Source organism: Phocoena phocoena, chromosome 9 (assembly GCF_963924675.1).
Source record: "Phocoena phocoena chromosome 9, mPhoPho1.1, whole genome shotgun sequence".
Classification (NCBI taxonomy): domain Eukaryota; kingdom Metazoa; phylum Chordata; class Mammalia; order Artiodactyla; family Phocoenidae; genus Phocoena; species Phocoena phocoena.
Genome location: NC_089227.1, coordinates 40,753,293 through 40,825,381, shown reverse-complemented (window position 1 = coordinate 40,825,381; position 72,089 = coordinate 40,753,293). Strand labels below are relative to the sequence as shown.

Genomic DNA, 72,089 nt, shown 5'->3' with positions numbered 1-72,089 from the left:
CAGAGAGATGGGGCTGTGTTATCAGCCAGTCCTCCTGCTAAATAGATTATCCTTCTTCGACCTCTGTGGAAATTGAGAGTGTTGTTGCGTTTTATGAATGTCCACATTTTGGAAGATCAAGTACATTTTACTAAGGCAGCCTGATCTTTTTTTTTTTATAGGTCAAGGAGGAAGAAACATGGCCAGCTCTCCATCTGGTATGTGCACTTTATTCTTATAATTATGCAAAATAAAAGTACTACACGTCAGAGAATGTCAGGTCTCTCATACAGCTTTTAAAAACATCAATGCAAAGGTCTCCCTAGATACGTAGTACTACGACAAATGTGGCTTTTAAAAACGAATTTAACTTCCTCAAAAAATATGTAACAGAAAAACCGTTATCCAGAATTCTGATTGGTACAGACCCTACGTGAATTAGCCAAGAAATAAAACATGAAAAGTGGACAGATTTGCAGACAAATGTGGAGGTGTTTGCCAAGCTCATGGCTTTCTTCTCTGATAACTGCACTTCCCTTCCCCCTACTCACAGAGATGGTGGCCTTGCCAATATGTTTATTCTAGGCACCCTGATTTCTTCCTGGCTACATTTATTTAGTTCATGGATTAGACATTTCATCTAAACTTGCCAAATAAGATTTTCTTTCCTGAGACTTTGGCTTTAGAGACTTTAGGTTTAGAGACAGCAGTAAAATGCTTTAAAAATTTGACTAAAAAGTGACCTATAGGGCTTCCCTGGTGGCGCGGTGGTTGGGGGTCCGCCTGCCGATGCAGGGGACATGGGTTCGTGCCCCGGTCCGGGAAGATCCCACATGCCGCAGAGCGGCTGAGCCTGCGCGTCCCGAGCCTGTGCTCCGCAGCGGGAGAGGCCACAACAGTGAGAGGCCCGCGTACCGCAAAAAAAAAAAAAAAAAAAAAAAAAAAAAAAAAAAAAAGTGACCTATAAGCAGTATTGGATTGATAGTTGTTGGACATTATATTCTAAGTGATTTCATCCAGTTCTACATACCAAATACCATCTATGGTTCATGACAACTGTATTCGTTATCTATTGCTGCATAACAAGTTACCACAAACTTAGTAGCTTAGCAGTTTCTGTGTGAGAGCAGTTCAGGCATAGCTTAGCTGGGTCTCCTCCTTAGACTCTCACAAGGCTGCACTCAACATGTCTGCCAGGCTGCTATGTTCACAGCTGAGCTCTTGAGCTGTAACTTAGCTGAGAAAGAATTTTCTTCTAAAACTCCTCCAGGTTTTTGGCAGAATTAATTCCCTTGTAGCTGTATGACTTAGGGCCCAGCTGTCGGATGGAGGCAGCTCTCATGTCCTAGAGGTCACCTTCAGTGGCCCGCCATGTGGCCCTTATCCATAGACAGTTCACAACATGATTTTTGCTTATTCAAGGCCAGCAAGGGAATCTCTTTCTTCAGTCTGGTAAAACAGTCTTATATAACAAAACATAATCATGGGCATGATATTCCATCACCTTTGTCAGAGTCTATTTTTCAGATGCAAGTCACAGGTTCCACCTACTCTCCAGGAAAGGGGATCTAACAATGGCATTACTCATAGGGGCCACCCTAGGGTGTGTCTGCTACAATAACTCAATCAATGTGGCCAGCTTTGATCTCTCCCTCCCCTAGGCTCCAGACTACCCTACATCTCCACTTGATGTTGAATAGGTATGCCAAAATGAACATGTTAAAGAAAAAAGAAAAAAAAAGAAAGAATCTTATCTCCATTCATAATCCCCAGCTAAACCTGCTTCTCCGTTTCAGTTGATGATACCACAATTTACACTTGTCTCAGGGCAAAATCCTTGGAGTCATTTATGATTTACCTACCTACCCCACCTATTATACTCAATCCATCAGTAAATGTAGTTAGCTCAACCTTCAAATCCCAAGTCTAATCACTTACCCATATGTATTGCTCGCCATACTAGTCATGAAAAGCTTTCTTACAGGTCTCCCAGCTCTGGCTCTCTACAATGCATTTATGACACAGTCAACAGAATTAGATTTAAAGTAATAATGAGAGAGAGAGAAAGAGAGAAAAAAAGATGGAAAAGATAAAGAGGAAGACATAAAAGCAGGAGGAGGGGAGGAAAATGCAGGAGAGAAGAGAAAATTAAAGATAAGGTATATGTGAGAGCAAAAGTGAGAGAGAGAGAAGAAAGGAGGAATTGGGGTAAAAATAAGAGGGAGGATGGATAACTAAAGAAAGAAGAGAGTTGAGAGAGAATAAGAAAAAGACACAATAGAGTCATCTTTCTCTTTTTTCCCACCTTCCATGTGTGAGCTATCAGCAAATCCTATTGATTCACCTTCATAATATGTCTGAAATCTGTCCATTAATCACCACTTCCATCACTACTACTCTAATGCAAGCTATCACCTCTTGCCTGGGCTACTTTATAAGCTTCCTAACTGGGCAACTTACTTCTGTTCTGGCTGTACCCCACAATCTATTTGTCACATAGCAGCCATAGTGATTCTTTTAAAATGTAAACCAAATGATATAATTTCTCTACTCTTAATCCTCTTATGGCTTCCCATTATACTGAGCCAATAATAACAGTGCTTGGTGAGCTGAACCCATGCTAGTTCTCTGACCTGGGTACTGATTCTTGCCCCCTTGGTCTCTCTTCTCCAGGCACACTGGGTAACCCCTAAGCTGAGATATGCTTCACATGCTCCTACTTCAGAGCCATTGCTATTCCTCTGTAAGATGTTCTTCCTCCAGATAATCACATAGCTGGCTCCCTCCCTTTAATCAGGTCCCCATTGGCACACCAACCTCTCAGAAACGTCTGTATAAAAATATCATCATTCTTCATCATTCTTTTATTCTTATCTTGGTTTATATTCCTCCAATGCACTTACCGGTATTCAACATTTTAGTATATTGATTTTTATTGTTTTTTTTCCCTACATGTAAGCTCCATGAAAATGAGAATCTGTTCTGTTTACTTTTGTACCCTTATTATCTAGAAAAGTATCTAGCACATTGAAGGAACTCAGTAACTGTTTGTTGAATGAATGCATGAAAAAAAGTAATCTGAACTTATTCCTAAACTCCCATCCACTTGTTAGCATCAGAAAATATAAGCTAAATGCCCCTAATATGCAATTTTACTTAAACTTAGTCAAATTTAGTACTTTTAAAAGTCTCTTTAAGTTAATTCTAGAATAAACTGGTCTTTTTTCTCTTCATATATGATGCTGTTGTCCAAGTAAGGCTGAACTTAAGACAAGTCATATTACATAAATTGGTCTCCCTTTGCATGAATGCTCTAAATTTTCTGATGCATATAAAAATTAAGAATAAAGCGTCAGTAATTCGTAAATATTTTAATTTGTTAATGACCCTAAATATATAATTTTCTACCAAATTTATTCATCATTAACTTATTAACAAGCTAGTGCTCTAACAATTTTTAGAATTTTAATTTTTAAAATTGTTGGGTTTTCAGCAGATTTAACACAGACCTTCAACTACACAATTTATCTGAGAATTTACTAAGCCAGTTCCCAAAAATATCAGTTACATGTATGTTTTCACATGTCAGACACAAACATATCTCAGATTCTCAGTTCTATACCAGATAAGTGATCTGTCCCTTAAACACACCACAAACACGCAGTAATTGAGCTCTTGTATAGTTCTTCTACAATGATCTGAACAGATAATTCCAGACAAAAAAGCACTTTAAAAGCAGAGGAAACATTCCGAAGTATAGAAAAGTATATTCTTTAACATGTATTTCACTTGTAATATATGAGTTTAAGAACTGGTATTTTTCCAAATGACAGTAATTTGCCTCCTGATGTGAGAGAAGATATTTAATAATATAAATGCATGCACTGAATTTTCAAAAATTTAAAGTAATATTTTTAGATAAAATTTTATCTATATCAGTGTCCTTTTTTTTCCACTTAAAAAGAATTCTTTGGAGTATAGTTTATCTTCAGATCAAAAATATGGCATACCAGTTGCACATCTAATTATTCTTCAATTTCAGCCTTATATTTTAAATTTTGAGTAACTACTAATCTAGGGGGAAAATGAATTAACTAAATTTTAAACAGATGGGTACATTATTATTTAACATAATTAATATTTTTAAGTTGGGAAACCAAATTCTATTCCATAGTCAAATAATAAGGAAAAAAGATGTTATGTAATATATTTGTATGTAATAGTAAATAAATATGTACTATTTTATGATTAAAAATTATCATGTGAAAACTGTCATTAAGCTAACTTGATCCACGAAGACAGTAAGATTCTTTCTGGATGATTGTTAAAGCTTAGTCCCTTTAACAGCAGCCCCTCTAAAAGTCTCAGGTTACTAATACCGAGGTCCTTGGAGAGGACTTTTTGTCTGCCTTTCTGAAGCTTAGTTGATCAATTCATATTTTAATCCACGAATTAACTTAATACCCTTCTAATATATCCTCCTCTTAATTTAAGTTACTCAAAGTTGACTTCTGTTGCTTGCAACCCAATGAACCACACTAATACAATTTATCGGAGTAAGGGTCAAAATGCAATCATTAAAAACATCCCCTCTGCTGAACAGCACAAAAAAGATTAAGTGCTGCTGTGCTGTCCAACAGAATAGCCACTAGGCACGTGTGACTATTTATATTTAAATAAATTAAAATTAAAGAAAATTTAAAATTCATCTCCACTATATCCACCATTTAAGTGTCTGTACCCATACGTGGCTAGTGGCTGTCGTATTAGATGGTACAGATAAAGGACATTTCCATCACTGCAGAAAGTTCTACGGGAAAGCACTGTCTAGAGACTGGGCCTCAGATAAATTAATTGTGGTCTGTGGGTATAGCAAAGTCTGGGAAAAGACTACTGGTAAAAAATTCTTCCACCGGCCATTGTACTAAGAACAAATTTATAAATTATGCCTCTATATTCTAATTTCTCTTTTCAGAAAGAAACTATTCATAAACTGCCCATACCTCTAGGAATGCTATGACATTCTTGAAATGATTTCTGTGACTCTTTGTTCAATGTGCTGATGCAATCTTTATAGTCATTAGTAAACCATGTAAAGTTATTATTTAATAAAACAAATTTTCATTAAAATGATAAAAATTAAATTTAAAATGGGAATTATAAATGAATAAAAGAAAAAAGCATTAAAGGATTGGATAACAAATATTAATTAATTCAGCATGCATATTCATATCAAGTAAAACAGGCTAAAATATGCGTACTAAGTAAAATATGCTAAAATGAGGTCATTCTCAAAGACATTAAAGCAAATCAGCCTCATAGAGTCATTGCAGACTGATGAGGAGGGACTTAAAGGCCATTCACCATCCATTGGTTGGACAATGATATCTTTCACTGACAGTACAAGAGGTCATGTTGGTATTTAATTTTAAGTCTAAAGTCATGTGTCATAACATATTTCTACTTTACCCATATAAAAAAGTAAAATATTACAATGTTTATGTTAGAGACGAAATATTTACCACAACATCCCCAAGAGGCATGTACCTATTAAAGTGCAGCATCAACCTCATAAAGTGTAAGGGGACTACTGCATACATATATTAATACATTCATGTACACATACATACATATATCCACAAATCTGGATTCAGACTCTTATTTGTCTGAATCTTCAGCCCTGTGTTTTCCAGTCACTCTGTTTTCTCCTGATACGGGATTACATAAGCATGAAAATAGCCACTCTTTTGTTTTTTCTTGCTTTCAAACTACCATATACTGCATCTAAGAAGCAATAATTAATTATTTTAAAATCCCCTTATTAATGGAAGTAATGACCAAGTTAACAGTCTGTACCTATGTATAAACATGTCATGGTAAGAAAACCCACAATATGCTGAAGTAAACTTAAAGTGACAACACTTATGGGCTGATGTGTTCTCTAACAATTGATAAACTCTTTTTCTGCATGACATTTTAAATGCAACATGGTACTTTTAATCTGAATGTTATGATGAAAATATATTGACCATTTATTTTTAAATAAATAGACCACTTAATATCCATACCAAAATATGGATAATACTTAGAACATGAAACATTCTGACTGAAGTTTGATTATTTAGGCTTTTAAATAATTGTAGGAAAGATTTTAGAGTATAAATGATGAATTAACTAGTTGGTAAGAGCAGTATGCTAATAAGACTTTGGTTCCTTTATACATCAGCTAATTTCAGTCTTTTTCATACCTCTTAAATCTTAAGACAGTGTGTGTGTGTGTGTGTGTGTGTGTGTGTGTGTGTGTGTGAGAGAGAGAGAGAGAGAGAGAGAGAGAGAGAGAGTGAATTAACGTAAATGATCCCTGTATCAGGAAGAACAGCTATGCGTACATATGCTACTGACATTGGATCAGTAGTATTATTTATTTAAAAATGACCTTTAACCAGATTGCTTGTTCATCAAGTTACATCTTCTAAATCTGGAGTCTATTATGGTCTCCATTATATCATATGCAATTCTACAATTGATAAAATAATTTTGGTGGGTCTTCCCAGCAGATCTACCAGTACTGATTCCATGAATTAAACCAACCTATTCAATTCAGTGTGGTTCAATTACATGTAATGGGCCTGTGCTCTCCTAACTCAGAAAACAACATTCATTAAACTGTAATACACCTTACAGTGTATTACAGTTTAATGAAAGCAAGGAGAGCACTTTCAAGGCATTTCTACTGCACCAAAATGTTGTATTTTTAGTGTAAATTAAAAACTTTTTTGATGTAAATGAACTTGTGAATGTAAATTTAAATGTTTTGAGAGAGCATTCCAGCTCAATCTATATAAATATGTTGATTTATAGTCAGTGAGCTATACAACAAGAAGATGAAGCTTTAGAGAGAAGAGGCTTGTGGGATGGCAGTACACAGAAAAGGAGAGCAGTAGAATATTGAGAAATTTAAATTACAATCACATGAATTTTTAATCTTAAAATCAGTGTCCGTGAAATAAATAGCCCCTTTTCCACTGGGAGGTGGAGGAAACGGAGGAGGAAAAATGTTTGCCAGATGCTGGGTGTTCCAGCTAAGAAGGGGAAGATAGCCCCTCTACAGTACAGGTGCTATCTATCAACAAAGCGCTATAGACAGACCATGAGGTTCACTTTAATGAGTCCTCCTGAATGGCTATTAATTAGCATGTTATTATATAATGTCTTATTATCATTCTATAGTTTATAATTGGTTCCTTAGTTCCTTCATTTTTTTAGAGTATCCTTCGCGTCTTATGAAGAAGTTCAAATGCTTACAAGACCTCAGGGCAGTAAAATGTTTTGTGGGGGGCAAGACTTGATACCGGTGGGGAGGGAGTAGACAATAAATGAGCCAATACAAATGGGGATAATTAGTAATAATGAAAGACTAAATAATATTGATGAATGGAGCTAGTTAGTTTTCTGTATCTCAGGCTTTAGAACCATTTAACTGGATAAAATATATATGGTTCAAAGGAGAGTAAATATTTTTCCTTCCTTGATACTCATTTATTCATTCAACAGCTATGTATTGTTTACCTGTGCTATTTCTGGCAATGTGGTCTGAGATAAAATTACTTTTTAAACTTCCTGATAAAAATGAATTTTAGGTCCCTTGCCTTTTGCACTTATACAAGCTAAGTACCTTCTGACTTCAACCTGTGAAAAACTTTTAAAGGGTGAATGAAACACTGTAATAAAAGAAGAACATCCATATTCCTTAAAATATGTGAATAAAATTTTAATTCAAACATTAATTTGGAAAACAGGCAAAGAATTATTCTTACAAGGCTACAGTTTTCACTTTGGAAGAACACACAGTCTATCTGCCCATTTGCTGCACCTGAGAGATGTCTAGGCTGGTATATATGTTGTTAGCAATTTCATAGGTCTACAACCACCATGGTGATCAAAAATTCTTTCCTGAGATAATTTGTGAAAATGAAATTAATTTTTACTATTATGTGAAAAAATATCAATTGGGGGAATTATTGTGAATGTATTGTAATTTCTCATCTAGGTTCTATGTGAGATTCCAGTGTGGAAAACAGGTCAGTGGAACTTTACAATGATTTGTGTCAAGAGGAAAAGAAGTCATTTTCACTGAAAAATTATATAATCAAGTATGCCAACAATTATTATAAACCATATCATCTGTTGGCACCTGGGTCTTAATATTCAAGAAGAAATCCTTTAGTATTTTTTGGTTTGTTTTTTAAGACCATTTTTAAGCCACCTGTTTTCAGATACTGTGGACAAAATGTTGAGGTTCAACAATCTATGTAACTATGCTTAAAATTATTTGTAGAAAATCTACATGATATAAGTATAAAATAGTTTACAATTAATACTTAAGAAGCCATTCTTTGTCATTACACAAAACGTATGTATAGTTCTGCTCTTTTCAACTTGGATTCTTTCCTTCAAAATCAGGAGAATTCTGTACCCCCCTCTTTTGAGGAAACTACTGAGGCAGCTACCCAGAAAACACAGATATCTACAAAAGAAAAACAAAGAGGTACAACACATTCTCTCTAAAAAGAAAAATACACTTTATCTTGAAATATAAAACTGGCATTATGTATTTTATAAAAAATATAAGAAAGAAGTCAACCTTAAAAAATATAACTAATAGAGACAATACTTTCACTTTGAAGACTTGGAGTAAGAATTAGAAAAATTTACAAAACAAACAGGAAACATAAGCATAAGGACACAACAGAATATCTACCATAATTGGAGATCAAAAGAAATGGACCCAAACTCGATTAAAAAGAAGGTGATATCCTTTCATACATCAGGGTAAATTTTATGGCAATTTCTTAGTGAAAAAGGAATATGGAAACCCACTGTCTGTTGCACATAATTATGTTCCCAGTTGATTGCATAGTAAAGTTTATATAGTTTTCATTCTATAGTGAGTTCAGTGATTCTAGACAAAAACATAATAGTTTACAGTCCTAATTAAAGAATTCTCCCACGCATATTTGCAACAATGACCTCTATGTAATTACTCTAGCCAGGTTCTAGTGCCAGGAGTAGGAAAAACAAAATGAATAGAATGTCTCACAGATGATTGTCTTTAATAGGGCTTATTTTTGGGGGGATGTTCTACTTATTACATATGCATGCCATCTCTTGTGAAACTAATGCCCTATAGGAATGTCAAGTTAGAAGTGAGGCTCTGTAATTTTCCATTAGTCATCAGGTACTAGATTCAAGCAGCAGATTGTGTCTTCCAACTGGTTTATTTAGCTGGTGCCAAAGCCTGTTGAAATGTGCCCTGTGTGTTGTTTACTTTTGTATTTGTGACTCAAAGCATTTCTGCCAAGTGTTCTATGAGCTCTCCAAAATAATTCAATGAAAGTAGGTTGGCAAATGTCATAGGAATGATTATATTAAGGAAAAAGTTCAAATAAATCTACAAGGGAGTTGGGGCAGGGGGAAGTACTTCCATGTAGATCATTAATTCTTAATAATGAGGATAATAAAAGTAAGGGACTGATGATACACTAAGTGTTTAACAATCGCTGGGAAATAATGATTAAGCAGTAAGAACATATAAAACTGCGATTGGAAGGTGATGACTGTATTCCAAGCAGAAAGCAGAGCAGAAATGAAACCAGAGTGGCAGGAAAAACAACACAGCAAGGGACAAGAGCAAGGACTGCAGTCCTGGCAGAGTGTTTGCACTTGGATTCCCTTGCAGAAGGCATCAGTATCCTGTTATATAGCCATCCTAGCAAACACTCAAGCCCACATACCCAGGGTCAGACATTGAGGGGCTAAAAGCTGCAACAAATGTGACCAGACGAACAAAAGGGCACACTTGAGTGGAATTAATAAGCCAGTTCTTCAGGACACAATTCTCATTTCTTTTTTCCAGTATCTGACAACATTCTCTAACTCCTTCTCTAGATTATAGTGCAAATGGCATATAGCTATTATTATCTGATAACAGCTCTTCAAAGCTACTGTCAACTTTGCCTCTTTGGTTTATAGGATTCAATCTGTATCTATTGTCTGTTTCAAAATTCTGGACATTACATATGCCTATTTTCTCTCTCTTCCTAGTCTCTGTCCAGCAAACTCTTAAAAATAAGTCAGAAAACAATTATTTAATAGTAAATATTAAAAAAGAATTTAAGGGCTTCCCTGGTGGCGCAGTGGTTGAGAGTCCACCTGCCAATGCAGGGGGTGCGGGTTCATGCCCTGGTTTGGGAGGATTCCACATGCCACGGAGCGGCTGGCCCCGTGGGCCATGGCTGCTGAGCCTGCGCATCCAGAGCCTGTGCTCCGCAACAGGAGAGGCCACAACAGTGAGAGGCCCGCGTACCACAAAAAAAAAAAAAAAAAGAATTTAAGATATATAATATACAATGATTTTCATGACACGTATGTATCGAATTTTAAAATTTCATCCAAATTATTTATGATCAGATCAGGATAGATATATGGGAGATAATGCATCTATTCAAAAATAGTGAAAGCATCAACTCATTTATTACTCACCTTCATTATTTTAATTTACTTTTCTTGAAAGTAATTTCTTTCAAATGTATAGTATGCAATGTTAACATTTATTTCAAAACCAGCATATCATTCCTCTATTTCATGGAGCAGTATTGTAGAGACAGTGCAATGAATGATAAAGATACATAGACACAAGAAGTGACTTTAAAGTTCATGCAGGTACTGAAGGTCAGAAACGGCAATAAGCTCAAAATCTATGAGAACAGTTTGGGCAACAGAGATAAGGAAATAAAGCAGCAAAGAGACTGGGCAACACAGGTCAGACAAAGGCAAACCTTCTATACAATAGGAATTAAGAGCCTAACTCTAAATATTAATGGGAATCATAAGATATCCACATCAAATAGGGCCCCAAACTAATGAATTGAATATGACCTTGTTGTTTCATGGGAAAAAGTATGGCGTATTAAGCCTCCACCATGAAAAGCCAAGATAAATAGAAATCTCCAGGCTGGAAGATGAAGTAAGGTAAAGAGAAAGAAAAGTTCATCTAATACTTTAACTTTTTTGAAGTATGAATTTAAAATTTTTTATTGAAGTATAATTTACATATAATAAAATGAAGATCTAAAGTATTTAGTTCAAAGACTCTGGGCAATTACACACAACACTTTTATGCCAAAAACAAGAACATCTATATAATCTGAGAAAGTTCCTTTACACCCCTTTTCCCGTCCATTTCTACCTCTACCTGAGACAACCACTTTCTGATTCCTATAACCATATATTAGTTTTGCCTTTTCTTGAAATTCATGTAAATGGAATCACATTGTATGCATTTTCTAAAATCTAGATTCTTTTGCGCAACAAAATGTTCTTGAGATTCTTACATGTTGTTTGTATCAGTAATTTGTTCTTTTTAAAAATCGCTGAGTAGTATTCTATGAATGTACAAATGTACATCGTTTGGTTTACTCTAGTGGTGGATATTTGTTGGTTTTTTTTCTTCAAGTTTTGGCCTAGTAAGAATAAGACTGCCATGAATATTCCTGTATAAGTCTTTTTATGGACATGTTTGATGTTCCTGTAGGTAGCTGGGTCATAGGTAGAGTCTGTTTAACTTTATGAAAAGCTGCCAGATAGCTCTCCAAAGAATTTATTTTTGCATTCTCATTAGCAATTTATCAACATTTTAGCTACTCCATATGAGAGTCCTATGTACCACAGTTTCCGCATCGTTAGCTGCTTACATTAGTAAGGTAAATTTGTTACAATTAATGAAGTAATATTGATACATTTGGTATTCACAGGTTTTTTTGTTTTACATTTTAGCCCTTCAAGTGGATGGGAAATGGTGTATCATTGTAGGTTTGATTTGCGATTCCAAATGACTAATGGTTTTCATTGCCTTTTCATTTTTTAACTGGCTATTCCTATGTATTCTTTTGCAAGGTGTCCGTCACATCTTTCGCCCATTTTTAAGTTGGATTATTCGTCTTTTTACTATTGATTTGTTAAAGTTTCTGTATATTCTGAACATGTGTCTTTTGTCAGATAATTGTGTTATATTTTCCCAGTCTGTAACCTGCCTATTTGATGGTGTATTTGATAAGCAGAAATTCTTAATTTTGATAAAGATCAACGAATATATCAATATTTGCCTGTTGTCATTAGTAATTTTTGTGTCCTCCTAATAAATCTTTTCCTACCCTGTTAGTTAGAAGACAGTACAGAGAATTTCCATGTACCCTACACCCAGTTTCCCCAATTATTAACAGCTAACATAAACATGGTATATTTGTTACAATTAATGAACCAATATTGATACATTGCCCATACTTTATTCTGATTCCCTCAGTCTTTACCTAACATACGTTTTCTGTTTCATCATCCCATCCAGGATGCAACATCACATTTAATTGTCCTCTTGTCTGTGAGTTCCTGACTTCCACAGTTTTCAATGATTTTCAGTTTTGAGGAGTAACAATAAGGTATTTTGTAAGATGCCCCTCACTTGGGATTTGTCTACTGTTTTTCTCATGACTAGACTAGGTGTGATGGTTTATTTTATGATTAAGCTTGGCTGGGCCACAGTGTCAATATTTGGTCAAACATTATGCTGGATGTTTCTGTGAGGGCATTTGTAGGTAAAAGTTATATTTAAATCCATGGACTTTGAGTAAAGCAGATTGTGCTCCATAATATAGGTGGGCCTCTTGCAATCAACTGAAGAACTGAATAGAATAAAAGACTGACCAACAAGGACCTACTGTATAGCACAGGGAACTCTTCTCGATATTATGTAACTACCTAAATGGAAAAAAAATTTGAAAAAGAATAGATACATGTATAACAGAATCACTTTGCTGTACGCCTGAAACTAACACACTGTTAATCAACTATACTCCAATATAAAATAAAAGTTAAAAAAAAAAAAAAGACTGATCTCCCCACAGCAAGAGGGAATTTGGCCAGCAGATGGACTTCAGACTTGAACTGCAACACTACCTCTTCCTGGGTTTCCAACTCTTTTTCTATATTGACACTGATGTGGATATACATATCACTGTTGAAATAGATATAGATAAAGAGCAGTACACCTTGTTGGTTTTGCTTCTCTGGAGAACCCTGGCCAATACACTGGAGTTACAGGTGTTAGGGAGGAAGACTCCAAAATTAAAGTGCCATTCTTATCCCACTATATTAAGTGTACATGCTATCCTCATGACTTATCACCATTGATGTTAACCTGATCACCTGGCTGAGATAGTGTGGGTCAGATTTCTCAACTGCAGACTTAGTATTTTTCCGCCTTTCCATACTGTTCTCTTTGGGAGGAAGTCACCATATGCAGCCCACAGTTAAGGAGTAGGAAATTATGTTCCACCTCCTTGAGGGAAGAATTTCTATGTAAGTTATTTCAAATTCTTCTACAAAGGTGGTCTATTTCCCACATTTATTTATTTATTCAGTCATTAATTTATATCTGTAGGAACTCAGAGATGTGTCCTTTATAATTTAGGTTATCCTCATACACCACTTTATTTATATCGTTGCTCAAAGTGTACAAGCTTTGGTCATTGGGAACTTTTTCACTGGCTCTTGTGTGCCCTTAATGTATCTCCATCACTGTGGGTTGCTATGACTTTGTGTGTTTTTGTTGGTTTGCTTAAGCAATTCCTTACTTTCCAGTACTACAAGATTCTCCAGGCTCATCTTATATATTTCTTGGTCTAGAATAATCCCTTTCTCTAAGGATCACTGGTTTCTTTTATTAAGAAATGGTATTAGAAATCAAGGTCTGGGTATTAGGTATGCTCATTGCTACTCCCCAGCAGCATGTCATTGCTTCCATGCCCTCACAACTGACAGAGAAAGGAACTCTATGTGTGTACGCTAACCTGTGCATATACAAAAATCTATAGATATTTTTGTAACTTACTATCTGTATCTCTATTAAGCTAAACATGAGTTCAGTTGGACTCAGTTCCAACTGTAATTCATTACTGCATTGATTACTATAGCCTCTTACCTTGCATATCTGTAACCTCCCACTCCAACAATGAAAAACTTGGATCTACCTGTCTGCCATACATTCACTTAATTGTTCAGTTCCCACATATATGTATATGGTGGTATCAGAACTGGTCATCTGTAGCTCCACATGAAACAACTTTATGAACTATATTATGGTGCTTATGTACATTTTATTTTGCCTTTAGACTTAAAGACTTCATTCATTTCCAAAATTACTTAGGTCAGTATCTTTTTCCCCCAGTACCTTCAGCAAGGTTGTTTCATACGTTTATAATAAAGTTAGATTATTTCATCTTATTTCATCTGTATCAATGCTGGGATCCCACAACCTGCTAAATTATTTTTTAATTTACATACATTTAGGCTCAGACTTTATATTGTAGAGTTCTGTGGGTTTTCACAATGCATAGTGTCATGTGTTCACTATTATAGAATTATACAGAATAGTTTTAACATCCTAAAAATATCCCCTGTGCTTTACCTCTTCAACCCTCTTTTTCTCCCCCTGAAACCCTGACAACCACTGATTTTTATACTTCATATAAAACCTACCTCACTACTATCCATTTAATTTTGCCTTTTTCCAGAATGTCATGAAATTGGAATCATACAGTACGTAGCCTTTTCAGACTGGCTTATTATTATTTTTCCTATATAAACATCCAGCTGTTCCAGACCATATATTTAAAAGACTGTTTCTTTCACTATTGAGTTGACTTCATGGTAAATTAATTGACCATATATGCATGAATCTACTTACAAACTTTCTTTTAGGTCTTATTGATTTTACTTGTATATTCTTACGGCAATGATGCACCATCTTAATCACATCAGCTTTACAACTTGAAATTCAAAATTATAAGTCATCCAACTCTGTTGTTCTTTGGCAAGATTATTTTGGTTCTTCTAAGTCCTTCCATTTTTATAAAAACTATAGAATCTGATTGTTGACTTTATCATAAAAGACCTCTGAGCCTTTAATTTGGATTGAATTGAATCTACAGATCAATTTGAAGAGAAAACAATGTCTTAACAACATTGAGCCTTCTAATTTGTGAAAATGGTATCTCTCTGTCTTCTTTAATTTCGCTCTTAAATATTTTGTAGTTTTTACTATAGATATCTTCCATGAATTTTACTATATTTATTCCTAAGTAGTTAATGCTTTTAGAAGCACTTGTAAACAGTATTTTAGATTTTTTATTTTCCAATTGTCATTACTATCCTATATCATTACAACTGATTTTTGTGTCCTGTGAACTTGCTATCTGGTATCTTTTTTTAGATCCATAATATACTCAACATACAAAAACTTGTTTCTTTACAGTTTTGTTTAAAAGGCAATCTTTTCCATGTCTATTGCACTGGCTAAGATTTATAGTAAAATGATGATGGAAGTTGATGTGAGCAGACATCCTTGCCTTGTTCCTGATCTTAGTGGAAAGTCATTTATTAACTTATTATGTATGATTCTATAGCAGTTTGCTGAAAATTTTTATAATAAATGGATATTTAATATTGTCAACTATGTTTTCTACATTTATTTAGATGATCACATGATTTTCTTCTTCTCTACTGTTATGAATTACATTAATTTTCAATGTCAACCACTGGCATTATTCTTTTATGTATTCCTATATTGAATTTGCTAATATTTTATAAATTTTACATCTATTATCATGAGGAATATTGGTCTGTAGTTTCCTTTCTGGTACTGTATTTACCAGGTGTTGATATCAGGGTTATGCAGCTTCATAAAATAAGTTGGGATGTGTTCCCCCCTCTATTTTTGAAAGCACTTATTTAAGGTTGGTTTCCTCATTTAATGTTTGATATAATTCCCTGGCAAAGCCATTTGAGGTTTGAGTTTTCTCTGTGAGAAGGTTTTGATAACAATTTCAATTTCCTTAATACATATGAGACTATATATGAAATGGAGCAGGACGCTGTGGGGTCCTCCTGGAAACAAATCCTTTCCATGGCCCCCATTTCTTGTTTGTAGGAAATAGGAGTTCCAAAGGGCAGATTCAAACAGTTGCTTATCAGGGAAGAGAGGGAATGCAGAAACAAAGGAGGAGCAGTCAAGAAACAATAGTGAAGGAATATACATAGCAATATCTTTGAGTTCTTCTGTAGGAACTAAGGCCCCCACACAGGTGGAGAATGGTACCTTCAGGCTGAGCACAAGATGCATGGAGTACTGCCCTATTACCTCACCGCCAGCCAACTAGAAGAAAATCTGCAAGATTTTCTTGACACCCTCCCCAAATGATTCTCCATTAAAAACTTTCAAGGTTGGGCAGAATCTTCAGAGTTGGTTTTTGGACATGAGTCCACCTTCTCCCCAGCTTGCCAGCCTCCTGAGTGAAGCAAACTTTCCTTTTCCAACCAACACTTGTCTCTTGAGTATTGGCTTTCAAGTGGTGAGCAGCACAACCTGAGTTTAGTAACACACAGATTTCTCTATTCCTTTATGCGTCAATTTGGTTAGCTGAATTTTTCAAGAAATTAATTCCCTTGTTTAAGCTACTGAATTTATTAACATTAAGCAGAGCTTCTCAACTTTAACATTATGGGTATTTTGGGGTGGACAGGTAATAGGAGGATGTTCTGTGTCTTGTGGGATATTTAGTAGTATCCTTAGCCTATATCCATAAGATGCCAATAATACTTCTCGCCCCAGGCTGTGATAACCAAACTATTTCCAGATATTGCCAAATTTCTCCTCTGGGGAAAGAAAATGTCCCCAGTTGAGAACCACTGGCACAAAGTTATTCATTATATCCCTTTATTATGTCTTTAATGTTTGTAAGATCTGTAATGATGTCACTTGTTTTTTAATGATGCTGGTAATTTATATTTTCTCCATATTGTCTTTGTTATGGGTTTATCAAATTTATTAACCATTTCCAAGAACTGCCTTTTGACTTTATTTTCTCTTGTTTATCTTTTTTTTTTTTTTTTTTTGGCCTCATTGCATGGCTTATGGGATTTTAGTTCCCTGACCAGGGATCGAACCTGGGACCTCAGCCGTGAGAGTGCAAAGTCCTGACTACTGGACCACAAGGGAATTCCCTTATCTTCTGTTTCATTAATTTCTGCTCTTCTATGTATTATTTCCTTTCTTCTTCCTAAATTGGGTTTAATTTTGTATTTTATTTCTTAATGTGGAAGCTTAGCTAATTCACTATATATCATTCTTCTTTTCTAATATAGACAATTAATGTTATAAATTTCCATTTTATTCGTGTTTTGGATGCATCCCACAAATTTTGATATATTGTGTTCTCACTATAAAGTTCAAAATACTTCTCATTTTTCCTTGTGATTTCTCCTGTGATTCATGGGTTATTTAGAAGTGAGTCACTTAATTTCTAAATATTTTGGCATTTTCAAGATATTTTTCAGTTACTGATTTCTAATTTGTGATCATAGAACATATACTCTATGTTTCTGATCTTGTGAAATTTATTGAGACTTTTTAAGATGCTAGCATAGGATTGGTCAATGATTGGTCTTGCTGAATGTTCTTTGTGAAATTGAAAGGAATTTGTACTTTTAGTTGATGGGTATTACATTCTATTAACTCCATTAGGTCAAGTTAGTACATAATGTTATTCAAATCTTCTATATTTTTCCTGATTTTCTGTGTATATTCTATACATTATTTATTGTACATTTATCTATTTCTCCACCTAATTCTGTCAAATATTGCTTTGTGGCTTTAAGGCTCTATTAGTAGCTGCATGCATATTTAGAACCATTATATCTTCTTAAACAATGAAGACTTTTACCACTATGAATATGCTTCTGTATCTCTGGAAATACTCTTTGCCTTGAAGTTTTATTTTTCTGATATTATTATGGTGATACTATCATTCTTATGCTTATTGTTTTCATGGTATATTTTCCAATTTACTTTATGTATCTTCAATTTGTAAAGTTTACCTTCAAATGATAAATTACTACTTAAAGAAAAATACAAGAACACTGCAACACTATAATCCTATTTATATTCCCTCCTGTACTTTGTGCCCTTGTTGACATATATTTTACTTCTACATACATTATAACCCAAAATATATTGCTACCATACTCATTTTAGTCAATAATCTTTTAAAGCTATGTATAGCTATAGATAAATGATATATGGGATACATATAAAATAAGTAAAATAGAAAATATTTCTATATGTTAATTCATATATCAGGACTTTCACCTTATATCACTTCACATTAGCCTGAAGAACTTCTAGAATTTCTGCTAGAGATGTCTGGAGCTGAATTTGCTCAGCTTTTGTCTGTCTGAAAATAGCTTTATTTTGGCTGAAATATTTGGGGTTTTTTTTGCTAGATACAGAAGTTAAATTGATATATGTTGTTTATATTTAGACCACTTCAAAAATCCCATTCCATTTTCTATGGCTTCTGTTGTTTTTGAAATAAAAAAAATCACTAGTGATTAATTTTTTTTAATCATTATTCCCCTACATGTAATGTGTATCTTTCCTCTGTGACTGGTTTTAAGATTTTTTTTGCTATGATTCTCTAGGTTTGTTTTTCTTTCAATTTTATGCTCTTTAGGATTCACTGAGCTTGCTGAATACATGGATTGACATCGTCAGTTGTTTTGGAGATTTCTCAATTTATCTCTCAACTACTTCTTCTGTCCCCTCCTTTTTTCTTCTCCTTGGATTCCAAGTACATGTATGCTAGACCATTTGATACTGTCCTGCAGATATCGGACACTCTTTTCCATCTGTCCCTCCCCCTCCCCCATTTTTTTGCTTTTTATATTTGGTTTGTATAATTTCTATTGACCTGTCTCAAGTTTATGAATTACTTCGTCTGCTATGTCCAGTTTGCTAATAATCCTACCAAGTGGACTTTTTATATCTGATATTTTATTTCTATCATTTTCATTTGTGTTTTTTTAAACAGTTCCCATCTCTTTGCCAAAATACCCTGTCTATTCATGCATGTTGTCCACTTTTCCTACAGATTCTATAACATTTATTATAGTAATTTTAAAATCCCTTTCAGATAATTCCAATATGTGGGCCATTTCTGTGTTTGCCTCTATTAACTATTTTCTCTTTTGACCATGGCTCACATTTTCTTGTGCCTTCACATATCTGATAATTCTTACTGTATGCTAGATATTGCACAAAAGAGAACAGTACATAATATTTACCCTAAAAAATACCTTTCCACTTTTTCTATTAGGCTTCTTGTTTGGAAGTCTGAGTCAAGTGAATCTTTAGATTTGCTGAGTCTGGGCTTTGTAGAAGTTAATTAGAATCAGTTCACCATGTCCTTCAAATGTGCTTGGGTTTTTAGCACTGGCAAAACGCTGGAGATGACTTTGTACCTGACAGCCCATCCACCAAACTGTTACTCTCTTAGCTCAGAAGCTTAGCTTCCAGCATGTCCATGGGTTGTGCTCTTTACTCCCCCAGTCTTGCCTGTCTTTTTGTGCTTCACTAGAACTCTCTCCATCCTGCTGCCCTGCCCCCAGCCTTCAGAGCATTGTTGGGATGCAACTGAAGAAGGCCTGGCATCCTTAAAGGGATTTTTTTCCAGTAATCCTGCCTTACTCCCTGCCTTTCATATACTACTTTTGAGTACTTAGTTCAGGCCTTGGGAAAGAGTTAGAGGGTGGGTTGCAGACTCCCTCTATGATTGGGGTGCCATGAGATTATAATCTATCATTCCAGCCTACACACAGCCATTAAACATTTGGCTGGTCTCCCTTTACCCCTGTTTGTGGTGCATTCATGTAAGAAAAAAGCTACTTGATGTACCATAAATACCATAAACTGTTCTGTAAGAAATGAAAGCAGCTGTCATTCTCTCCTCTCCTAGGAAGTTCTTATTACCTTTTGGATTTAAGTTTGTTAAAGTTTACTTGTGTCTTCAGCTAAGTATTTTTCAACTTTTTTTTCCCCTAGGGGAGGAAAAAGTATAAGTTTATTCTACATAACCAAATTTTTGTGAAGTGGAGTAAGTCTCTTACTGCTTTGTAAATCTTGATCAGATTCTGTATTTTTACTTTACAACAGTTTCAAAACACCTCCTCAAGAGTTCTCTTTTCAGCAGTAGTGATGATCACTACTAAAGGAGTGAAATACTTCCTTCTTTCTCACCTAACCAGTTAACTATGCTTGTTCTCCCTTGCATTCATGTAGTAAAAAGTACTTCATGCCCTTGTGACTGTTATTATCTGGACTTGTTTCTCATTCCCCGAGTCTCTGACTCTGGTCATGTTTTCCTTCTTCTCTGCCTGTGCTAGTTGGGCCTCCCGATACTTTGAGAACAGTTCTGACCTTGGTTTATTATTAAGCTCCATTCTTGGGGTGGTACCCACCACAGATGCATCATTGCTCTGACATTTTGCCTGAATCCTTAACTTGCATTATGTTGGCTCTTTGTTCAGGGTTTCTCACACTGTTTTAAGGATAGCCTCTTTCAGAAACCTTTTGTTTCTTTTATACTAACTATCTCGTCTTAGCGTGAAACTGGAAAGTACTACTTCCAAGCTGGGCTGACCTTTTGATTTGACCAATTGCCCAGCTAAACACATAAAACTTGCCTTTCATTCTCTCTGACTTCACTGATCTCTATAGTTATGACCTCTGAAGAAAAAGAAATATGTCAGTTCCCCTTCCCTCCAATCACTAGAACTCCAACTTGAACAGTCTCATTGTCTCCCAGGTCACTTAGGAGATTTGTTGTCTCACCTGAGATTGCTCCTCTGATTATTTAATAATTAAACTTACATTATGAAAACAGGAGATAGTAATTGCAATACTAATACCAGGAGAATATATTATTCTCCTAGAAAGATTTGAATATTATTCTTCTAGAAAGATTTGAATCCCAAATAATCTTCAATTTGCGAAACATATGGGGATATATTCTGAGTATAGTGGGCTTCACCTATTCCTTGACTAACAGTGTCTATTACTAATCTAATGACTATGTTGATCTACCAGCCATCTCATCAATCATCACAAAACAAAACATATAATACAAATAATGAAATTTCAAATTATGCATCTCTACTCCTTGACTATACCATTTATATTGTTTAAGCTTAAAAATGCCTTTTTCCAAATTCCACATTTAACTCCTTCCATAGTCTCTTGGGAAACAGTGATAACCAAATCTTTCTGATTCTATTTTCCAATTATTTATAGTTATTCAACTTCTCTGTCCCCCAGGCATCAATACTTTTGTCCTGGGTCCTTCTCACACTTCTTATCTGGTCTCTCAGCCTCTAATAACTCTCCCATCCATTCCCCATGCATTTTCAGCAACAATTCCAAAATGATCTTTTAAAAATGCATATATAACCACAATTATTAGCAGTAAGGCATACCCCCTTAATGCACAGGATCCTTCATAACTAAGTTTTCTCAGTTTTCATCCTAATTTTATTTTCTATTTTGTCTTCATATGCACACTATGCTCCAGTCATACAGATATTCATAGTTAAATATACCATACTCTTTCATAGCCTGTACACATGTTCTTTTCTTGCCTGCAACTCCATTTCCAGCTTTACTCAGTTAGCTCCTCCTCAAGTATCTCCTCCTTCAGAAACTCTTTGTTACTCCCTAAGTCTGAGTAAATCCAGGGCAAATCCTTATCATAGGACTTACCATATTATATTGTAATTGTACTTAACTCTCTTATCCACTTAGCTTCCGGTAATGTTCATGAATTTGATTCTATCAAAATTAAGAACTTCTGCTCTTTGAAAGACACAGTTAAGAGAATGAGAGAGAGGACAGCCACAGACTGGGGAGAAAAACTCTGCACATCACATATCGGATAAATGCTTGTATCCAGAATGTATTTCTTAAAACCCTCATAACTCGGTAAAAAGGAAAATAGTAACAAAAACTGGGCAAGATTTTGAACAGACACTTTATCAAATATGCTATGAGAGTGGCAAAGAAGGACTTGAGAAGATGTTCAACATCAGTAACTATTAGGGAAATGCAAATTAAAACCACAATAAGAGGTGGTGCAGTGGTTAAGAAGCTGCCTACCAATGCAGAGGACATGGGTTTGAGCCCTGGTCTGGAAAGATCCCACATGCCGTGGAGCAACTAAGCCCGTGCACCACAACTACTAAGCCTGCGCTGTAGAGCCTGTGAGCCACAACTACTAAGTCCATGCACCACAACTACAGAAGCCTGCCTGCCTAGAGCCCATGCTCCGCAACAAGAGAAGCCACCACAATGAGAAGCCCTCGCACCATAACAAAGAGTAGCTCCCACTTGCCACAACTAGAGAAAGCCTGCGTGCAGCAATGAAGACCCAATGCAGCCAAAAATAACATAAATAAATAAATATATTAAGAAACAAACAAACAAAAAACCCACTACTCATCTATTCGAGTGGCTAAAATTAAAAAGAATGACCATACCAAGTGTTGGCAAAGGTGTGGCTCAATGGAAACTCTCCTTTTTTTTTTTTTTTGCAGTGTGGTTCCATTTATATGAAATGTTCAGAATAGGTAGAACCATAGAGACAAAGTAGATTGGACTACAGGGCCATGACACACACCCACCGACCAGATACTCCAGAAGCAATTCCAGGCATCCCGCCATCCAGCCAGAGCGCAAGCACTGGTCTGAGTGAAGGGTTTGGGGCTGCGAGTCCCAAGACCTGAGGATAGTTCCTTTCTTCACTAGCATTGTGACTCCAGGCAACTCAGCTAGTGGGAATATAAAATGACACAGCCCTTTGGAAAATAGTTTGGCAGCTTCTTAAAGCTTTAAACGTAACACCTACCATAGTTATTCTACTTCTAGGTATATACTCCAAAGAAATGCAAGCAACATGTCTTGGAAAAGCCTGTACATAAATTTTCACAGCAGCTTTGCTTGTAACAGCCAGAAAATATAAACTTATGCCCAAATATCCATCAACAGGTGAACAGACAAATAAATTATGACATATCCTTATACAGGAAAACTGCTCAGCAATAAAAAGGGATGGACTATGAGTACTTAAAGACATGATGGATGAATCTCAAAATAAGTAGACTGAATGAAAAAAGCCAGATGAAGAAGAGTATATAATGTTTGGTTTCATTAATGTAAAATTCTAGAAGACGCAAGCTAATCTATAATGACAGAAAATATATCAGCGGAAGAGTAGCAAGAATGAGGTTACAAAGGGACACAAAGAAATTTTTCTGGGTGTGAATATGTTCATTATTTTGATCATGGTTTAGGTTTTACAAGTATCTTCATATGTCCAGACTTGTAAAATTGTATACTTTAAACATGTACAGTAAATGGTATGCCAGTTATACCCAATAAAACTTTAACAAAAATTTTTTTTAAATCTCCTACGCATTCCTTACTTCCCCAAGGAATCTTCATCAATCTTTTAGTCCCAGATAGATAGCATTGTTTTATACGTACTATCATTCATACACCTTATCATATTTCGTTGTTTTTGTTGATTTACCTATCTACCTCACTAGATTTTAAGCAGTATAAACGGTGATATTATTTTTGAGACTGATTTCTTAGAGATAAGACACACCCTCTCCAAAAACACACATTGGTTCTGTTCAAGGTAGAGCAGTGCCTTGAATGGACATTGTCCTGTACTGATGCCTGTTGACTGAAGAAAAATGCACAACCTAAAAGCTGCAAGTTATGTTTTATTCAGGAACTTTACTGAGGACTATAGCCTGGGAGATAGCCATAGCTCTGAGCAATAGCTCTGAGGAACTGCTCAAAGAGGTAAAGGGGGAGCCAGGATATATAGGAGTTTTTGCTGAAAACAAACAAACAAACAAAAACACCCATGTAGTCACACATCAAAAGATTAATGCTAATCACAAAAAGCAGACATCTCAAGTTAATGATTTTAGTGCTTTTCTATGTATGGGAAGATGCAAGAGTCTGGGCTCATTGAAATTATTTCTTAGATATGCATCTGAACTATCTAGGGCCAATATCCTGTTTTTCTCCATCCTGAATTCCCCTCAGGCTGCACCCTCAGGGACTACTGCAGTGGCCGATGGCTTGATGGTGGGGCAACATTCTGTGTTTACCAAAATGGCAGGCAACATTTTTTGTCCACATGCTTATGTCTATATACTATTTGTTGTTAAGGCTATCATTATTAATTACTAATGACTGAAATTTGAAGACTAATGTGAAAAGAATTTAACATCTTCACAGTGATATTTAAGAATTTTGAAAAGTTGAAATCAGAAGGTTAAACACATATCCTTTGACACACATCTCGTAGATATGCCAGCTCCTATTTGGCTCCTCTGTCTTCAATCTAAAACTAACCTGGTCCTCTTATGCATATCTGTCACTCATGGAAATTCTCAAGAAACTTTGTTAGGAGTTTCACTCTGGGAAACATAAAAGATAATAATGATAACTGGCCAGGCTGTATCCAGCTGTGGTAATTTAGGAGTCATAGTGGGGAAGAGCTTTAGAAAGCGGTGTTTAGGAATGAGAAAAGGAATATTTCCTGCCTTATCAGTTAACAGAGGATGTCACAGTCATCAGCAATTGCAGCCACAGCTTATGGTGAGCTCTCAGGGAACTCGGAAGGAAAAGAATACCTGCCATCTAGCAGCCATCAAATTACAGCCACTCCCCACGGTGAGCCCTGAGGAAACTCAGGATATGAAAACACAGGATACTGGCCTCAGATAGCTGAGGTCCATATCAAAGGAATGATTTCAGTGAGCCCAGACTCTTACATCTTCCCATATATAGAAAAGGGCTAAATTCCTTAACTTGACATATCTGGTTTTCTTTAACTAACAATAATCTTTTGAAGTTCAGACTACCTGCCCTTTGTTGCAAAACTCCTATGTATACTGGCTGCCCATGCCTGCCTCTCCCCCACCCTTCCAACCTCCTTGGAGCAGTTCTCTCAGGGTTACTGAGGCGCTGCCTCCCCAGCTTGAAGTCCTAAAAATTCCTGCCGAATAAAACATAACTCTCAACTTTTAGGTTGTGAATGTATTTTTTAGTCGACAGGGAGAGAAAACAAGTATAGTGAAAATTAAAGGAAAGTTTGGGGTTAGCACAAAAGTCTCAATAGACATTAAGATGAGAGGTAAATGGTATTCTTTTCTCCCTTAGATTAAAATTTTCTAGCTATATGTAATCCAAAAATCCTAAGAACTCTATTTGTGTTTTATGTTATTGTATGGAACTCTGTTATCTAAAAGAATACATCCTAACCACATATGGCTATTGAGTACCTGAAATGTGGCTACTCAGAACTGAATTGTACAAATTTTTAACTTCATATGAAAAACAGAATTTAAAATACCTCATTAATTTTTTATCTTTATATTTATGTTGAGATAATAATGTCTAAGATATACTGGATTATTAAAATTAATTTCACCCATTTCTTTTTACTTTATCTAATATGGCTACTAGAACATTTTTTTTCTCCCATTGTGGAGCACAGGCTCCGGACACACAGGCTCAGCGGCCATGGCTCACGGGCCCAGCCGCTCCATAGCATATGGGATCTTCCCAGACCGGGGCACGAACCTGTGTCCCCTGCATCGGCAGGTGGACTCTCAACCACTGCGCCACCAGGGAAGCCCTGCTAGAACATTTTAAATTACATATATGGCTTGCATTTGTTGCTCAATTATATTTTTGCTGAACAGCACTGTTTATAGAGAATAAACACTTTCATCCAATGGCTGAACTGATAACTGGCATTTCAGAGGAAGAATTTTCATACCTACAGGTTAGTCCTTTACATTGTAGTCATTCTATTTGAATAAAGGAACAAAAGAAGATTTGAATAGCAAATGTCACTGCATTCTAAAAAAGTTGGGAGGATACTGCTGTGTTTGGGAACACACACAAGTGGGCATTTTGGTTATAAAAAAAAGAAGTCTCAAGGTTAGTCTTGTAACAGAGATGCTGAGATAAAGGTAGAGCCACATGGGCCTTTATAAGTGGAATTTTCCATTTTCATTGCAGCAGCTTGAGAAAAGGGGAGTCTGGGTCCCTGGACTTATAGGAAAGCATTTGGGAAAAATCTCATTGGAGAATGAGAGTGGGCTCCTGGGGAACTGATGGCTGACTGGGCTCAGGAAGAAGGGGGATCACTACAATATGACTCTTGGCAGAAAATGAACTTTGAACTCTAATAAAAATCAATGTTGTTGCTGTACACCTGAAACTAACACAACATTGTAAATCAACTACTCCAATAAAAAAAAATTTTTTTAATGCAAAAAACAAAAATCAATGTTGGATATTCAGTTTTAAGTTGTTCAGGGTTTTTTTGTACTTAAACCATTTTATCTGTTATACATACAGCTTTCTGTTTATGCTGACTTATGGTATGATAGAAAGGAACCATGTTTAAATGTGTGACAAAGGGATGCAGAGAGAGCAACAAAGAATCCATAAGTAGTGATAAGACAGCACAAAGAGATCAAGACTTGAGCCAGGAGCAGAGCACAGAAAATAATGACAGTCAACTACCAGCAAAAAGTTGTAAGCCTTCCTTCTCAAAAATCTTTAGAAAAATTGGGGAGTACATGCCCCTGGAAAAGAGAGTTCATGTTATTTTATTTGCCTACTAATAGAAAGGGTGACTCTGGAAGATGGGAGAACTATGGAAGCCCATTGGGTAATTTATATATATGGAATCTCTACTCAGATATTTTCAGGTTTCTCATCTACTTTCAATTCCTATTTCAGATTTAATATTTAATGAGAAAGAATAAATTCATTTAATTACAAACGCTAACTAGATTTTTAAAACATCATTTTGAGCTTGGGGGATACTAGGTGTCAAATCGATAAGATCTCAGTATTTAGGAGCTCTCATAAGACTTTAATTTTTTTTTTTTTTTTTTTTTTTTTTTTTTGCGGTACGCAGGCCTCTCACTGCTGTGGCCTCTCCCGTTGCGGAGCACAGGCTCCAGACGCGCAGGCTCAGCGGCCATGGCTCATGGGCCTAGCCGCTCCGTGGCATGTGGGATCCTCCCGGACCAGGGCATGAACCCACGTCCCCTGCATCGTTAGGCGGACCCCCAACCACTGCACCGGGGAAGCCCCAAGATTTTAAATTTTTAATTAATTTGATTTTTATTAATTCACTCTAAATTTACTGTATTATATTTTGAATATCACTCATATGATTAGGGCATTGATATTTTTTAAATGACAATCCATAAAACAATGAATCTACTTAGACATCTTCCCACCACTCTGCACCTTGTTGATCACTAAGGCAAATTTGAAGAACACTTAAAAAGCCAGAATCCAGGGTGCCAAAGCTATGTCCTACTTCACAAATAAAAATTAAAAACTCACCCCTTTAAATGTTAAACTGCAATTTAAACAATGATAATACTTTTTAAAGAGAGGAAATAGAAAAACTGTAAAAAAAAAAAAGATGACTCTTTTCAGGGTTTTCTGAAATGTGGAGTCACCTAATATTGATATGCCACAATTGAATACTGCCTCTATATCTAAATCATAATTACTATTTCACAAAGCCACTTTTGAAAATGAGAAGAAATGATGGCTAGCAAATATAACACCATTGCTGTAATGACCGAGGTCTAAATAGAGCCATCTTTGTCTAATTGGGTTTTTAAAAAAATACATTTATTTATTTATTTATTTTTGGCTGCATTGGGTCTTCGTTGCTGCACACGGGCTTTCTCTAGTTGCAGTGAGCGGGGGCTACTGTTCGTTGCGGTGCGTGGGCTTCTCATTGCGGTGGCTTCACTTGTTGTGGACCACGGGATCTAGACATGTGGGCTTCAGTAGTTGTAGCACGCGAGCTCAGTAGTTGCAGTGCACAGGCTTAGTTGTTCATGGTATGCGAAGTCTTTAAACAGTTTTTAATCTGGTCCTCATGGACAGACTTCTAGGAAATCTGTGACCCCTTTGAAAATGTATACAAAATGTTTTTGTGTCTCTTTTTCTTTCCCCTTGGGAGAGGAAGGTTCATATCATATTTCAGATTATTAAAGAGACCTGTGACCTAAAAATAATTTAACAATCACTGCTTTGGAATGTATTTTAAATGAATGCTAATATGATGAATCCTGTTACCTCTTAATGAATCCTGTTATCTCTTAAAGAAAACCTATCATGGGGATTCCCTGGCAGTCCAGTGGTTAGAACTCAGCACTTTCATTGCTGGGGGCCCAGGTTTGATCCTTGGTCAGGGAACTAAGATCCTGCAAGCCCTGCAAGCAATGTGGTATGGCAAAAAACAAAACAAAACAAAACAGAACACCTATCATCTCATATGTAAAGTATTAGACTAAGATTTGAAAACACAAAGAGTAGTAAAATTCTTGATCTATTAGGGAAGAATATCTAGAAAAAACATTAGAAAAGCCTTTGAGCATATTTAAGATCCTACCTCTCTAAGAAACCTAAAAAAAAAAAATTATTCTTGCTGCTTTTAGCATTCTCTTCCATGAGAGCCCATAGCAGTTTTATTCCCATCACAGTCTCTGATATGAAGTTTAAGAATTATTTTTTATATTAGCATATATCTTTCAGGGCTCATGTACTTTAACCTTTTTTTCAGACAAAAATCCATCTTTCTAGTTAAACACATACAATTCTGTTATGGTGGTTAATAGTTTAGGCTTTGAAATCAGAATATCTGAGTTCCAGTTCTGCTATTTACTAGCTCTGTGGCCATAAATAAGTCATAGTACCTTGAATCCTCTATTTCCTCTATTTAAAAATAAAGATGTGGGATAATAGTAGAACCTAATACAAAGTGTTTCTATAAAAGTTAAATGAGGTGGGAATTCCCTGGTGATCCAATGGTTAGGACTCGGCACTTTCACTGCTGAGGGCATGGATTCAATCCCTGGTCGGGGAACTAAGATACCACAAGCCGAGTGGCACAGCCAAAAAAAAAAGTTAAACGAGGTGATGTAAAGAATGCCTGGTACAATAAATTCATTCATCCAGCATAGTTTTCTCAAACTCCTAAAATTATTCTCATTAGAAATTATGATTAAGACAAAGATCCTACAAAAGATTCAGATGAATTAAAGTCACTAACTAGTTTTAATTATTTTTACTTTTTTCCAGGTTTATTGAGATATAATTGACGTATAACATTGTGTAAGTTTAAGGTGTACAACACGTTGATTTGATACTCATTTATTGCAAAAGGATACCAACCACAGCATTCATTAGCTAACACCTGCATCATGTCACATAATTACCATTCCTTTTTTGTGGTGAGAACATTTAAGATCTACTCTTTCAAGTATATGATACTGTATTGTTAATTATAGTCACTGTGCTGTACATTAGGTCCCCAGAACTTATTCATCTTGTAACTGGAAGTTTGTACTACATCTCGGTTTTCTCCCACTCCCCAACCCCTGGTAACCACAATCCTAGTCTCTGTTTCTATGAGTCTGCTTTGTAAAATTCCATGTATAACGTGGTATAATAGAGTATTTTTCTTTCTCTGTCTGACTTACTTCACTTAGCATAACGCCCTCAAATTCCATCCATGTTGCCACAAACAGCAGGATGTCCTTCTTTCTCTTTGGCAAATAATATTCCTGTGTGTTTGTGTGTGTGTGTGTATACATATGTATATACACATATATATGTATACATATATATGTATATATACATATGTGTCTATATATGCCATATATATGCACCACATCTTGTTTATTGATTCATCCATTGACACTTACGTTGTTTAAATATTCTGGCTATCGTGAGCAATGCTACAATAAACATGGAAGTGCAGATATCTCAAGACCCTGTTTTCCTTTCCTTCATATATTTACTGAAGAAGTGGGATTGCTGGATCATATGGTAGTTCTACTTTTAAGGAAACTCCATAATGTTTCCCAGAGTGGCTGAACAAATATACACTCCCACGACCAGAACAAAAGGATACCCTTTTCTCCACATCCTTGCCAATAGTTCCCTGTTGAAGAGGTAGGAAGATGAAGAGAGCCCTCTCAGGCCTTCTGACCTGCTATGGAGTGCCAAGCACCAGATTCCCTTCTGGCGTTTGCATAGGTGGGAGCTTCCCTAGCTGACCCTGGTGAAAAGAGTAGCCTTGAATGATCTTGATTCCAATGGCAAATCTGCTTATATCTTCTAGCTTCCCCTGGTCCCTCTCTAAGCTCATTCTTTGGCTTGTCTCTCTCTTTTTTTCCCCATTCTTTCCCAACCCAAACATTCTATACCCTCTAGATTGACCTGCTGATCATCTCATCAACAAAGAATGTGGATTCTGAGGTTGACACACTTTGACTCAAATTCTAGCTGTGTTGCTCATTATCTGTGTGATGTGGGACACAAGTTGCTTCATCTCACTAAGCCTCAGTTTTCTCATCTGTAAAAAGGGGGGAGATTGTACATATCTCAAAGGGTTGTGGAGCTTCAATGGGCTCATGTTATGGTTATTTATTGCTGAATAAAAAACCATCCTAGATCTTAGTGGGTTAAAACTGTGAGTTACATTTATTTTGGTCATAAATCTGCAACTTAGGTAAGACTCAACAGGGACGTCCTCTATGCTCCACTTGGTGACAGTTGTAGTAGTCACCCAGCTGGAAAGCTGGGTGCTGTCATCATCTGAAGGCCTGCCCACTCATGTATCTAGAGATCAGTGAGGCCTCAGTTGGGTCAGATAGCCAGAACACCTACATGAGGCATCTCCCTGTGGCTACTTGGCTGCCTTACAAGATGGTGGCTAGGTTCCAAGGATGAGCATCCCAAGAGAGAGAAAGCCAGGTGGAAACACTGCCTTTTATGACCTCACAGGAGGTCAAAGAGGGTGACTTCTGCTGTTTTCTGCTCATCAGGAAGGTCACAAAAATCCACTCAGTTTCAAGGGGAGTAAAAACAGATTCCACTGTTTGAGAGGTCTCAAACTCAAAGCAAACTTCTTCTTTTTTAAGCAAACTTCTTTTGAAGTAAATTTTGCAATATGGTTGAGAGCTATTAGGATTTGGGTGATTTACCATTACAGTAGATTAAAGAGAAAACTGGAATATGAGGCAAGGCTAAGTTTTCAAAAGTTAATTAAACATAGAAAAATCATTTAGCTTCAGCATCAATGGTGAATATAACCAGAAATCATTACAGAAGAATTATCACCTATTCATAGTTATCCTCGGGGCTTCCCTGGTGGTGCAGTGGTTAAGAATCCGCCTGCCAATGCAGGGGACACGGGTTTGAGCCCTGGCCGGGGAAGATCCCACATGCCGCAGAGCAACGAAGCCCATGCGCTACAACTACTGAGCCCGCATGCCTAGAGCCTGTGCTCCGCAACAAGAGAAACCACCACAATGAGAAGTCCGCACACCACACCGAAGAGTAGACCCTGCTCGCTGCAACTAGAGAAAGCCGTGCACAGCAGCGAAGAACCAAAGCAGCCAAAAATAAGTAAATAAAATAAATAAATTTATTAAAGAAAAAAACAAAGTTATCCTGGACTCTTCAATAAAGCATATGGCCTTCATATCTGATAGCACAGAGACTGAAACAGAACTCAGGAAATCATTGTTAACCAAACAACTGCAAGCTTTTCAGAAAATTTTCCTTCCAAAATGTGCTTTAGGGCTTCCCTGGTGGTGCAGTGGTTGGGAGTCCGCCTGCCGGTGTGGGGGATGCAGGTTCGTGCCCCGGTCCGGGGGGATCCCACATGCCGCGGAGCGGCTGGGCCCCTGAGCCATGGCCGCTGGGCCTGCGCGTCCGGGGCCTGTGCTCCGCGGCGGGAGAGGCCACAGCGGCGAGAGGCCCACGTACCGCCAAGAAAAAAAAATGTGCTTTAATGGTGAAAATCAGAGTACAGGGGCAAAAGCATCAAGCATTTAATATCTATTTTTAAAAATACTTCATTGTTACAAGGGCAATAAGTTTGTCATTAATATTTACTAGGTAACTTAAGGTGTCAGCTCCTGGCTACAACCCATTGAGACTGGCATTATTACCATCTCTGTTTTACAGATAATACAAGTTAGGAATAAAGAAGGTTAAGTATCTTGTCCACTGTTACACACACTCTATATATCCCAGTCAGGCTGGGCTCATCCTCAGGTAATCTGGCTCTAAAGGCTATATTCCTAACCATGCCACTAAATTGCTTCTTACAGGGATCTTTTTGTAGAAAGACTCACTCCTATGTGAATTCCAGTTATTTGGATGAGGACATGCTGCCCAGACAGAATTTTTAAAGTTAAGTGATACAGTTAGTTGAGAGAATAATGAGAAATAAAAAAATAATACCTTTTTTAAACTGAAAAATAGTACATGTCAAATTATAGAAACATTTGCTAATTAAAAAATGTATATAGTAGAGAAAATAAAAATAGCCTCAAACTACAAATGACTGTTTATATTTTGTATAGTTCCTTCCATTTATATCTATATGTTCTAAATGTGAATATACTTTACAGCCTTAATAATACTTCATATATTATCTATTGCATACTGCTTCTATTTAGTGGTATATTATTATCATCACTTCTCATGTAACAAAACATCTTTACAACATAACTTTTACAGGCTTTATAAGATCTCATTGCATGGCTATTCCATACTTAAGTAACCTTGTAATTCTATGAAAGGTAGGGTCATACACGTAGACCATCAGAATAGATTTGGAAGCTGCTTTTCTTTTTTTTTCCCCATGATTCTGATTTGTTTTAGCCATACTATTTATTCTGAAATTTCAAACAATGTTAGTGAAAGATGCCCACCCCTCTCCTCAACTTTGGAAGGCCTGGGCTAATTATGAGGGGTTAAATGATTTAATTAACGTCCCAACAGAAGACATGGGCTAAAAGGAGAGGTCAGGGAATGATTTAACCAACGTTGCATTGTTGGACATTTAAGTTATTTAAATGAATGCACTTTGTACTGAAATCTTATTAGAGTTCCCATTAGGTTTAGGATAAATTCCAAAAGGTGGGATTGTGGGGCTAAAGGATGTGAAAATTTGAAGTTTTAATACTCTTGCTACCTATTGCCTAACTGCTTGCCAGGAAATGTATGAATTTACATCGTCACCAACATAGTGTGAGAAGGCTCATTGTCTTACACATGTATGTAATAATTTTTGATATTAAATTGTATGTTTTTGACTTGCATTTCTTATTTTTACATATCTTCATATTCTATTGGCCAAACACACCTATCCTGTCAGAACACAGAAATAAATTACTATCACTTTCTTCCTTGGTTACTGTGTACCTTGTGGCCGTGATTGTAACAATAGCTTTCATTCATTAAACGTTAAGTTCTCTGCAGGCAATGAGTCTAGTCCATGTTTGACAATTATTCCCAATATCTCATTTAACCCTCAAAACAACTCTGTATTGTTATTTTCATTTTCTCCATGAGATTACCCACCCTTTGAAATGCTAGGGAGAGTAGCCCCACGTCTACAGCGATGAGCTGAAACACCGGGATTTGAGCGAGGATCTCCCTAAGCACTGGGGGGAGGAGGGTGACACCACGTGCAAAAACAAAAACAATCAAAACAAAACCGCGGCTGTTTCCTTCTAGTAATAAAGAGGTTCTAAGTTAAAATATATGTGACTTTTCGGCTACCAGACATGTGTCTACCAACCAGTTTATCTCACTTCCCAGCGTCGCGAGTGTCAAGACCACTTGAAGGGCGTGGACGAAGAGGCTGCTCAGCTCAGGGCTGAGGCAGGCAGTACACGTCTTTCCCCTCTGCAAAGGGAAATAGCCGGACAGGGAAAAACGGAGGGGGGAACTAGTATTTTCAAATCTTCCAGTGATAGGGCAGCCAAATTTCACCTCTAAGTCTTGGGAGACCAAGGTAACAAAACGGAGAGCGCACAAGCACAGACGCACCTTACGTAGCTCCCTTCTGAGCTGTAGGAAGACGAAGGAAGAACGCATGCGTGGTGCACGCTTCCGGGCCACACCTCCTCCTCTCCGGGAGCGCTCTGCGCAGGCTCGGGCGCAGGTTGCAGCAGAGAGGGGCCTCAGCTGTTGTGGTTATTGTGCCGCCCCTCCCCCACCCGGACCAAGCGGCGACCCATCGTTGCAGGCCCGTTGCTCTAGCCCCAGCACCCGGGACTAAGGACTCCGTGACCGTGTCTTCGGGCCTGTCCGCGCCGGAGCAACTCGGGACTGCGTAGCACCCCGCATGCCGGTGAGCGACCCGGGACGCGCAGCCTCCAGGTCCCCTTAGGGAGCGGGGCCGAGCGGGCACCCTGGGAAGAGCCGAGCCGGATGAGGAGGTGGAGGAGGGGAGGCTACGGGGCCGCTGGACACGCGCGGAGACCGGGGAGGCGCTCTGGGCTGGGTTATGGAGGTGTATCATCACCTCTTATCCCGGCCCAGCTTCCTGCCTAGGGGCTCCGGGCTTCGGCTCTAGCCGGGCGCACGGGAGAGATTCCAGGTCCCCACACCTTGAGTGGCCAGGTGGCCCCTGGTTTTTCTCTTTTTGAGTTTTCTTGCCCGACTGCCTGTATTTTATCTTTAACCTTTCCAAAGTAGGCAGGCTGTATCCTGGGTTTCATTGATGCAGCTTATGAAAGGCGCCGACTTCCTTCGTTCGGAAGATCACGACCCATTTAAATTGGGTGGAGTCATGTACTTTTTTTCCCTTTTTTCGTAAGGAGTCTAAAGTTTGGGTTGGTTTTAAGTAAATTAAGGAATTTTGATAAAAATATTGAGCACAGGGGCCTAGCACCTCTTTATTATAAACTAAGGAGTCTCCAAGAATAAAAGTTGTTAAAACTTAGCAGTGCTCTGAGGAAAATCCAGTAGGGAGGGCAGGGATGCCCAGTACCTGACGAAGTCTGGCACTTGTCCATTAGCCTTGATAAAACAAACACCAGTCCAAGGCCAACTGTATCAAGGCAACTGTTACATAAGTATAGAAAGCAGGCCCAGACTGAGAGCCACTTGTTCTTGCCTTGTGTCTTTTCCCCTCTTAAGGCATTCCAGTGGGAGGCACCCTATATCTCTGTTAACTGAGATCGTAAAAGGGTGCTACTGAGGCCCATTGATTCCAGCTCATCTAATATTCCATATAGGCCCCAAGGTCAAAGTATGTGGGGACAGTCTGAACCACCTGTGACTGGCAAGTATTGGTTTGGCTTGCATATAATGTCTTCGAACAAAATCAAGAGAAAATAATGCATTTTTAGGAGTCATAAATCATTCACGTTTTTTAACTTAATGGGCAATGTGTATATACATTTTTTAAAAATAGTAAAAATCAGCATCTTTATTCATCATTCTGAAGTTTTAAGTTTGTCTACTAGTCGTATAATTTTTTATCCTGCTGTTTACAGTGTGTTTGGGTGACCCTAACACATGGATGGCATGCCACTTTTAAAAAGCAAACTTTTCTTCATAGCATAAGATAAATTGAATTATTTTGAGTGTCAGTTTTCCTCATTCACATCAGTTCGAAGTTTTTAAAGAAATATGTCTCTTTATATGAATGTCTTTAATAATCTATTTTTAGGAACTGATAAAAAATATATGGTCAAATTTAGAAAGAGAAGGAATGTATTATTTTTAAATTCAGCTTTCCTGCTTTGTTAATTTGTCCTCAGAATGTCAACTGATTAGAATATATGACTTTTTAAGTTTTTTTAATACTTAAAATTGTGGCTTAAACTGCAGTGTTATTGCATTACCTATCTACAGAGGTTATTTTGATATAGGTACTAGCACTAATTATTTATTTTTATTGGTCTTTAAATTTATATTTAATTTCCCTCCTGTATTTTTGATACTGTCATCCTAAAATTTTGAAATTAATGTTCTAAGTTTTGCTGCTTTGTATTGGTGAATTATAGTCAATATTTTAGAATATTAATTTCATAATTTTAACTCCACCAACTGTTGAATGAAAGAAAAATCTGGAGGTTTTTTGAGCTGTTTTTTGTTGCAAGTATTTAAATGTTTAAAGCAAGAAATGTGAGGATGAGAAAGATTGGGGATTTTATTTATCACATAGGGGCATGAATTTTAAAAGGCTGAAAAATACTACTTTGATATTTCCTGGTGATACCTAGTTGTAATCTGCCCAAAGCCACTTTTGCCTTCAGTGCTAATTGATTTAAAGGTAGAATGTGTTTTTGTTTTATTCTAAGAAAAGTGAAGTCCATGTGTTTCTTTTCAGAGAACTCTAAGAAAGTGGAGACTTTTGTCAAATTTCAATGTTGTTTGAAAGCCCATTCTTATCATAACTCTGATCTATCATTTCATAATATTTTGTTAGAAAAACACTTTTGGACTCTAGTAAATGGCTCCCTTGTTTCAGACATTATTTTGATTGAGTATAATTCTAATCCAGATAGTGATTTGAACGCTCCCTTGAAGGTCGTTCTAAATTAATTTGATCGGTATAAATATCCTATAATGTTCTTGAGTATACATCTTGACTGAAGTTTACTGTAAGATGTTTTTTTTTCTTAGACATGGGAAAGTCTTTTTCTCATTTGCCTTTACATTCAAATAAAGAAGATGCTTATGATGGAGTCACATCAACTGAAAATATAAGGACTGGATTGGTTAATAGTGAAGTCCATAATGAAGATGGAAGAAGTGGAGATGTCTCTCAGTTTCCATATGTGGAATTTACAGGAAGGGACAGTGTCACTTGCCCCACTTGTCAAGGAACAGGAAGAATTCCTAGGGGTATGTGTTATTGCACTGTTTTTTCTTTGAAGAATGATTCCAAGTGTTTGCACAAATACTATGAAATCCATGGGTCTGAGCACAACCCTTTATGTTTTAAAAGACTTAGAATTACAGTTAAAACTTCATATCAGTTATCTTCAGTCAAAAGGACACAAAGAAACAAACATAAAGATTTTAATTAGGGTCTTAAAGCAATAATGAAAACCACTCTTCTACCTCCAGTATCTTTTCTTTCCCACCTGCAATTATAGCAGATATGCAGCATCTCTTGACTGTAAACTTTAGTCCTGTTTGGCATCAGTAGAAGTCATATCACAGTCACCTTGCCGTATTGAGTGTTAGGAGCAATTTAAGTAATGTGGTGACCTAATATTTCTGATTTGTTATTTAAAGAATTATAATAAGTTGGTCATGCACTAATTAGTTATTTTTTAAAGGATCTACATGAAGAGGGATGGTATATGAAGATGAGCCATATAGGAAAAAAAAATCAGTTTGTGGCATGTCATAGGGGAAGTCAGTAGGGAGTAATCTCCACCTGCTGTTTGTAGGCTACTTTAGTAGCAATGGCAATAAGTAGCAATAGTAAAAGTACCTTGTACTATTCTCATTTTCTGCTTGGTTGAATTGATATTTGACCCTGGAGAGACCCCGAGGGTAGGACAAAATGACAATATAAGGCTTTATCTTGCAGAGGTAGTAGGTATTTGAGAATAAAAGGATTATTGTTGTTACAGGTATTAATGCACCAGGCTGGAGGCAGGGAGAGGGCTGGAGTCTCATTTTTGCAATCTGGATACTATATTTTTGAGGTATAGCTAGTAGGCATTTTTAGCAGCCTGGATGTACATTGTGGATAGTAAGATTGAGGAGGAATTCAGAGGTATTTTTTGTCTGAGCAACTGGAAGAATGGAGTAGCCATTTATTAAAATGGAGAAAAGAAGGTTTGAGTGTATGTGTCAGGTGAGAGATCAGGAGCTCAATTTTAGATATGTAAGTTTGGAGATGCATATTTGACATCTAAATGGCTATGTTCAATAGGAAGTTAGTTATAATAAGGGCCTAGAATTCAGATGCAAGGCCTAGGCTGGAGTCATCAGTGTATAGATGATACTTCAGGTGAGTTGGATGACAGCACCAAGGTTGTCAATGTGAATAGAAAACAGAAGAGACTTTAGCACTGAACATTGGGGCATTGCAACATTTTGGGTCAGTGACATGAGAAAGAATTAGCAAAGGACACTAAAAAGAGCAGCTAGAGTAGAAGTAGGAAATCCCTTTGTCTGTGGTGTCTTAGAAGATAAATGAAGAAGATATACTCCTTGGTAGAGGAGAGATTGATCAACTGTGTTAGACCTGATCAAGTAATGTGAGGACTGAGAACTGGCCATGGGATTTGGTGATTTAGAGGCCACCTTTAAAAGAGCAGTTTTGGTAGTCTGCAAAAGAATGTATAGCATGTGTAGAGTAGGATCAGGAGTGCATAGAAGGAGCAAAGTTATAGTCAGAAAATAGCTTTTTTGAGGAGTTTTGCTGTTTCAGAGGAAAAGGAGAGAAGAGAGGTGGTAGCTAGAGGGGGCTATACATCAGGAGAAGAATTTTTTAAAGATGGAATGAATAATATGTTTGTATGCTGATGAGATTTTTCCATAGAGAAAACATTGTTAATGCAGGCAACAGAGGACAATTATTAGATCTAGTGCACAAGTGCAGAGGGCTGCTCCTCCAGAGAAGCATGGGCAATTTGCTCCCAGCAGTAGAAGGGAAGGTAGAGTATATGGACACAGAGGCAAGTGGGTGGGTGGGTAGATGTGGTCGTAGCTTGTGGAAGTTCTCTTTGCCACATCATGAGCTGAGAGTAAGGATAGGGGAGAAGATATTGGAGGTTTGAAGAGAAAGTGGAAGTTATGAAATTGTAGTTTGGGAGAGTCAGATTAAGAGTATGCACTTTTATTTTGGGCTGTGCCACACGGCTTGCGGGATCCCTGACCAGGCATCGCATCCAGCCCTACGGCAGTGAAAGTACAGAGTCCTAACCACTGGAACACCAGGGAATTCCCCAGATTGAGAGTATGAACTAGAGAAATATAGGTGGCATTATTAAGGGCCACTTGAGATAGTAATCTAAATGAGACTAGTGAGCATAGTTGTTTGTGTTTCTTTATCTACTTTTAGCTGTGTGGATATAGGCACAGTCGCCAAAGGGTTGGTTTTAACCAGTTGCAGTTTAGACAGATGAATACCACCAAACAAGATAGGATATGTACACACACACACACACACACACACACACACACACACACACACATATTATATATATGTGGGTATGGTAGGGGGAGTGTAGATGAGGGGGGACTTGTGGAGGGAGCAGGGAGGAGTAATGAAAGTATTATGGAAAGCTTTAAAAGAGAACTTGACTGCGGTGCTTTGATAGTTAATACAAAGAGCCAAGTTGTGATAAGATTGGAAAATTGGCATTTAAAAGTCCATTTATCCATTAAAGCATACGGATAATGCTCAACCCAAGAAAGAAATACTGAATTTTGAAGTGACTTAATGTGGAGAGGTGTGTGACCTGAAAGAGTCCTGGAAGACTGTGTATAAATAGGGGTTCTTGGAGCATGAGACTTAATATGTGTCAGTTTTGGTTTTCAGGGGAGATAGTGTAGGAACCTCTGCAGTTATAGGGGTTTCAGGACAGCGGTAACAAAATGTTTCTTCTGCTCTCATTCAGATAATCAAATTGAAGTCTTAATGGAAAACTGTGGGGAATAGAAAACTGGGTGAAGGAAGGCCTGGTAAATTCAGATCTTCTGAAAGCTGGGACTTTTTAGATTTTTTTTCTCAGTGGAAGAAAGAGTTACTCTTTCTCATTCTTTATAATATTTTTGTTAGCTAGAAATCTAGGTATGAAAAAACACAATATCTGCTTTGGAACTCAGCTGCTACTGGATAATTTTTGAAGATGTTGAGAGCATTTTACTAAAGGAATGAGATGAGAACCAGGTAGTAGTCTGGTCTTTCCAAACCAGACTTTGATGAGGAACCACTATATTTTTAATTAATCATGTTAATAAATTTCTAAATCTAATTCTTTTACTTTTAGGACAAGAAAACCAACTGGTGGCATTAATTCCATACAGTGATCAGAGATTAAGGCCAAGAAGAACGTAAGTGATTATAAGAAAATGGCAGTTTTTTTGTATTTTTTGCTTTTTGTATTATGTATAAGTAAATATTTTAATTAAAACTATTCAAAGGAAAAATGCTATCAGGTTGTTAAGTTATACCATCATATACTTTATGTCATTAAATAAAAAAAGGATTCCTGATTGTGGTAAGTTCTTGAAAAGTACTTGAGAGAAATGGTGTAGAACACAAGCCAAGGAAATTGAGCATAGATGTAATTGGAGTCCCTGAAGAAAATCAAAGGAGGCAAACTGAACAAATAGCAAACATTTAATTCAAGATCACTTCCCTGAAGTAAAGCAATACGTGAATCCACATATTGAAAAGACGAGGACTTGGGCTTCTCTGGTGGCGCAGTGGTTGAGAGTCTGCCTGCCAATGCAGGGGACACGGGTTCGATCCCTGGTCTGGGAGGATCCCACATGCCGTGGAGCAGCTGGGCCCGTGAGCCACAACTATTGAGCCTGCGCGTCTGGGGCCTGTGCTCTGTAACAAGAAAGGCCGCGACAGTGAGAGGCACGCGCACTGCGATGAAGAATGGCCCCCGCTTGCCACAACTAGAGAAAGCCCTTGCACAGAAATGAAGACCCAACACAGCAAAAATTAATTAATTAATTAATAAACTCCTACCCCCCAACATCTTCAAAAAAAAAAGACAAGGACTTCCCTGGTGGCCCAGTGGCTAAGTCTCTGTGCCCCCCATGCAGGGGGCCCAGGTTTGATCCCTGGTCAGGGAGCTAGATCTCGCATGAGGCAAGAAGATCCTGCGTGCCACAACTAAGACCCGGCACAGCCAAATAAATAAGTAAATATTTTTTAAAAAAGTTTAAAAAAAGAAAAGACATAGCATAATTTTGGAAATAATCAACCTTCTTAGTGAAATTACTGGACTTCAAAGGAGAAAACTGAAAAGCCCCTTTGAGCATCCAAGCAAAGGATCGATTAATTTATAAGGGATAGAAAATCAGATTGGCATGTTACTTCTTGACCACAATGCTTTAAACACATAAGCAGTAGAACAGCATGTCTAAGTCATCATGGAAAGAAAATGAACCCAGCAGTTTATAAACAGTCAGTCTGACCCTTTATTATATAATATATAGACAGTTATGAATGTGCAAGAAATTAGGGTTAATTTTCTAACCCTAACAAGCAGAGGGAGTAGCACCTGAAAGGGCCAGAGGAGTGGTCCAGCCTTCAGATGTATGGCTAAAGTAAACAGCGCTGTGGGAAAGTGGTACAGATGAGGCTAGAGAAAATAACAAGGACCAGATCCTGGCACCTGTAGTAAGCTAAGAAATCTGAGAACTTATAGGAAGCTCCTCAAGAATTTTTAGGAGTTTCAAATTTGTAATAAAAAACAGTAACTCTCAATATGTAGTAAAATTATAATATTTTGGGAAAACTGTGGTTCTTTATAAGTTGGAGTTGTGATGGGGTAGTCAAGAAATTATTAATTGCTTTTGTCTCCATACTTTAGCTATGTCATTTAATCCTCAAAACAAACCTACAGGTTTTAAAATGGAGGAAAAGAGTAAATTACCTAAAATGTTACAAATATGAAATGGCAGATATAGAATTGTAACTTGAGTCCAAATAAACCGCACAGCCTTCATAACTTCATCAGTACTGTATACTTTGCAGGATTCTGTTACTGTCCCTAGAGCCATAAGAAAAATTATTACTGATGAGTTTTGTAATAGAGATCTATGTACTTCATCAGTGAACTAGCCAATTTTTCAATTTGGTATGAAATACTAAGTGGAATGTTATTTTATTGTCCCACCAGGTTTAGTAATATTTGTTATGGCTGTAAGCTTTGGGCACAAAGTAATTTAGAATACTGATTCATATATTCACACCTAGAGCTGACTTACAGGCCCTAGGTACCAGAGTGTGGTGGGCTCACCTGCCCATGAGAAATAAAAACACTAAAGTGTAAAAAACTCCAACAATGTTCACATTTTTATCATGATTTTTAAACTCTTTTTATACCTTTTTAAGGTGTTTTGGTGTATAATGGGCAGTATAAGTGTGTGTTTAAACTACCTGTTAGGTAATCCGGTAGTGATCACCACCCTACTCAAGTTGGAAGTCCAGAGTGAGTGAGTGGGAACTTCTCTCTTTGCTCCAGACAGCAGTACAGGTCAAGTAGTAATGATTTAGTGAATTTTTGTTTGTTTTATTTTATTTTATTTTATTTTGCGGTACGCGGGCCTCTCACTGTTGTGGCCTCTCCCATTGCGGAGCATAGGCTCCGGATGCGCAGGCTCAGCGGCCATGGCTCACCGGCCCAGCCGCTCTGCGGCACGTGGGATCTTCCCGGACCAGGGCCTGAACCCGTGTACCCTGCATCGGCAGGCGAACTCTCAACAACTGCGCCACCAGGGAAGCCCTATTTTGTTTTTTGATAAATAATTTTGCTCTCTTTTCTTAACTTGGACAACTTAAAATACTCAGAAACAGTTATAAAACATCTGCAAGAAGTACTTGAAATAACTGTTGTGAGGGATAAGATGAGATCCATCAGGGCATTTAGGTACAAATCTCTCTTTAGGGAAGAGAGGATGGAGGAAACGATAAAACAAGAATTTTTTGGATGGCTAGAATCTAAGGAAAAGATAAACTAAGTGACATGCAAGACAGAAAAAGAAGCCAAAAGAAGGGTGCTATGGGCTTTGACAGAGTGCTGTTTATTGGAGAAACCAGGGAAATTCTTTCATCCCTGAGTGTCCATGGGGAGATTGCTTCCAGGAGCCCTCGCATATACCAAAATCTGCTGATGCTCAGGTCCCTCATATAAAATGGCATAGTACAGTCGACCCTCCACATCTGAGGTTTCAAATTTGTAGATTCAACCAACCATAGAGGGAAATTTTGATCCATGGTTGGTTGAATTCAGGGATTAGAAACCCACAAATACTGGAGGGCCAACTGCAGTGTCTTGAAACTCTAGTTTTGTTGGTAAACCTAAAGATAAGAGGCAGTTTTCATCTATGGAAATAAAGAGTGAGAGATGGAAGAGAAACACTTCCATCTGGGAGGTAGATGAATAGCAAAGCCACGCGAGTTTTTTTTTTTTTTCCTTGTCTTATCTCTGCATAATAATATCCCCTTTCTTGATTTTAAAGAAACAGTTTAGCAGCATCTTCAAAGCAGACATGATTAATGTAAACAATATTTTTAAAAAGGAGTACAGGGACTTCCCTGGTGGCACAGTGGTTAAGAATCTTCCTGCCAATGCAGGAGACACATGTTGGAGCCCTGGTCCGGGAAGATCCCACATGCTGTGGAGCAACTAAGCCCATGCGCCACAACTACTGAGCCTGCGCTCTAGAGCCCATGAGCCACAACTACTGAGCCCGCATGCTGCAACTACTGAAGCCCACGCACCTAAAGCCTGTGCTCCACAGCAAGAGAAGCCACTGCAATGAGGAGCCTGTGCACCACAAAGAAGAGTAGCCCCTGCTCACCGCAGCTAGAGAAAGCCCATGCGCACCAATGAAGACCCAATGCAGCCAAAAATAAATAATTTATTTTAAAAATAAGTAAAAAGGAGTACATAAATACTTTCGGGTGAGGAAGCTCAAAACAGACTGTCTTAGTGAGATTGATGAGGCATATGGTTATGTCATTACATTTTTAAGGGCTTCATAGGTGGTTCTGATGAGCAGTGACTTTAGGGAATCATATAATGCCAAAACTCATATGTGAAAATTCTGCTTCAGTGAATTCATCAGGGAGTCTTGAAATCTATACTTTTATAAAGCTCCCCAGCTTGATTCTGATGAGCAGCCTGGTTTGGGAATCACCACAGTAAATGTTCTATCTATAATAAGCCTGAAATCCTAGTCTCCAAAAAGGTAAATATGTCTTTTAAGGAGACCATTTTAACACTTAATAGATTCCAAACTAACTCTGTTCAATACTTTTATAATGTAAAAATTTGGTAAAAATCATACATCTTTTCCTGCTGGTATAAAAGGGGAAAAATTCAAAATGAAAATGTCTTCTCTAAATGTTTCATTATGTAATTTTTGATGCATGTATATTTAAATATTCCATTTTCCTTTTCAGAAAACTGTATGTGATGGCTTCTGTGTTTGTCTGTCTGCTTCTTTCTGGACTGGCTGTGTTTTTCCTTTTCCCTCGCTCTATCGACGTGAAATACATTGGTGTAAAATCGGCATACGTCAGTTATGATGTTCCAAAGCGTACAATATATTTAAATATCACGGTAAGTACATATTTATATTAAAAATATTTGACTTCATTCTTTTTTTTTTTTTTTTTTTTTGGTGGTATGCGGGCCTCTCACTGTTGTGGCCTCTTCCGTTGCGGAGCACAGGCTCCAGACACGCAGGCTCAGCGGCCATGGCTCAGCAGCCATGGATCATGGGCCCAGCCGCTCCGCGGCATGTGGGATCTTCCCGGACCGGGACACGAACCCGTGTCCCCTGCATCGGCAGGCGGACTCTCAACCACTGCACCACCAGGGATGCCCTGACTTCATTCTTTTATCATGTTAAGCAGCACCTTTGTCCTTATTGAGAGAACATTAAAGGTAACACTCAGTTTTCTTTCTGTATGTCTGCTATATTGACCTTTTCTGTCATTTCTGATTCTGCTGAAAATGGCAAATTGGCAAATTCTGTGTATTCAGAATCATTTCGCATTTGAAGATGCCTTTGGGAGGGTAAAATAAACAAAACAATTAATTACTGGGAAAAAAGTAATTACAATCTATTTACTTTTCAGCATTTGACTCTGAATAGCTTCTAGCCAGATGTTAACATAGTTAGTTCAATACATGTTATACATGTAACATTTTCATTTCCTTGTGTTTTGTGAAACACAATTTTTGCCGTCTTTAACAGACCATTCCTTTGTTTTAAAAGGTAGAGAACAAGTGAATGATTTCTCTTGCAAATTAGTATGTGTGAAAATCTGTGTTTCTCAGGACAGTGGTTTTTAGGACTCTACAGCCTTCCCACACTTGAAAACAAACAAGCAAACAAACAAACACCTCAGAGAAGGTCTTGTACCTGTTTTACATGTTAACATTTATTTGAAAAAAGCATGGTTTGCAAACCACCGTATTATTAAAAAGGAATATATATGTTGCTTCAGGCTTTAAGGTACATCTGTGTGGCAGTGATTTGTTTGGAAGAGAGATATTGGACTTCAGTTGGTTTTCCTCAAAGAGGTGGTTGGTATGCTTCAGGTTGAGGTAGAGATGCCTGTGGTGCTGGTTGGGAGGAGGGGGATTTACAGGGACAGGAAGTGAAATGGAATGTATGTTAAAGTGGAATTACTACTTAATTATAGGAAAAAAAGAACTCCCATGAATTCATTTATCCTCATGGCATACTGTCAAACGTTGTCAACCTTTAAAAAAACACAAAAAAAATTTTTAAAATCCTGGGAATTCTCTGGCAGTCCAGTGGTTAGGACTCTCCTTTTTCACTACTGAGGGCCCAGGTTCCATCCCTGGTTGGGGAACTAAGATCCCACAAGCTGGGACTTCCCTGGTAGTCCAGTGGGTAAGACTCTGAACTCCTAATGCAGAAGGGGCCCAGGTTTGATCCCTGGTCAGGGAACTAGATCCCTCATGCATGCCACAGCTAAGAAGTCCACGTGCTGCCACTAAGAAGCCTGCATGCCGCAACTAAAGATCCCACGTGCCGCAACGAAGACCTGGCACAGCCTAAATAAATAAATATTTTTTAAAAAAGATCCCACAAGCTGCACTGCGCAGCCGAAAAAAAAAACTATATACATGGAAAAAATATATATGCATAAAACATAACACAGTACTAATTGTAAATCATTTCCTATCACTGGGGAATTATCGTTGGGTATTTTTCCACTGTAACAGCCATTTGGAAAAAGGAACAAATTTTCCCTTTTTCTGTGGGGTTTAAAACAGTGGGTGGATATTTTTGGCCAACCTCCAGAGTCTGTTTTAGTATTAAATAACTGTAAATTTATAATGAAAAGTAATAAAAATTATGTGCTGGGTCCTTTTAGATACCAGAAAGTATATTTAAATGTAAATATCTTACTTTATTTTAAATAATTATTCAGGAATTCCCACTTTTAGGGGTACTAGTACTTGACTAAATTGAGAAAGTGTGAACATTAAATAGGAAATAGGTTTATTATATAGATAAGCATTAGGTTTAACTGGATGACAGTGAGAAAAAAGCTGAGATTTCTCACGGGGTGAAGATGGCGGAAGAGTAAAACGCGGAGATCACCTTCCTCCCCACAGATACATCAGAAATACATCTACACGTGGAACAACTACAGAAAACCCACTGAACGCTGGCAGAAGACCTCAGATCTCCCAAAAGGCAAGAAACTCCCCACGTACCTGGGTAGGGCAAAAGAAAAAAGAATAAACAGAGACAAAAGAATAGGGACGGGACCTGCACCAGTGGGAAGGAGCTGTGAAGGAGGAAACGTTTCCACACACTAGGAAGCCCCTTTGCGGGCGGAGACTGCGGGTGGCGTAGGGGGAAAGCTTTGGAGCCGCGGAGGAGAGCACAGCAACAGGGGTGCAGAGGGCAAAGTGGAGAGATTCCTGCACAGAGGATCAGTTCCGACCGGCACTCACCAGCCCAAGAGGCTTGCCTGCTCACCCACTGGGGTGGGCGGGGGCTGGGAGATGAGGCTCAGGCTTCAGTTGGATTGCAGGGACAGGACTGGTGGCGTGAACACAGCCTGAAGGGGTTAGTGCACCACAGCTAGCTGGGAGGGAGTCAGGGAAAAAAGTCTGGACCTTCCGAAGAGGCAGGAGACTTTTTCTTCCCTCTTTGTTTCCTGATGCGCAAAGAGAGGGGATTAAGAGGGCTGCTTACAGGAGCTCCAGAGACGGGCGCGACCTGCGGCTATCAGCGCGGACCCCAGAGATGGCCATGAGACGCTAAGGCCGCTGCTGCTGCCACCAAGAAGCCTGTGTGCGAGCACAGGTCACTCTCCACACCTCCCCTCCCAGGAGCCTGTGCAGCCCGCCACTACCAGGGTCCCAGGATCCAGGGACAACTTCCTCTGGAGAACGCACAGCGCGCCTCAGGCTGGTGCAACGTCATGCTGGCCTCTGCCACCGCAGGCTCGCCCCGCATCCATACCGCTCTCTCCCCCCGGCCTGAGTGAGCCAGAGCCCCCGAATCAGTGGCTCCTTTAACCCCCACTTCTGCAAGCCAGAAGGGAGTGGCAGGACGTATTAAAAGTGATGAAGGAGAAAAACCTACAACCAAGATTACTCTACCCAGCAAGGATCTCATTCAGATTTCATGGAGAAATTAAAACTTTTACAGACAAGGAAAAGCTAAGAGAATTCAGCACCACCAAACCAGCTTTACAACAAATGCTAAAGGAACTTCTCAAGGCAAGAAACACGAGAGAAGGAAAAGACATACAATAACAAACCCAAAACAATTAAGAAAATGGGAATAGGAGCATACATATCGATAATTACCTTAAATGTAAATGGATTAAATGCTCCCACCAAAAGACACAGACTGGCTGAATAGATACAAAAACAAGACCCATATATATACTGTCTACAAGAGACCCACTTCAGACCTAGGGACACATACAGACTGAAAGTGAGGGGATGGAAAAAGATATTCCATTCAAATGGAAATCCAAAGAAAGCTGGAGTAGCAATTCTCATATCAGACAAAATAGACTTTAAAATAAAGACTATTACAAGAGACAAAGAAGGACACTACATAATGATCAAGGGATCGATCCAAGAAGAAGATATAACAATTGTAAATATTTATGCACCCAACATAGGAGCACCTCAATACATAAGGCAAATACTAACAGCCATAAAAGGGGAAATTGACAGTAACACTTTCATAGTAGGGGACTTTAACACCCCACTTTCACCAATGGACAGATCATCCAAAATGAAAATAAATAAGGAAACACAAGCTTTAAATGATACATTAAACAAGATGGACTTAATTGATATTTATAGGACATTGCATCCAAAACCAACAGAATACACATTTTTCTCAAGTGCTCATGGAACATTTTCCAGGATAGATTATATCTTGGGTCACAAATCAAACCTTGGTAAATTTAAGAAAATTGAAATGGTATCAAGTATCTTTTCCAATACAACACTATGAGACTAGATATCAATTACAGGGAACGATCTGTAAAAAATACAAACACATGGAGGCTAAACAATACACTACTTAATAACGAAGTGATCACTGAAGAAATCAAAAAGGAAATCAAAAAATACCTGGAAACAAATGACAGTTGAGACATGACGACCCAAAACCTATGGGATGCAGCAAAAGCAGTTCTAAGAGGGAAGTTTATAGCAATACAATCCTACCTTAAGAAACAGGAAACATCTCGAATAAAAATCTAACGTTGCACCTAAAGCAGTTAGAGAAAGAAGAACAAAAAGACCCCAAAGTTAGCAGAAGGAAAGAAATCATAAAGATCACATCAGAAATAAATGAAAAAGATATGAAGGAAACAATAGCAAAGATCAATAAAACTAAAAGCTGGTTCTTAGAGAAGATAAACAAAATTGATAAACCATTAGCCAGACTCCTCAAGAGAAAAAGGGAGAAGACTCAATAGAAATGAAAAAGGAGAAGTAACAACTGATACTGCAGAAATACAAAAGATTATGAGAGATTACTACAAGCAACTCTATGCCAATAAAACGGACAACCTGGAAGAACTGGACAGATTCTTAGAAATGCACAACCTGCCAAGACTGAATCAGGAAGAAATAGAAAATATGAACAGACCAATCACAAGCACTGAAATTGAAACTGTGATTAAAAATCTTCCAACAAAAAAAAAAAAAAAAAAAATCTTCCAACAAACAAAAGCCCAGGACCGGATGGCTTCACAGGCGAATTCTGTCAAACATTTAGAGAAGACCTAACACTTATCCTTCTCAAACTCTTCCAAAATATTGCAGAGGGAGGAAAACTCCCAAACTCATTCTATGAGGCCACCATCACCCTGATACCAAAACCAGACAAGGATGTCACAAAGCAAGAAAACTACAGTTCAGTATCACTGATGAATATAGATGCAAAAATCCTCAACAAAATACTAGCAAACAGAATCCAACAGCACATTAAAAGGATCATACACCATCATTAAGTGGGGTTTATTCCAGGAATGCGAGGACTTTTCAATACTTGCAAATCAATCAACATGATACACCATATTAACAAATTGAAGGAGAAAAACCATATGATCGTCTCAATAGATTCAGAGAAAGCCTTCAACAAAATTCAACACCCATTTATGATAAAAACCCTGCAGAGAGTAGGCATAGAGGGAACTTTCCTCAACATAATAAAGGCGATATATGACAAACCCACAGCCAACATCATCCTCAATGGTGAAAAACTGAAACCATATCCACTTAGATCAGGAACAAGAGAAGGTTGCCCACTCTCACCACTCTTATTCAACGTAGTTTTGGAAGTTTTAGCCACAGCAATCAGAGAAGAAAAGGAAATAAAAGGAATCCAAATCAGAAAAGAACAAGTAAAGCTGTCACTGTTTGCAGATGACATGATATACTATACATAGAGAATCCTACAGATGCTACCGGAAAACTACTAGAGCTAGTCAATGAATTTGGTAAAGTAGCAGGATACAAAATCAATGCAGAGAAATCTCTGGCATTCCTATACACTAATGATGAAAAATTTGAGAGTGAAATTAAGAAAACACTCCCATTTACCATTGCAACAAAAAGAATAAAATATTTAGGAATAAACCTACCTAAGGAGACAAAAGACCTGTATGCATATACTATATTCTTGGATTGGAAGAATAAACATTGTGAAAATGACTCTACTACCCAAAGCAATCTACAGATTCAATGCAATCCCTATCAAACTACCACTGGCATTTTTCACAGAATTAGAACAAAAAATTTCACAATTTATATGGAAACACAAGGGACCCCAAATAGCCAAAGCAATCTTGAGAACAAAAAATGGAGCTGGAGGAATCAGGCTCCCTGACTTCAGACTATACTACAAAGCTACAGTAATCAAGACAGTATGGTACTGGCACAAAACCAGAAAGATAGATCAATGGAACAGGATAGAAAGCCCAGAGATAAACCCATGCACATATGGTCATCTTAAATTTGATAAAGGAGGCAGGAATGTACAGTGGAGAAAGGACAGCCTCTTCAATAAGTGGTGCTGGGAAAACTGGACAGGTGCATGTAAAAGAATGAGATTATATCACTCCCTAACACCATACACAGAAATAAGCTCAAAATGGATTAAAGACCTAAATGTAAGGCCAGAAACTATCAAACTCTTTGAGGAAAACATAGGCAGAACACTCTATGACATAAATCCCAGCAAGATCCTTTTTCACCCACCTCCTAGAGAAATGGAAATAAAAACAAAAATAAACAAATGGGACCTAATGAAACTTAAAAGCTTTTGCACAGCAAAGGAAACCATAAACAAAACCAAAAGACAACCCTCAAAATGGGAGAAAATATTTGCAAATCAAGCAACTAACAAAGGATTAATCTCCAAAATTTACATGCAGCTCATGCAGCTCAATAACAAAAAAACAACCCAATCCAAAAATGGGCAGAAGACCTAAACAGACATTTCTCCAAAGAAGATATACAGATTGCCAACAAACACATGAAAGAATGCTCAACATCATTAATCATTAGAGAAATGCAAATCAAAATTACAATGAGGTATCCTCTCAAAATGGTCAGGATAGCCATCATCAAAAAATCTAGAAACAATAAATGCTTAAGAGGGTGTGGAGAAAAGGGAACACTCTTGCACTGCTGGTGGGAATGTGAATTGGTTCAGCCACTATGGAGAACAGTATGGAGGTTCCTTAAAAAACTACAAATAGAACTTCCATATGACCCAGCAATCCCACTACTGGGCATATACCCTGAGAAAACCATAATTCAAAAACAGTCATGTACCAAAATGTTTATTGCATCTCTATTTACAATAACCAGGAGATGGAAGCAACCTAAGTATCCATCATTGAATGAATGGATAAAGAAGATGTGGCACATATATACAGTGGAATATTACTTAGCCATAAAAAGAAACGAAATTGAGTTATTTGTAGTGAGGTTGATGGACCTAGAGTCTGTCATACAGAGTGAAGTAAGTCAGAAAGAGAAAGACAAATACTGTATGCTAACACATATATATGGAATCTAAGGGGAAAAAAATGTCATGAAGAACCTAGGGGTAAGACGGGAATAAAGACACAGACCTACTAGAGAATGGACTTGAGGTTATGGGGAGGGGTAAGGGTAAGCTGTGACAAAGTGAGAGAGTGGCATGGACATATATTCACTACCAAACGTAAAATAGATAGCTAGTGGGAAGCAGCTGCATAGCACAGGGAGATCAGCTCGGTGCTTTGTGACCGCCTAGAGGGGTGGGATAGGAAGGGTGGGAGGGAGGGAGACGCAAGAGGGAAGAGATATGGGAAAATATGTATATGTATAACTGATTCACTTCGTTATAAAGCAGAAACTAACACACCATTGTAAAGCAATTATACTCCAATAAAGATGTTAAAAAAAAAGTGAGATTTCTGTAGGTTTTCTATCAGTATTTTGAGAAATGTAATTATATCGTATTACTTTTGTTTCTTAAAATGAGTAGTATATATTACTACTCTTTTTTAGTAATATTTATTGTCTTTCTAATTATGAAAATGTTTAATTATCATTATAAGACATTTGAAAAATACCATAATGTATATCTTTACTTTTATCCAGGCCTGACTATTAACATGTAGTCTGCCCTCCATATCCACTAGTTCTGCATCCATGGATTCAATCAACCTGATTGAAAAATTTTTTTTTAATTCAGAAAAATTTGTTTTTTATAAATTAATTTGTGGGGTTTATTTTTGGCTGTGTTGCGTCCTCATTGCTGTGCACGGGCTTTCTCTAGTTGCGGCGAGCAGGGGCTATTCTTCATTATGGTGTATGGGCTTCTCATTGTGGTGGCTTCTTGTTGCAGAGCATGGACTCTAGGCACTCGGGCTTCAGTAGTTGTCGCATGCGGGTTCTAGAGCGCAGGCTCAGTAGTTGTGTTGCACAGGCTTAGTTGCTCCGTGGCATGTGGGATCTTCCCGGGCCAGGGATTGAACCCATGTCCTCTGCCTTGCCAGGTGGATTCTTAACCGCTGCGCCATCAGGGAAGCCCTATCTGTTATTTCTTGATTTAACATTTTTCCTTTTTATTTTGTTGACTATTTTCTAAAATAATTTGAAACAATTGTTTTAAGTTAGAATTGCAAAAGTTGGCCCCAGCTGTTAAGTATAGAAATGATACAACTGCATTTCTTTCCAACCAGTTTTGAATCTATCCCATTTCTTCTCAAAAGTGACCTGCTAGAAATCTCTACTCATGTAGTTAAAATACCAGTTTTTTTAAATAGAAAGTTTATTTAATGTTGTGTTTAACATTTTAAAATGTTGTCTTTGTATTTAATTGAATCGGAAGTAGCTTAGTCAGTGAAGATGTACATGTTAACATTTAGAAAATTTTTGATGAAATTTTAGAATTTTTTATTGAATTTTTGCTAAGGCTACAAATACATTTTCTAACATTCATTTTTCTGTATTCTTGTACTACACATTTTCTGGGCCTACTTTTTAAAAGTATGTGTTCATTGTAGGCATTTTATATACATAGTACTCATGCATATGGGCTTCCCTGGTGGCGCAGTGGTTGAGACTCCGCCTGCCTATGCAGAGGACACGGGTTCGTGCCTTGGTCCGGGAAGATCCCACATGCCGCGGAGCAGCTGGGCCCGTGAGCCATGGCCCCTGAGCCTGCGCGTCTGGAGCCTGTGCTCCGCAACAGGAGAGGCCACAACAGTGAGAGGCCTGTGTACTGCAAAACAACAAAACAAACAAACAAAAAAAACATAGTACTCATGCATAAAACCATATAATTGGTTCATTGAATGTTCTTGACATTTTTTGGTGATACTTTCCTTCCTCCTAATAAATTAAGCATAGCCACAGCTGGAGAGTCATCTTCTGTATTAATTTTGATTCATATTATGCTTATTCTAAGATAACGTGTACATTTTGTGCTTCCTTTCTTTTTCAGAACACACTAAATATAACGAACAATAACTATTATTCTGTTGAAGTTGAAAACATCACTGCACAAGTTCAGTTTTCAAAAACAGTTATTGGAAAGGCACGCTTAAACAACATTACCAATATTGGTCCACTGGATATGAAACAGGTAAGCTTCATTCATGAAATACTTTGGAGGAGTTAAACAAGTCTCAAGTTTGTGTATCATATTAACTTGAGGGAGATGGGGGATTTCTTAAAGAACTAGACTTTGAATTGTATCCCATACCTGTGTAAGAAAAAGTCCTAGAATCAAACCCATAAAGGGAGAAATTTCCAAACTCTTTGAAGTTACAAAATGTATCTAAATACTTGATGTTTTGATCCTGTTCTCTATTGATTTAATTTTTGCCTTTCAGATTGATTATACAGTACCTACTATCATAGCAGAAGAAATGAGTTATATGTTGTAAGTTCTGATTTTTAATTATTTTCTCTCACTAAATTATAAAGAGTAAGTATGTGTAGGTGTGAATATATATATATGTTTAATTTCCCATCATCTTAGAAGTGACAAGACCACATTTTGGAATATTCCTTCCGGCCTCTGATCATCTCTGTTCTTCTCTTTTCCCCTTTCAACATGTATAATGTTAATGTATATATATGTATACACATAATTTTATTTTCAGAATTAGGATCATATACACCATGGCACTTTTTATTTACTATGTTATGAGAATCATAATCTCACATATTCTAGTATTTGTTTCTGATTTAGTATAGGAGGACTAAAAATGCTAATGATGTTTAGAACTCTATTGCTGGTTTGAAGTTGTAAAGCTTTTAAATTAGGTCTAAATGATTATTAGCTCTTGTTAAGTAAAAAATAGTGATAAATTTTTATCATCTTTTGATGTCAGCTTGATATAGAATTTCTGAGTAACAAACTGGCTACTAAAATTTCAAAAGGTAAACAAAAAGTAAAAATAATAAGTAGACAACTCTACAACTGCTGTAGTATGAAGGCATAGAATAAGAAGCCATGAAAATATTAATCATCATTTGAGATACAGAAAATGCTCAACCATTAAATGCTTATTTATTATATCTTTTAATAGTATTTCTGTTAGCTTTAACATAGGAAGAGGAACTGTAATTAAACTATTTTAAATTTATAATGTCAGTTTGTATTTATTCACATTGTTTTTTCTTTAACAGTGATTTCTGTACACTGACATCCATCAAAGTGCATAACATAGTACTCATGATGCAGTAAGTACAAATTTTTTTTTTGAGAGGTTCTTTGTTTAAAAACTTTATAACATTGGCTTAAAGTATACACATATTTATAAATGCTGTCTCATTTGGGTTTTAAGCCTTACAGGAGTGCAATGAGGTGAAGTAAATAGTATCCCACTTTACACATGAGGAAATGGGAGCTCAGAGGAGTAGTGAAGGATCACACAGCTGCTAAATAGTGAATCTGAACCTTGCAAGAACTTGGGAAAATGGTAGAAATTGGGATAGAGAGAAGGATGAGCTCAACACCCAATTCCTTGCTGCCTGTGGTCGGCAGTAACAGTAGTGAAGACCAGGAATGTTATTGGTTTGCAAATCGGGTGTTATCCTAAGCCATGAAAACACTGTAGGTTATAGGTTGGGTATTTGGGCCATTAGCTAACATTTGATTAACCTTTTCCTCTGATGAGAGAACTGTGTGATTATTTTTAAAAGTGCACTGAACTAAATATATTTTTAATTAAAGATTGGTGTTTTGAAAAAATACATTTTTGTATATAATTATTTTTGGATAGGGCTTTCTCAGCCAGCATTCCTGTTGTCTATTGGGGAAATATTCCCTAAAAGGCCCATGTCCACAATATTAAGTTATCATTAATCAAATAATCTCTCCCTGGAGAGAATTTTGATATATAAAGTGTTGTCACTTTAGAAAGCTTTTTTAATATATAACTCTTCAGTGTTTCTCCCCATTTATTTTGTTTTTAGAGTTACTGTAACAACAACTTACTTTGGACACTCAGAACAGATATCCCAGGAGAGGTACCAGTACGTTGATTGTGGAAGGAACACAACTTATCAGTTGGGGCAGTCTGAATATCTAAATGTACTTCAGCCACAGCAGTGAAAACTGAGAGATGCACCTGGAGAAGAAATACCTATTGACATTTTCCAAACTCTGAAGGATGAGGTACTTACTTCCTGATAGGAGATCTTAAATTGAACAACCTAAAGTTTACACTTCTGTTTTAAAAGTACAGCTAAGAGTATGTGGACTTGTAGGTCATTACAACTCTCTACTCTGTGTTCATGATATTTGTACCAGGATCTTTTACTTGAATCTAAATTTACTGATTGGTTTTCTTTGTTCCTGGTCCCCAAAGGGGAAAACTAAGACTTCTCCTACAGGATAAATAATTATTTAAAATTCATAGCTCTAATTACTACTGAAAACATAATTGATGATTTGTGATGAATATAATTATGTGATGAACATAATTTGAGAAACTTTATTTCTGAATGTTTTTATAGAAAATTACTGTGGGCCTATTCATGAAGACATTTAAAGAGTAACCTTTTTTTTTTTTCCTGTTTTATAAATTCCCTTTGCTACTTGGTAGTATTTCAGCTATATACTATTTTAGCTTTTAGCTAAATGTTTTTATTTTTTCATTTTGAAATCTACTCATTTGCATGTTTTTGTCAGTCTTACTTCAAGCTATTGCTTGCGTAACACTTAATAAACCAAAATAATCTTTGCAGAATTCTGTACCTAAAATTTTTTAAAACCCCTAAATAATGTGTTTCACATGTCTTTCCATGTTAGTTATAGTTGTGTGAAATTTTTATGTAATCTTCAAACATCATTTAATGTACAGTATTGTAAATAAATTCTGCATGGCTTTTATGTAGCTTTAATAAATGTCAAATAAAGTGATACAGATTTAAAATATAGTAAGTTGCTCATAAAAATTTGTAAAGAAAGGAAAATGATATTCAGAAACCTCTAGAATGTATGTTTCCAATTACATATTAGATCAGGCATAACATAGATTTGAAATAAAATATTTTGATGCTCTACTTTTTTTAATGTTGCTTTTCATACTAAAGAATTATGAATACACTTACTTTTCAGAACTGTTAGGTACCCAAATGATCAATTTTATGAATGTTTTAGAGGAGGAAGTTATTTCTTTGGTAAAATTATCCAAGAAATCCTGTTATTAAATTACGGTGGCTATAGCAAAATAAAACCTATATTATGCTTTTAAAAATTACTTTGCACATCATGGATATCATGCCCCTAGCAGTTACATTTTTAAAGGTTTCTACTTTTGGTTTGGATTTTATTTAAAATTGTTTTCAAGTGTAAATTATTGACTTATTCATTTTGCTATTTTATATTTTTAATACCATTTTGCATTTGGGCCTTTTGCCTTTTTGGTTACCACATTCTGAGTACCTTTTAAATACCTACCACTGAGCATGGGGGCTGACTGTGATACCAAAAACAGTAAGTGGCTTGAGAGTAGTTTCCTATGTTCCCTAGTGACAGAGATCAGGTTACCCCTCTCCTTACTCCCAAAGTGCCTAACATGGGTCTGAAACATTCTTATTATAAGTCTGACTCTCTCAACTATAGAACATGAGCTTTATTTAATTAGTTAGAGCTAATGAAGCCCTCCTTTCTGCCTTTAAACCTACTCAGTCCCCTTACTTAGCTTTCATATTACTTTCTCTAAGTTTTCCTCAGTGAACATTTAAATGGGTGAAATGCACTAACTTCTTTTTTTTTTTAACTACTTAGTCTTCCCTTAATCCATCGCTAACTCATCCATCCTTACTATTAAACTAAAATCACCCCTTTAAATTTATTATGGATTTTGTAGTCCAACCCAATCTTTAATATTTTTTCTGCTATGTTTTTTGACTACTCCCCTTCTCCTTGAAATTGCACTTTTCTAATGTGTGTGTTCTATTTGTATTTTTCATGTCATTCTCATTTCATTTTTTCTCATTCTCCTATCTTTTGATATCTTTTAATGAGTAGTATCCAGACCCTCTTCTGCCTCAAAATTTCTACTCCTGTATCTTCAGCAATCACCTATATTAAGGCTTCTAGCTCTGTTTCTACATACCTGACAGTAACCTGTCTAGTTTCTCATTTAGCTAATGCCTTAGAGATAACAGTATTTCAGTGACTGTGTAAAAATCAAACATTGTTAAAAATTTTTTTATCATGTTTTGTTCTCACCTGCCCTTATGTCCCATTTCTTCAAAATCATTCTTCAGATATGCCTCCTTCAAAAATCAATCCTGATTTATTTTCCTGCTTTGTATCTTTTTTTTTTTTTTTTTTTTGCGGTACACGGGCCTCTCACTGTTGTGGGCTCTCTCGTTGCGGAGCACAGGCTCCGGACGCGCAGGCTCAGTGGCCATGGCTCACGGGCCTAGCCACTCCGCGGCATGTGGGATCTTCCCAGACTGGGGCCAAACCCGTGTCCCCTGCATCGGCAGGCGGACTCTCAACCACTGCGCCACCAGGGAAGCCCCCTGCTTTGTATCTTTTAACCTTGGAAAACTATATAATGTAAATTAAATGGACTTTTCTGTTGATGTGTAGCTTTAATATCCTTTTAGAGTGCATGCAGAGTATCTGCTGAAGAGACAGAAAAGTGAGAGAACATTTGTTTTTACTGACTTAGTTTTGAATTTTTTTATTCATTCTTTAAATTAAAAACTCTTTATTACACCTACTTTCTGTGGAGTTCAAGTGAGAAAAAACTGGCATCTAAAATAAGTTAAGAAAAACCAGCAGTAGAAAAATAAAGATCACCTGTGACTACTTTCAAAGAGGGTTAAGTAACTGCCAGAAGAACCCTAGAGCAAAGCAGGCTGTAAATTAATAAAACTACAAAAGCACATTAAGGTGAAGCAGATTTATAGCCATTAAAAAAAAAATCTGGAAAGGATGGATGAGGCTTTAACTTTTCTTAGGTCATTGTCCAATGCAGTTTCTTATGTGGTAATAGGATTTTTTTAAAAGGGCTCTCAGACCTTATTCAGAAGATGTGGTAAAGATGTTACAATTTTTTTTTTCCTGATAATTCCAAGAATAAATTTCTCATAAATTGCACCTTAAGTAAACTGGTCATTGTAACCAAATCTAATACGTAACCAGCCTACATGTTTTCATATTACGTTTATATAGCACTGTGCCCTTTTCAGAATTCTTTCATAAGTTTTTCTCATATCATTTGCCATCGTCCTGTGAGTCAGAAAATGAGGGTAGTAGGATCCTCCTCTTTTAGAAAAGGAAAAAGAGGCATGGAGAAGTTGAGGGACTTGCTGAAGATCTCATATTTAGTAAATAGTTTCATTGAAGCCAGACCTAGTTTTCCTGTCACCCATATCTGTGCTCTGTCATTTAGAACACCCATTGGAAAGCCCTGTTGACTCAGGTTAGTATAAATAAAAATTAGAGAAAACGTTCACGTAGGTAATGGTAGATTAATTTTCTGTTAAAATTTAGTACTCTGTGATCATTCCAGTAAAGATAATAGATATGTTTCAGAGTAGACTAATTATAAATAATAGAGATTAGTGGATTGAGATTTGAAACAGTGACAGTTTGAAAATAAGAGAGATAAACTGCTTGAAATTTCTAAATAACCATCTTTACTGTACTACATAACCTGTAAATGGCTGTGGTTTTGTGTTCATTTTTTCCATGCTTTTTTTGTTTGTTTAAGCCAATGAGGTAATTATTTTCTCTAAGAATTCATGACAAGAAAATAAAATTCACTTCAGATCTTCTGAATTGTAGTTTGGGAATAACACAGTGTGGTGTTCAAATAGATAGGAAGTGACTGCCAAAACACGATAAAAGTAACTTAGGAGACTTCAAATGTCAGCCTAATTAATCATTTGTGGTTCTTAGCCTTATCATTATTGCAATATAATTCTGGATGTTTAATTGGAGGACATGTCCCCAACTTTCTGTCATGCCATTTTGTTTGTTTTTTAAAAGTTTTAAACAATTCTTTGTATAATGAGTATATCTTATTTAAGAAAACGGTTTGTTAGGTACTTGACCCCAAAGTCACTGCTCAGTATAGCTAATATTTATTGTTTAATTACTATGTCACATACTGTACTGTACTAACCTTTCATGTGCATTATCTTATTATCCCTCAGAAGAGTTCTTTAAGGTAGTTACTGTCATTGCCCCCCCCCATTTTATCTCTGAGGAAATTGAGTTTTAGAGAAGTTAAGGAGTATGTATAAGTTGGAAAGTGGCAGATTAGAGATTCAAAACAGGTCTGTTTGAGTCAAGCATCATTGTTCTTACAATAAGCATATTTTCTTTCTAGCCTTTGAAAATGTTTTAGTCATAAAAATGTGTTGGATATTGCACTTAATATAGAAGACTGAGGTTTTTGATAGTATTTTCAAGAATACTATTAAGATGCTTTATTATTTTGTAGATCTTTAATATAAAAATGTTTATCATTTTTTTAGCTATTAATACTTATCTGTTAGATGGATTTTTTTCTTTATAAAAGATATAAAAATTTAAATTTACAAATATATATCAGGCTTCCTTGATAAGCAGTATGAATGGAATTTCAAGTTATTAGTTTGTAAGCCAAAGGTTACTCACCAGAATGTCATGATTTTTAGCTCATAACATCTGGAAACAGTAACTACTTGGCTCAAATACATCTAAGAAGAATTAATTTTATTTCTCTCTTTTTTGTAATATCAGATCTTAAATGAGATGTTAAACTATTTTAAGGAAAAAATGTTTGAGAGGGTGGGATAAAAAGACTGAAACATTATTTCTTTAAAAAATGTATTTTTACATGAAAACAAGATATATTTGCAATGTGTTCAATCAAAACATTCACTTCTATATCCCAGATCTACATATTTCAAAGTAAAAATGTTCACTTGTCAGCTGAAATTCCTGATTAGAACTAATATTTGTTTATTTTTGTGCTTGGAATGTAAATTTCACAGTGGATTTTTTGTTTTGTTTTGTTTTTTTCTGGCGGTACGCGGGCCTCTCGCTGTTGTGGCCTTTCCCGTTGCGGAGCACAGGCTCCGGACGCACAGGCTCAGCTGCCAGGGCTCACAGGCCCAGCCGCTCCGCGGCATGTGGGATCCTCCCGGACCGGGGCACGAACCCGTGTCCCCTGCATCGGCAGGCGGACTCTCAACCACTGCACCACCAGGGAAGCCCCACAGTGGATTTTTTTTTAATTTACCTTTAATTTGGATAAAAGCAAGTGATATATTTATATACTACAGGGATAAAAATGGTAATTTTCATTTTTAAAAAAACTACCAATGTGATTATATTTTTAGTTCTTTTTACTCATGTTTAGTAGAGCCTTTAAATTAAAAAATACACTATGGTCTGTATTGACCCAAAAAGTATTCCATAAATTAATTTAACAAATATATGGCAAGCTTTTCATAGCTATAGCTAATTCTTCTAGAGGGAAGTTGTTGCCTTCTGTTTAATTACATTAATTGAAATGTGTTTAAGAGAAATGTTTTCAGCATATTTTGTATACTAAAAAAAAAACAGGGTTAGTATTGGGCCAATGGCCAAGAGGTAACGTTACTACCTTGTAGACTGTTACAGTTCAAATTGTCCCACTTCCCCCAGAATTTTAGAAACTAGAAGTCTGGGAGATGCTGTATCAGCTGTACTCTGGTGATTCTAAATGCTGTAAGTACTGTTCATCTTTTGTTACTGTGTGAGATGGGAAAAAATGCCAGATTGCAAAAGATGCATAATTTCATTGTATAATGGTTTGTTTTAGGCATAAAATATCAGCAAGCCTTGTCTTGTGTGTTTTGTCTTATATTTCCTTATAGAACTAAATTAAGTAAGATTTTGGGAAATGATTTTAAATGCTTTCCAAGTTGACCTGCTTGGTCAGATATTTGAATGATGGCATTGCTGAGTAGACTCTAACCCATGATTCTAATTGTGGAATAAAGAATAATGTAGAGCGTGAGACTATGCTTGGGCACTTACTCTTCATTTATATTAGGTATTACCCTCCATCATAGCATACTTACTAAATTTCCAAGTTGAGCAGTTCTGTAATTGTAACAATTGTTGCTGTACCTGTAACAAAACATGCTTATGATAGTAAAATGAATAGAAGCGCCCCCAAATACTATTTTTTTAATTCACTTGTAACTGTTCCTCTTATAATTGTGTATGACAGAATCAAATTTGTAAAAATTTTAGCATGAAAAATAAAATTTGTATCAGTCAAGTGTCTTGGTTATGCTTTTGAAATTCTCTTGACATAAACAAATCAGTGTAAATATTAAAAGTTCTTCAGCTTAAAGCTTTTAAGTTCTTACAGTTGTTAGCCAAACTGCACTTTAACATCATATTTTATATCTTTTTCTTTCATCTACTTAGCTTCCAATTTGTTGCCTAATTCTATCTATTCTACCTCTCTAGTATCTCTGGAATCTGTCTCATAGTTGAAATGTCTGTTGCTACTACCCCCTAATTTTTTATGGAAAAAAGCCCAAGTCCTTACTGTGGTATTAGGAATCTTTTGTTATTTGGCCACAACCTAAATTCACAATCTTATTTCCTATCTCTGCCCGTCATTTATGTCCCAGGCAAATTGAGATGTTTGCCATTCCTTGGAAATAGTTCTTTCTTTTATCCACACTTTGCTCATTCTGTTCCTTTCTTCCTAGAAAATTATGTAACCATTTCTTTAGTCTCCCAATCTTACTTACTTTCCAACACCCAGCTCAAGTGTCCTTCCCCGCTCTCCTTCTCTTCCTCAAAACTTACTGAAACATTTGGTGACATTTCCACATGTGTACTTTGAAAAGAATTGCCTAATCACAAAGAAGATTTTTGATTTTGAACTTTAGCTTTTTGTTTTGAACTGAACTTAAAACTTGTTTTAAACTTTTGTTTTAATCATTAGTTATTCAAATACATTTTGCTCGCTTAGAGTTAGTATTTTCATTAAGGTTTTAAAAGTCTTTTATCAAGTAGAATGATCTGAAGTTAGATGAAATGTGATAAAAAATATCTTGGTAGAATGATAGGGGTGAAAAAAAGATTTATTATATGCATGTGCTTTACCTTGCCAGTTTCTCAAGAAAGAAAGAAGAAGCATTAGCAAATTCATGAGGGTTTTTTCCTGATAGATTTCTGTTCCTTTGATCAGTGGCTTTCAGAATTTCTTTTTAAGTTGTAAAACCTATTTTTTATGCAATGTAGCCACTTAGATTTCATTGGGAGAAGACTCGCAGTCCTTCACTACTCATCTTCCCCAATAGCCCCTGAAGCCGTTGGTCTAGAGTGTGATATAGTCACTTCTTTAATGATAACTTAGTGCAGTTTAACAAAACTGCTTTGGTTTATGACTGAAACATATTTTATAACTGGGCAAATATAAGCTTAAATTTATATTTATATTTTATAAATAGCTTTGAAAATGACCATAAAGGGAAAAACAAATTAATTCCTATTTTCTAATTAGTTATTTTCCATTCTTACATATATTTCAGATTGTTAGTCTTCAAAGGGAACTTAAAAGAAAGTTTGAGACTTTGGGCAACGTGTATCATCTTAAAGTGATTTTATAATGAACAAACATTTTCATTTCATGAATTCCAGATTCTAATAGAATATATTGATAATAACATTTTTGAAAAAAATGCCCTCAAGGAGACTAGAACTATGAAGAATTCTGATTCCAAATCTGCTTCAGATATTTAGTTCTTTTTTTTTTAGATTCTATACTTTATTTTTTTTTAATTTATTTTTGGCTGCATTGGGTGTTCATTGCTGCTGCTCTAGTTGTGGCGAGTGAGGGACTACTCTTTGTTGCAGTGTGTGGGCTTCTCATTGCGGAGGCTTCTCTTGTTGCGTAGCACGGGCTCTAGGCATGCAGGCTTCAGTAGTTGTGGCACGCGGGCTCAGTAGTTGTTGCTCGCAGGCTCCAGAGCGCAGGCTTGGTAGTTGTGGCACACAGACCTAGTTGTTCGTGGCATGTGGGATCCTCCCCCACAAGGGCTCGAACCCGCGTCCCCTGCATTGGCAGGCGGACTTGTAACCACTCTGCCATCAGGGAAGCCCCAGATATTTAGTTCTTAAAGTTTAAAGGGTACACATTCCAAATAAAACTGACTGTTTTGTCTTATTGATAATTTGTAAATAACTATTTCTACTGTTTAGAATAAAAACAAATGGTATCTGTAAAAACCTATGTAAAGTTAAGAATGAGGTTAAAGTCAGATTTTTTTTATAGGGAGTGTTTACTCAAATGTAAACTTTCATATTATATTTGGGATAAAGTCTTTTATCCCAGATGTTATTTGTTCGCACATAAATTGTAATATTTTAAAGTTACACCATTACTTGTTTATATGTTAATTTTAATTATGTCCTTATGGATAAATTTTGTGCTTTTTGAGTTAAGCAATATGGAATTTTCTAAAATTACGTTTTGAATATTCATGTTGTTTATCACACGTAACTTTAAAAGCGTTACCTTCTTCAACCAATATCTTTTCCTTCCTAAAATACTAGCTGACTATTTTATAAGCCTTTGCCTGGTTTAAAAAAGATAAGAGTGCTTTCAACACCCCTGAACCATGGAATTCCCATTCTTTTTTCCATGCCTTTTATTTTTCCCATAGCACCTGTCACTATGTGAAATACTATACATATTTACTGATTTATTTGTTTATTGTCTGTATCCCTATAATGAGAACAGGGATTCTTGTCTATTTTATTAACTGCTGCAGCACTCATTCACCTACCACTCAAATTACTTAGAACTCAAATATTTGCCAGTGAAAGAAAATCTTGAAATAACATAGATTTTTATAGAATCTAAAAAAGTTTTAATATTTCCAGGGTCTTTCATTTGTAATAGTCAGTATGAAAATGTTGTTTAGATATATATTGTGTGTTTCATCATTGCTATACCATTAGTAATTTCAAGAGTGGCATCTGTGACTTGATTCAAAGAGAGGAGGCCAAAACATTGCTGTTGTATTAAAAAGTCAGCTCAGGCTCTATGCATTCTTCTACTGTATGTCAAACTGACAGCTTAATGTATGAAAAAGATTGTATGGAAGACCACAGTGATTCATTTAGATAGTCTGTATTTTGATACTGTTTGAATTTTAAACAGAAAGCTGATGGTTCTTATGGAAGGAAAAATAATGGAAAGAGTACATTGTGTATTTATTTACATTAGGGGAAAATTGTGCAGCTCACACACAAAGCCATGCATTTACAGACTCTTTCTTTAATTAGTGGTACTCTGTAATGTTTGTATTTATTGAATATTTATTAAGAAATATGTGTCATATAACAGACTGAAAAGTTATCTCAGGAGCCAACGTGTTTAATGGAGTAAAGTCAATCATCAAAGTAATAGCTAAAATGTTAAGAGCTATTTCTTTCAAGCACTTAATGAGCATTCTTTATGCATTATTTTATGAAATCTTGACAGACTTATGATGTCATACTATTATTGCTATTTTTCATTTTACAATTAAGAAAAGTGAAGCTTAGATCAACTGGTGTTTTAATTTTGACTTGAACTTTCAACCAAAAAATAACTTACTAATGTCAGGAAAGCAGTGCATTGCTTTTGATGCCTGTTACTCTGGATTTTAACATAGGTCTGCTTTTATTATTTTAAGATTTATCAAAGGCACATGTATTGTGTTAACAGTATGACAATCTCCTTCTTATGGAAAATATTTTTATCATATATTTAAAAGTATATCTAAAGACATAAGTATGATACTTAGAATTGCAAGACTAAATATGATGTAGTGGTGGGTACTGAAAGTTTCAATCCAGTAAACTTTGAGCAACAACTATGTATAAGGCACTGCATTTGGTACTAAAGGGGATAAAAAAGATGAAAGTAATACAGTTCCAACTTCAAAAACAGACAGTTTAGTGGCTATGAATAAACTGGTTCCCCGCTTTATCTCTTGGACACTTCATCCTCCTCTGTTCTTCAGTGTTCAGTTCAGTACTGTGGTGGAGAATAGAGTTGGAGTACAACTATAGCATTTTGGGGGACTGGGAGAATGGGATACCTAAGGAAGACCATGGGAGTCTAAGCATAGCTTTCCAATTAGTGTACTGCAGATTGGTTACAGGTGTGCCAGCCTTCTAGCAGCGGGTGACCTGGGGCTGCTTGCCCTCTCAAGCTGTGAGCATTCTTGTTAGTTTGTCCTAATGGACTGAACAAACATTTTCTATGAATGCTATGGAGGGAAAATGTTGGGAAGCCCTGTAGTTGAAGGAAATGATGAACAAAATAATATTTTTTGTTAATCCTATTAGCTCTGACAGGAAGCATGTGGCATATTTCCCAAACTTTCACTAGAATAGACTATAGTATTATTAATATTTTCCCTTAAGTCAACTCTGGGTTTCAACTTAGGTCTGCTTTTATCATTTTATGATTTATTAAAGGCAGAGATATAGCTATTATATAAATAATACATATATAATCTTAGTTCTAAGTAATGTGAAAATGATTTCTGAGGACCAGCATCTTATATATCAATTCTGGGTGTAGACACATACTGATTTACAAGAAGTTCAAAATGAATATATAGAATGAGTCACTTAAAACATTCTTTTTGAAACAACATGACTTTAAATGCTGGTAGCTTTGTTCAAATCCTCTTTTCACTTTCCAGTTGTAGAAATACAGTATTCACGGACACTTGCTCTAAGTGGTAAGCATTTTTATTTAGTTTATCTAGAACTGTAGATCAAATCCCAACAGCAGGGTGCCACTTTGACTTGATTTACAAACTACCTATTTAAGTTTTTGGACACTTCACTCTCATAGGATTCCAGTTGAGCTGCAGGTGTTTAGCCAGGCCAGTTGGCTGTATCCAGAATTAACTGGAACTCTAACTAGGACAAATAACAAATATATTCATCTGTGTTATCCTAATCAAAATCCTGACAAAAATTGTCATGGAACTTGACAAGCTAACTCTAAAACTCAGATGGAATAATAAATGGGCAAGACTAGACAAGAAAATTTTGAAAAATAAGCAGAAAGTGTGTTTGCCTTACAAGCTATTAGATCATATATTAGATTGTACTTTAAAACTATAGAAATCAAAACAGCCTATTATTGACCCAGAAGTAGAAAAATAGGTTTTAGGAACTGAATACAGATTCATAAAAGTCCTTTACCTTGAGGTCCTTTACCTTTAAAACTGGTAGGTAAAGACATACTATTTAATAAATGGTGTCAGAGTGATTTATTATTCATTTGGGGAAAAAAGGTTAAATTCGTGCCTCACATTGTTCACTAAAATAAACAATGTGAGGGCTTCCCTGGTAGCACAGTGGTTGAGAGTCCGCCTGCTGATGCAGGGGACACAGGTTCGTGCCCCGGTCTGGGAAGGTTAGTTATAAGTTACAGTAGGCTAACTGCTATATCAAATAATCCCAGTATATCAGTAGTTTTTCACAATGAAAGTTTACTTCTCACTATGTTCAGTTCCTAAGCAGTTGGTTGTTCTGTTGCAAGCAGTCTCTTAGAAGTGTAGAATCCTGCCATCCCTTAATGCAGTGAAGACCTGCTCTGGATCCTGTAGGGGAGCAGAATTTTACCACCCTAAAATGTCTCTTCGGCATATTAACTGTTTCAAGCTGGTCATTTTCTGAGAAACAGCAGACATGGGAGGGGCTCTGAAAACCAAGTAGGTATTGCCTTTTTTAAAGAAACATTTGTTTACATTTGTAAGGGAAACCTCCATTTGTAAGGGTGTCTCCCTCTCTGTGCCTGGAAGAGGAAGATCACCAAACTTCTAGAAACTCTTGTCCCAGGAGAAGGCAATGACTTAAATCTGCAAAAAAGCCTTACCCTGTTTACTGTGCTTTTCCTGGTAACCTCCCATAGCTGACTCTCCCTACCCTCAACTTCCTTTTCTATCTTTAGTTGAGGATGGTATTTAAGGTGAAGGCTTTGACCATTTTGGGGAGTTACTCAGTCTTTTAGGTCTCTCCTATGTATACATGTTATTAAACTTTGTTTGACTTTCTCCTGTTAATCTGTCTCATGTCAATTTAATTCTTAGACCAGCCAGAAGAACCTGCATAGGTAGAGGAAAATTTCTTCCTCCTCAACACTATTTATAGTTCTTTTTTTTGTAATTAAATAGCATCAATTATATAATTAAAACAAGAAATATACTCACACAGTAGGAGTCAGGATTGTTCCAGAGAAAGATATCTGAAGTGCTTAAAAAAAAAAATTAAATTAAAAAGATGTCATTTCAACCATACATATTTTTTAGTCTCAGTGGAACAACATTATTACTAAAACTTAACTTTATAATTGCTAGTGATTATTTTGAGAGCAAATTCAAATGTACTATACAGTCTACGTTAATTTTGCATAGAGATATTTAATATGTCACTTAGGTTCTACAATCAGTTTTATTTTATTCAGTGCAATACAGTACATAAAACGTACCTATTATAAAATCTATTTTCTAAATGAAGACAGTTTAATGTTTTGTTCCCCATATTAGTGAATTTCATGGAGCAAGTATCTTTCTACACAATTTAAGATTATGGAAATTAAGTTGATATTGCTTAGCCAATCTACATGGAGTAAGCTTGTTGAAACAAATATGTCATTTATGAATTACATACAAACAATGTAATGCAGGTGAATTGTGCTGACACGATAGAGGTGATTATAGTGTTTGGATTTATGTGTGCTCAAAGTACAAAGCAGCTAAAGGACTAATAAGTCAGTTGCCCTTTGTATGAATGGCTTCTTTATGCATTAGTCATCTATCTATTGGGACTCATGATTCTAATGGCAAAGTTCCTCAGAAAGATAATGTTACTCCTTCCTCTGTTGGTGACAACTTGTTGCCTCAGAATATCCATTCTCTTCTTTTTAGAGTTTTAGGTGGGTCCCTTGCCAACAAATAAAAGACTACCTTTACCAGCCTGCCTTGTGGCTAGATGTGGCATATGACTAAATCTAGGCCAATAATATGTAAGTGGAAGCACTGTATATGGGACTTATGGTTAGTTTTTGAAGGAAAAGGGCATGCTGTTCTCCCTCATCCTCTTTTCTGTTGCCTTGAATCCAGACTAAATGACAGGAGCTCTAGCAGCTCTTTCAGACTATGAAGTAACCATGAATTAGAAACCAACACTGAAGGTGATGAACAAGAAATAAAGACTTTCTCAACAAACATTGAGGGAATTTGTTGCTGATAGGACCTGCCTTGCAAGTAATGTTAAAATAATTTCTTCAAAGAGAAGATATAGGTCAAAAATTTGTATCTACATAAAGAAAGGAAGAACTTTAGAGATGGAATAAGAGAAACAAAGGTCATTCAACATGGTGCTGGGTTAGGAATGTCCCTTGGGAGTTCATTTGTGAATCCCCAAACCCAGGCCTGTCATGCTGCAGACCTTCTGCAAAGGTTTCCCAAGAAGTGAACACCAAAACCTGGAGTAAGAAATACTGGGGCTCAGGCTTCCCTGGTGGTGCAGTGGTTAAGAATCCAATGCAGGAGACATGGGTTCAAGCCCTGGTCCAGGAAGATCCCATGTTCCACAGAGCAACTAAGCCTATGTGCCACAACTACTGAAGCCTGCGCTCTAGAGCCCGCGACCCACAACTACTGAGCCCGTGTGCCACAACTACTGAAGCCTGTGCGCCTAGATCCTGTGCTCCACAACAAGAGAAGCCACCGCAATGAGAAGCCTGCGCACCACAACAAAGATTAGCCCCCCGCTCACCGCAACTAGTGAAAGCCCACGGGCAGCAACGAAGACCAAATGCAGCCAAAAATAAATAAATAAACAAGTCAGTTAAAAAAAAAAGATATATTGGGGCTCACATTTAAAGAACCTGCCGGAGGGAGATCATCTTCAAAGCAATGCCACTTTTCATCATTTCCCATTCCACTTTTGGCATTAATATAATTTCACTGGAAAAGGTAAATGGTAAGTTATACAAATAATATTTTTAAAACAGGAAATAAGCAAAGAAAAAAAAACTAGAGTTACCACCCTCCTCTTTATCCTTTTATTCTAACTGTACCCCCCTTTACACTATAGCTCCCACTTTATTTTTTTATTATTTTTTTTTTGCGGTACGCGGGCCTCTCACTGCCGTGGCCACTCCCGCCGTGGAGCACAGGCTCTGGACGCCATGGCCCACGGGCCCAGCAGCTCCGCGGCACGTGGGATCCTCCCAGACCGGGGCCCGAACCTGCGTCCCCCGCACTGGCAGGCGGACTCCCAACCACTGCGCCACCAGGGAAGCCCATATAGCTCCCATTTTAAACAAAGCCTATGAAATGGTACACAGTAGGTCTCTTGAACGTTAGGCATTGATGTACCACTTTCACGATTGTCATCATTCCCACTGTGGAAGTAAAATTCATATTTTATGGCAAGACAAGTAAACATAAAAAATTTTCTCTGCCCTTTGGCCTCCTCTCTCCTACTTTGCACTGTGTATATGCATTATGCATCAACCACACCTCCCATCAGCAGAAATGCCAGTTCAACCATAAAGAGCAACATTCTCCTGGCACCAGCAAAGAGGACTCCTTAAAAGATAACATTCCTTCTTAATCTTACAAGGGGCCACAATGATGCTTAGATCAAATCAGGATTGTAAAACTGTCAATAATACATCATTTAAGGTACAGCCCTCTGTCTCAAAAAACTTATATAACTGTGCCTTGACTTCTAATGGGTAGAAACTTCTCGGAGCTTTCTGAGATGCTATCCCTGAGTTATAATCCTCAATTTGGCCGCGATAAAATTTTCCACTTCTTTCTTAGATCGAGTGATTAATTTTTTGTTGACACCACTGACCCCAGCCACAGAGTCTACCTACTCTAGCCTTCTCCTAAGCAATAATTTCCATAATATCACAGTTTGATTGGGAAATCATATTGTTTTAAAATTATATAATCACTAAATTTAAATATATTTATATATAGAGAAAAATTAAGTCCTGTGACACTGTTAACAAATGTATCACACTTTGGGAAATTCAGGGACGGAAGTTAGAGTATTGGGCTAGCTGTCAGAAGACCAGAGGTCTAGAACTGGCTCTGCCCCTTAAGGAGCTGTGCTTTTGCAAGTATATAATCTTTCAAAGCCTCAGTTTCCTTGTCTCTAGAATGAATATAGCATAATTGAGGTCCATGGTATATTTTTCAATAAATGTTAGCAAATGTACCAATAATTTCCTTGTCACCCATTGTGATATTGTGATTTATAATAAGAAAGATATATTTGGTCTTCATTGCATAATTGACACAGAGGTCATAAAACCCTTGACATCTCCTAAGTGATGAGTAATAAAACTGCCTTTTGTTATTCATAACAAGCCTCTTTCACTCACACCAGAATTTATGTTAATGATGTGATTTTTGAAAAGCCCCTAAGGATGGGGGCCAGTTGTCTCTAATCAACTATGCGATTAGAGGGTTGGAATTTTCAACCCCACCCTTGAGACCTTTAGGGAGGGGAGTGGGGCTAGAGATTGAGTTCAATCACCAGTGGCCAGTCATCTAATAAATAATGTCTATGTAATAAAGCCTCCATAAAACCCCCAAAAGACAGGTTTGGAAGAGCTTCCAGGTTGGTGACTGCATCCACGTGCTGGGAGGGTGGCGAACCTCAGTTCCACAGGCCAGAGCTCCTGCACTCAGGACCCTTTGGACCTTACCCAGTGAATGAATTTATCAGGCTGTTCATCTGTATCCTTTATAACATCCTCTATAATAAGGTGGTAAACATAAGTAAATGTTTCCCTGAGCTCTGTGAGCCATTTTAGCAAATTACTGAATTCAAGGAAGAGGTCATGAGAATCCCAGTTTTTAGCCAGTGAGTCAGAAGTACAGATGACAAGCTGGACTTCAGTTGGTGTCTAAAGTAGGGGCAGTCTTATGGGACTGAGCCCTTAACCTGTTGGATCTGATTCAGTTGTTACTGAATTAGACAGTCCCTCTCTTGGAGTCCTAGCTGAACCGAGGCCTTCCTGGCTCAGTGAGGGAGTTCTATTCTGCTCAGGTTCACACTTCCAATAACAAAACTGAGTTTGGTGCCAGCAAAACAGGCTTTTATTCAATGGCCAGCGAATGGAGAAGGGAAGCTCATGCTCTAAAAGCACCTCCTCCCTAAAGGGACGAAAGTGGGGGACTTTTAAGGGGTAAGAGGCAGACAGGTCATCAGGGCTCTAGGAAAAGGGTGGAGATTTCCAGGTGAAATAGGAAGGAAGGGGAAGGAAGGGAGCAGGGCACAACCTTTAAAAGAAAGATATAGCCATAGTACATGAGAAAGACTGGTTAGAACCATCTGGGTCCATCTGGAAGATTCGACCTCCAGCAGACCTTGAGCCTTATTATATACTCATTGTAAAACATGAGCATATGCTAAATAACACATCCACGGAGCGCCATGACAGTTCTGAGGCCAACCATAAAAGGTCAAAAAGTGGGCGGTGGCCCAGTTCCTGGAAATCCCCACCCCTTCCCCAAAATAATTGGAATAATCCTCTCACTCATTAGCCTGTGAAATTACCCAGCCCATATAAACTAACCACGCCATATTTTGAAGGCTCTTGCCTTCCGAGATGGCCCACGCTCTGTCTGTGGAGTGTGTTTCTCTCTAAATAAATCCACTTCTTACCTATCACTTCATCTCCGAATTCTTTTGCAACGAAGCAAGAACCTTAAATTCACCAGGAACACAGGGGCATCTGGGGGCATCTGGGGCATTTGCAGTCTTCCAGGCTCCAGGTTTCCTCTGCACAGGGTATTCCTGTGGTCAAATCAGAGCCGGTTCAGGGCGGTTTACCACTATATATCTCTGAAAGCATGTATCTCTCAAAGTATAGCTGCAAAGCATCTCTGCCAAACACAGGTACAGCTGAAACAAACACAGAGATGAATCAGGGCATGTCCTTCAGCTCTCAGGGGTTGGTATGGAG

At 37.0% G+C, this 72,089-nt stretch overlaps 1 protein-coding gene and 1 non-coding gene across 2 annotated transcripts; both read left to right on the top strand.

The window, feature by feature from the left end:
- The first annotated feature begins 34,007 nt into the window (after positions 1-34,007).
- On the top strand, positions 34,008-56,128 carry TMEM106B (transmembrane protein 106B). The gene is made up of 8 exons (XM_065884158.1): positions 34,008-34,205; positions 36,491-36,712; positions 39,823-39,886; positions 43,983-44,142; positions 53,051-53,191; positions 53,442-53,491; positions 54,244-54,297; positions 55,033-56,128. The coding sequence occupies exons 2-8, from the start codon at positions 36,493-36,495 to the stop codon at positions 55,169-55,171; spliced, it is 828 nt and encodes a 275-aa protein (XP_065740230.1). The 5' UTR covers positions 34,008-34,205; positions 36,491-36,492; the 3' UTR covers positions 55,172-56,128.
- TRNAR-CCU (transfer RNA arginine (anticodon CCU)) lies at positions 45,431-45,505 on the top strand. The gene has a single exon. It is a non-coding gene; the product is annotated as a tRNA-Arg (tRNA).
- Positions 56,129-72,089: the final 15,961 nt, after the last annotated feature.

Excerpts from the sequence above, each read along its gene's own strand:
- TMEM106B (XM_065884158.1), top strand. The coding sequence starts at position 36,493 with ATGGGAAAGTCTTTTTCTCATTTGCCTTTACATTCAAATAAAGAAGAT. Across the intron at positions 39,887-43,982 it reads AGATTAAGGCCAAGAAGAAC|AAAACTGTATGTGATGGCTT; the intron begins GTAAGTGATTAT and ends TTTCCTTTTCAG. Across the intron at positions 53,192-53,441 it reads GTCCACTGGATATGAAACAG|ATTGATTATACAGTACCTAC; the intron begins GTAAGCTTCATT and ends TTTGCCTTTCAG.